The sequence below is a fragment of the Limanda limanda genome, chromosome 14 (assembly GCF_963576545.1).
Source record: "Limanda limanda chromosome 14, fLimLim1.1, whole genome shotgun sequence".
Lineage (NCBI taxonomy): Eukaryota > Metazoa > Chordata > Actinopteri > Pleuronectiformes > Pleuronectidae > Limanda > Limanda limanda.
Window position 1 is genome coordinate 23695849 of NC_083649.1, and position 71118 is coordinate 23766966.

General features: G+C 40.2%; 5 protein-coding genes across 13 annotated transcripts; 1 reads left to right on the forward strand and 4 right to left on the reverse strand.

Moving 5' to 3' along the window:
• Positions 1–7607: 7607 nt before the first annotated feature.
• On the forward strand, positions 7608–13909 carry micu2 (mitochondrial calcium uptake 2). Of its 2 annotated transcripts, none has more exons than XM_061085952.1 (12): positions 7608–7884; positions 8140–8269; positions 9431–9462; positions 9557–9632; positions 9891–9938; positions 10266–10348; positions 11058–11108; positions 11230–11327; positions 12295–12466; positions 12573–12681; positions 12761–12918; positions 13346–13909. In XM_061085952.1, the coding sequence occupies exons 1-12, from the start codon at positions 7675–7677 to the stop codon at positions 13442–13444; spliced, it is 1266 nt and encodes a 421-aa protein (XP_060941935.1). In that variant the 5' UTR covers positions 7608–7674; the 3' UTR covers positions 13445–13909. The 2 variants fall into 2 exon arrangements, with proteins under 2 accessions (XP_060941935.1, XP_060941936.1); XM_061085953.1 differs by having other exon boundaries at positions 13352–13909.
• A 57-nt stretch (positions 13910–13966) lies between these two features.
• LOC133019157 (interferon regulatory factor 2-binding protein 1-like) lies at positions 13967–18317 on the reverse strand. Of its 2 annotated transcripts, none has more exons than XM_061085536.1 (2): positions 16300–18317; positions 13967–14856 (listed from the first exon to the last, which is right to left on the reverse strand). In XM_061085536.1, the coding sequence occupies exon 1, from the start codon at positions 18101–18103 to the stop codon at positions 16325–16327; it is 1779 nt and encodes a 592-aa protein (XP_060941519.1). In that variant the 5' UTR covers positions 18104–18317; the 3' UTR covers positions 13967–14856; positions 16300–16324. The 2 variants fall into 2 exon arrangements, with proteins under 2 accessions (XP_060941519.1, XP_060941518.1); XM_061085535.1 differs by having other exon boundaries at positions 16292–18317.
• Positions 18318–19428: 1111 nt separating this feature from the next.
• On the reverse strand, positions 19429–30230 carry hnrnpl (heterogeneous nuclear ribonucleoprotein L). 2 transcript variants are annotated; one of them, XM_061085718.1, is made up of 15 exons: positions 30142–30230; positions 29528–29646; positions 28418–28655; positions 27787–27874; positions 27528–27622; positions 27365–27437; positions 22991–23026; positions 22683–22751; positions 22347–22597; positions 22022–22143; positions 21704–21905; positions 21560–21617; positions 20547–20603; positions 19926–20021; positions 19429–19804 (listed from the first exon to the last, which is right to left on the reverse strand). In XM_061085718.1, exons 1-15 carry the CDS (start codon positions 30223–30225, stop codon positions 19746–19748), a joined length of 1647 nt encoding a protein of 548 aa, XP_060941701.1. In that variant the 5' UTR covers positions 30226–30230; the 3' UTR covers positions 19429–19745. The 2 variants fall into 2 exon arrangements, with proteins under 2 accessions (XP_060941701.1, XP_060941702.1); XM_061085719.1 differs by lacking the exon at positions 20547–20603.
• A 2960-nt stretch (positions 30231–33190) lies between these two features.
• Positions 33191–44277, reverse strand: slc8a2a (solute carrier family 8 member 2a). Of its 6 annotated transcripts, none has more exons than XM_061085961.1 (12): positions 43930–44277; positions 43034–43171; positions 42444–42671; positions 42073–42351; positions 41117–41551; positions 40228–40589; positions 38371–38474; positions 37777–37794; positions 36465–36577; positions 35662–35761; positions 34113–34379; positions 33191–33567 (listed from the first exon to the last, which is right to left on the reverse strand). In XM_061085961.1, exons 1-12 carry the CDS (start codon positions 44275–44277, stop codon positions 33191–33193), a joined length of 2769 nt encoding a protein of 922 aa, XP_060941944.1. The 6 variants fall into 6 exon arrangements, with proteins under 6 accessions (XP_060941944.1, XP_060941949.1, XP_060941948.1 ...); XM_061085966.1 differs by lacking the exon at positions 37777–37794 and adding an exon at positions 37130–37147 and having other exon boundaries at positions 36465–36567; positions 38367–38474; positions 43930–44106; XM_061085965.1 differs by lacking the exon at positions 37777–37794 and adding an exon at positions 37516–37526 and having other exon boundaries at positions 38367–38474; positions 43930–44106.
• A 16934-nt stretch (positions 44278–61211) lies between these two features.
• nccrp1 (P1, F-box associated domain containing) lies at positions 61212–65556 on the reverse strand. Its single transcript, XM_061085698.1, has 6 exons — positions 65327–65556; positions 63846–63926; positions 63659–63755; positions 62643–62738; positions 61724–61862; positions 61212–61641 (listed from the first exon to the last, which is right to left on the reverse strand). Exons 1-6 carry the CDS (start codon positions 65466–65468, stop codon positions 61495–61497), a joined length of 702 nt encoding a protein of 233 aa, XP_060941681.1. The 5' UTR covers positions 65469–65556; the 3' UTR covers positions 61212–61494.
• Positions 65557–71118: the final 5562 nt, after the last annotated feature.

Below are 71118 nucleotides of genomic sequence, written 5' to 3' on the forward strand. Positions count from 1 at the left end.
ATTAATCATCCCATAACCCATCACTTTTATCATGTGGCTCTTTAGAGGGCCTCAACCACTGGGTTGCAAACAATAGTAGAGTGAATTTACAACACTGACACCTGAAATCAGTTTGTTCAAATAAGGGCATTATCACAGTTTTAGTTGCTCTCCTTTGTTTCAGGCTCAGATACTGTCTATCACTCCTATAATTAGAAGATGCTGTAAATTAAAACTTAAAACTGATTTTTGTAAATCCCAAAACCTAGTAGTAGATGAGTAAGAGAGTTATTGTTTAAGCTTTCTGTTCTGGTCTGTGTAGGAGGACATGAAGGCGTGGACTTCAAACATCACCGCGGGTTTATCTGACCAGGAGCAAATGGCCAAGTGGGACAAGCCTGGCACCTCGTCCATGGACCCTGACCGCTCGGAGAGGAAGGAGAAGTCGGAGGGAGACGCGGACGCCAGGTCAGAGAGGTCAGAGCTCGCTGAGGGGGAGGAGAGGTCCGAGAAGGAGAGGTCAGAGAAGGGGGATGGCTCTGAGAAGTTAGACACGTCAGAAATCGCTGACAAGCTGGAGGGCGGGGCAGGGGGCTCCAGCACGTCTGGAAAAAGCAAATGAGGAGCCACTTTGTGTTTTCATTTTACTCACTGACTAAAGGCGTAGGAGGCGGTGGGTGGGAGGGATGGATGGATGGAGAGCATGTGCAGCTATAGGTTTGCAGATCCTCAGTCATAGAGCCGGAACACACTGAGGCCACAGTCCTTGGACTGACTACTGTAACTGTGACAGACTCATCTCTCAGCCCCTCCCCTTCACCCAGGCAATACATCAGTGCTTGCATTGCGCCACCTGCTGGTAGACAGCAGGTTGGCCCAGACAGACACAGACAGACAGACTGACTGACTCCAGCAAGTGGTCCCAGGAATTAGTCACTGTCATGTCCCATCGTTGATCGTTTAATCTTTTGGATTCACAGCATCCTTCTGTATGTATCTTTGACTGATAATGTAATGCTCTGTCTATCTAGACAAACCCAAGAAGTGGTGAATGAAATGTTCCACGATATTAAAAAAGAAAAAAAGAAAAAAAGATTTTTGAAGCAATATACTTTTTTATTTCTTCTCTTTGTTAGAGAGAGAAAATGGGAAAGGAAACAAGAAATAGTTGCAACTCTATGATTTGTCACTTCCACTTAAGCTTACGCCAGGCAGTTGTGCACCTTAGACACCTGACACATCTGTATACTAATCATAAAGACATTTAATCCCATCACATGGCTAGCTTTTAAGTGTATTATGGAATGTTGGTGTTACCCACCTGACTTCATCAGTGTCAACAAAAACACATTTCTACGGTTTAATATGAGTTCTTTTTATTAATATTATTATATTATTATTAGTTCATAACTATCCATGTCAAGAAAAGAGCTTCTCATCAGATTCTAATCCATTGACCTGAGTTGTGTGGTTCCAAGTGGCAATGCTCAAAGTAACACTAAGCCTATGTGACACAATGCCTTTGTATACATGACAAAAATCTGAACATTGCATGAAATAATCTGTTAGTGCACCTGTTAAAACTTGCCTTTGTTTTTATGTTCTTGAACTACGTTGGTCAGTATTGGAATTGCAATAATTCAATGTGAGAGGGGGGAGTAACTGTATTTGCTATCACGGGGCCACGGTAAGTCCGACAAAGTGGGGCGGTCCCCTATCCATAGTGTGCATGAGAACGAAGAGGGGGGGGGGGGGGGGGGCTGTACTGTACCAGAGTACTGACTGCTTCTTGATCTGTAACATAAACTACAAAGCCAAATGCCCCCTCTGCTGTCTGTACTGTTTCACTGCAATTTATTTTCCTCAGAATGTACTGATTTCAGCTGTGAAATGTTCACTGGCCACAGAGTCAGTGGTGCCCAAAATTGTAAAAGGCCGTTGGCTGAGAGTTACACCTCTCTTTACCCTGTGTCCTTCATTTGAAGCTCAACCCGATTGGAATCTCTCCACCAAAGGCAAGTTAAATGTAAAACTGTCATGATCCAAGTCATGAATTGTATATATCTATCTTTGTATGTATACCAATAAATCCAGTGCTCTAATAAAAACAATACTCTGAAGCGAAATGGGTAAAAATTAAAACATTTGTATTAATCCACAGATTTAAAAAAACAATCATCACTCGAGAATATATTAATGTTTATCACATTTAAATGAAAAATATGCAAATTAGGAGTCACTATTAACTATCATAGTGTATATAAGTACACCATATCTAGTTGTATTAAACACCTTTTACCAGGGAAGAGCAGGGACATACTGTAGGTATGCTTGTTGTATTTTTATATGCTTCTATTTATTCATATCAGATTCAGGAGTTGCCCCGCAGCCCCAGTAAGAACTTGTAACAATAGCTGATTTAGTAGTCAGTGTGTCTGTGAGAGGTGTGCTCAGTGTATGTATTACCAACAGGAGATAGTCAACTAGCCTGAGCTCCGTGCTCCTTTGGATTATTGAATTTATTGGCGATTAAACTTAAGTACAGTGTGCTGTGATGAGAAATGAACAGGCGTTTGTCCCCCTATTGTTTCTCATATTTTCTTTTACGTGTATAAGGATGGTTAAGCTTCCGTTAAAGGCAGTGGTCATTTTGACATTGTTCTTACGTTACAGACAAGCAGGAAATACAATGTAGTGAAACACAGGCAGTAAGTGAAACTTCCTTCAGATTCTGCTGTCAGTGTTTTCCCACATTTCAACATGTCAAACTGCAAATATGAAAAAAAAAGAGTCTTCCTTTCTATTAAAACACCAAATGCATATCTCTGATGCAGCAGTGTTTGATTTGACTGACTTGAGGATTTGGGTGACAGTGCTGCTCTTTGTGTCTGCATTTGCTGCTGCCCTCAGATCGGGTTGAACGAGAACAGATAAGCTATGTTACGATGTGAATGTTAATTTTCATTTGGAAGCCATTGTTTTACTTTACATACGTGCCATGTCATGCAGTCTGCAGAGAGAGTGGTTCAGAGGATAAAGCTTTTGTTCATTGAGATGAAGAACACTTCATCTGACTCTGCGGTCATCTGACAGTGAGCCTGTCAGTGCAATACATATTTTTATCACTGGAATTGGAGCTAAAATATTTTCATGTGGCTGTAATTGTTCTGAGTCATTCGCTCACGGCAGATATTTATCCCGCATCACTGTGTGCGTTTTAAGTATTTGCTTTCCATCACTTTTATGAAACACAAAGGATTTTTTTCCCACTATCCTATAATAACAGTGACAGTTGAAATGAAATAGGCAGCATTAACTGTGACTGAAGAAAAAAAATATTGTGCAATCTCTGTTTCCTTCATTGATGGTCTTACAAGTGTGTATGTCTTTGTTACTTTACATGACAACTTTGCTGCTATGACATTAAATAAACCTCCAACCCTGCTGATGCAAACTTTACGTGGAATTGATGTGGACACGCACGCTGGTCTCGCATACGCACACGCAAACACACAATCAAGCAGTGTGGTTCTCTTCTAACTTGCTCATTGCTGAAACTGACACAGTGTCCATGAATTCCAGCTGAAACGCATGACTCTGTCATCGTGAGGTCGCAGCAACTCTGGCTTTGACTGATCAGCTACATTCACTCTGTGCTTCCAAACCGACGGAGCACATTCCGGGGGTCATACACAGGACAAAACACAGTAAAGTATGTTGCTAGGACACTGACATGTAAACACACAAAATCTGAGGAGGACTAAAATGTTGGATTTTTTTCTTAGAAACATTCAAGTCTGTGTGTGTGTCATCTTAACGTGTTTATCGCCTCATGGACGTAGAGCTGAACAAGCCTTTATACTGACACTCTGCCACAGGACTGAACTATTGGAGGAAATCAACTGAAGGGCTGGTATTTTCCAAACTGTGTCCATGTCAACAACTTATCTCAATGCTTCAAATCCACCTCGCTCGCTTCTGTACATACAGTCACCGCTGCAACGCAGACATTTTGCTGCTGTATTTACGGCTTTCTTACAGCAACCGATGAAAATGCTGAATCTCATCCAGGTTACGTACGTGCAGTTTTGAATAAGATGTGAGAGGACATGTGAATAGCCTCATTCATGTGAGCAAAAATAAAGGTACATGCAACTTTTGTTATGCACTAAAGTACAGCCCCGTGCACAGTGTGAAACAGTAGTGGTGATGCAGGGTCTATTCTATAATTAAAGAAAAAGAAAAACATACATACATGTATACAGTATTGCACAAATTCTGCACAACTTGATGTATGTTTCAAGAATTTACATTTTAAATATGATTTGTTTATTGAATTGAATAACATCTGCCAATATCTGTCTGTGGAAATATGAAATATGGTATTGTCTCATAAAATCTCTTCATCCCTTCATTTTGCCATTGTCTTTTTTCCCCTCCATAGCTTTATAGCACGAGCTAATGATGGACACGTTAAAATGCTGCGCTACATGAGAGTTCTTTTAAGTAAATGATCCTGTGAGCAATCCTAAAAGGCTTCAAATGAATTGTTGATTTAATTGATTGATTGATTGCAATAGGCAATACATCTCTGAAGATGCCGAGCACCAAAGGGTTTTAACAACTATTGCCATTCTATGAAAAGCTGAGCTGTGTAGAAGAAATTCTTCATGAATGTTGAGAGTTGCTAATTATTAGAGGAATTACAGGCATGATGTGATGAATCAAATCTCTTCACCTCATGCAGCATGGAGAGAAGAGCCACATGATTATTCTCTGTCTCATAAACCCTTAAAAGAACCTGCTGCTGACTCATGACAGGGTATTTTTAGTCAGTTGTACTTCCAGGTGTCTCTCTTCCTTTGTACATGGGCCTTTTCTTGTTACTTTTCACTTGATTATGAACCTCACAATTTATATCACAGTGGCGCACACTTACGTGGCTGTGGCTCAGGAGATAGAGAGGGCCGCCACTAAGCAGAAGGTCGGTGGGTCGAACCCGGGATCCGTTCCACATGCTGAAGTGTCCTTGGGCAAGGTATTGAACCCCAAACGGCTGTGCTGACAGTGTGTGATAGAAAATGTGCCACATATAGAAGCTCTATATGAAAGTGTAATGTGTGAATGTGTCTTGTACTGTAAAGTGCTTTGAGTGTTGCATAAGGCAGGAAAACCGCCATACAAGCCATTTCCATACAGTACCACATAGGCATCATCTGACATAGACGTTACCAAAACATAAAATACATTTCCTATCACACTAAAACTACACTGTCACTTTCTCACAGGAGTAAGTACCCATTCCCTGCAGCTCACTGAGATCTGAAGAGTTTCTTATTTGAATAAAGACCATTTCGGAGCCATTCAAAACATTCTCCTGTCTCCTAAAACAAATGATGAATATTGTTATCTGTGGTCATAGCAAAGACCTGTTTCCATAGCAAATAACATGTGTGTAGGTGATACTGCAGATAAATGCCTGGGCTCTGTGGACAAATTATAGAGGACATTCTGCATGCCTGTCTAAACTGTCAGTAAAGACTTCAAATATCTTCTCCCTAAAGAATTTTAGGGTTTGCTTGTCATTCATTAAAGGAATTCTTCTCATTTGGAGACCAGCCCCTTTGCCGCGGCTTTATGTTTAAGTTAAATTCTTGTCTCTGAGTGACTGACAGTGCTCACTGAGACAAGGCAGATAAATTCGAACTTTAACCTTTGCTGTTGCTGCCGTGCTCTTTGTGACAGGAAGCTGCTCTCTGTAAGTGAGCCTGGTGTCATTCAGGCTGCTGCAGAGTGTTGGGGGGGCAGCAAAATTGACATGAGGAGGAACCACCTGCTTTGTTCCTTTTACCACTGTATGCTTACATAACTCAAGCACAATCATTTTTCACTTCTCTGTAGTGAACAGCTTCTCTCCTTTTGTTGATCTGTTTGGAAAGACGCTTTGTCCGCTGTGTGTTTTCCCACTGACTTGGAGTCAGATCCCTGCATGACATGATTTTAAATACTGTATGATTTTGCTCCAAAGGACAAAATGTCTTTTGGTTCCAAGAAACGCAAAAGTTACAGGAAATGAGCACAGAGTGCAAAACAAAAAAGCCGCCCTATCAAACAGAAATAACTATGATTATTCAGTCCAGAGGGGATTTTTAAATATGTGGTTAATGATTGTGGTTGCCAATATTCAACATAATAGTGTTTTATTATACAGAATTAGAAGATTACATTCATGCGCACTGATTTGTGTTTTTGTGAGGTTGATCTATTTAGTTAACTTCCAATCTCATAGATTTTGTTGCTGCTTTGTGGCTCATTTTTCCATGTTTAGTTATTGATTCTGTGGACATGCACATACAAGCACACAATCATGAGCTTATGCTGTCTCGTGCTCAAAGTAAAATGAAAACTACGACAGACTAACTTGCAAAAGTAGAAAATATCAAAGAGTAAACACAGTAACAGAAGAAACAAATTTATTATGTGTGGTAATGACTTCTTCATTAATTGTATAATGTCCAGTATAGATGCATATGTCTTTGTGTTGTTGTTGCCCTTCTATAAAAATGGCAGGAGGTGAGGCATTCAAACAGGGCCCTGATTTCTGTGCTACATCACTGTGGTAATGTGTTGTGGATGTACTGAGGAGAACAGTAACACATCAGTTCTCTCAATTGATCATTCCTGATGCTCACTCAACCTAGAAATCGTCCTTTATCTGGAAGCTTCTGATCTCTGCTCTGAGGAGCCATGAGCATTCACCAGAATTCATCAATACTAACCTCAACGCTACTAGCCTACCTGGAACAAGACATTCATGGTCCAGGGCGGCAAGCCCATGGAGAGGGGATTTATGCAATGTGAAGAAGGAACACGAGAGGATTCAGCAGACTACAGGTACAACATTTGAGATTTTCAGATCCAGGAGAGCCCAGTCCAGAGAACAGCTACTAAAGACACTGCAGAACCCTCAGTCTCTCAGGCCGCATAGGAAAGGGACATGTATTTTGTATATATAGTATATATTACCACTTTCCCCTGAAGCATCTGGACAAATACATCATAATTAGACACATTAAACAATAAATAATTATTAACAAACAGAATATCAAAACATGGTGAAGTCCGTCCTGGGAGAGGGATCCCTCACATGAAACATCTAGTTTTCTACGTTTTTCCCATAGTGAATAGGTTGTTTTTCCTCACTCTTGTTGGGGGTAAAGGACAGACTATGTGATTTGTGAATATGGGCTACACAAATATCATTTGATTGACTCATTGATTGATTTATTGATACATAATAAATTAATTTAGAAAAGAGTGACAGATGTTAGTCGAACCGTTTCTAGAAGCCTGCTGGTAAGTGTTTGGACAGTGTGTACATTTAAGTGGAATACAGACAATCTGAAGTCGATACAGAACACTGCACCTCTCTGACAGCTGATCCGGCTGTGCTGTCGTCATCAGAAAGGGACGTCTCTTCAGATGACAGCGTCGGGCCGCAGCAGAATGTCTGTGGCGAGAGGATGAGCAGAAACATGCGGTGCAGTCAGGATGACGTCACGGCGAAATCTGATCTGAGACTGCAGGCCTGGGCGTGGCGCGGTCACGTGATCTGTGGCGCTGCTCGTTCATGTGGGCGGGGCGCTGCTACGGAAGCCTCTGATTGTAGCCAGCTAACAAGTTAGCTTCCGGAAAATGGCCAGCTGGGGGAGGGTCTCTGCGGTGCTGAGGAACGTGTTGAGGGGCCCCCGGACTCTGTGGAGCTCCGCCGTCCGCCGGGCTGTGGCTCCTGTTGTTGTGGGCTCTGTTGTAGCGGGAGGCCTCCTCTGTTATTATCAGAACCATGCTAACAACAGAGCTAATATCCGGAGTCTGCCCTTCACTGTTCACGCTGAGGAACAGAAGGTGAGAGCGGAGACACACACACACACACACACACACATACACAGACACTGAGCCTGGTCCGTTTCATATGTGTGTTATTTAAACGCATAGCAGCTAAATGTGAGTCAGCGCTACAGGTAGGGCGTGAACACTTAGTATAAACAATGATGCCCTCTAGCGGCCACTCACTGACACAGCACACAGACTGTGAATCCTGACTAAAGCTCATTCTGCTCCTGCCTGTGATGATCATGGTGTTTGTTTTTGCTGCTTTAGGAAGCTGCTGCTCCTCAGCTCTCTGCCAGGAAGGTCCGCTTCAACAAGTTCGCCTCAGTGGTCTGCGAGCAGGAGCCCTACATGACCCCCAGAGACTTCCTGTTCTCGGTCATGCTGGAGAATGTGGACCGTAAGCTGCTCTATGTCCTGCCCATGACACTGTGGAGCCTGGAATGGAGTCTCACATAGGACTGGGCAATAAAACCATATCTATAATTATCACAATATAATTTTCGTGAAAAGCAACGTAGTCCAGCATATATTAAGGATAGCCCAGCATATATTGATTCAATGCTTATGCATTCTGCAACCACAGTGATACGATGAAGTAGTCTATTATTATTGAAGAAAATAATTTGAGATTTCAAGAATGAATTCATATTATTGTTAGAATTAAGGCATAATTTAACAATTTTCATTATCAGGACAATAAAGGGAACATTTAAAGAGAAAAGTCATGAGAAATTTCATCTTAATATGATCAATCAAGCTTTAGTTGTTATTAAACAAGAAGGTCCCACAGTTAGGAGGTGTAACACTTGACCGATCTACCTCAGATTGGTAAAATGTTTGAAACCACAACCTTCACTCAGGAGCGAAAATCTGTGTGTAAACTTATTGTGATAATTATCTGTATCGATTGATATGAACATACACACTCAGCACTGGCCAATCGGCTTGCTGCTCCCTCACCGGAGGAACAGTTGAATGTTCATAAAGAGTGGAAATATGAAAATGTTGCACTTTAAAGCATCATCACTCCTTTTATCATCATTAGACTGACAAAACTCAATAACATCATAGATGAGGATAGGTATATAATATGATGTACGAGTGTGGTTGTGGTGGGAATTGTAATTTACTTTCATTTGACGAATGAAACATAACTTATAAATGAAACTCGGCTGCATACAAAAAACTTTACTAAAAAAACAAACTATGAGAATAAAACGTGTGATAATGACACTTTTTTTATTCAGGCAGCAGTTTTAATCAGCAGTACGCTTGTGATAGCAGTAGTTACAGTTAGATTAATGCTATAAGTGAACTATTGAAATCTTAGAAAATCATTTCAAAATGTCCTCCTACTAATCCTACAAATACGCATGTTTTATTCTTGTGTCATGTGGTTGTTCATTGTTGATAGTTTCAAAAGCCCTTGAATTAATGCATCTATGTTGAACATTAAAACCCGGTAGACACTCAGACATATAAAACCAAGATGCCTGAAATTAATTTACATGTAATGCTGACCTCCTGCTGTTAAACCTTTCTGTCTGTTTTCATGTAGGGAAGCTCCAGAAGAAGATTCTAACAACACAGGTATGTCACATCTCCCTTTCTCTGCACATGTAGAGCACAGTCATACTTTGGGACTAAAGGTGCTGTCGTCTGTTTCCTGTTGGCGTCTCTCCAGGAAATGGATAAGATGTTGGTTGCTGCGTCTAAAGCGTGTGCTGGTAACGAGCTGTTCAGAACCTTAGGAGACAATGGTGAGTTATTAATCTGTTGTCAGAGGGGAGTTAATACACAGGAGCTCCGGGCCTAATACTCTGAATCCACATCTGTTCACACAGTATGTCTGGATTCTCTGAGACTGGATTCAGGTCACACTTAACTTGTGTTTATCTGTGTGTTGGAAAATACGTCTGTATGTTTGCACGTTATTTCTTTTCAATATCAATCGTTATATTTCTTGGTTATCTTCTGTCCAAAGGAAAATGTATCATCCATGTCTTTATGTATTGCAGGCCTGATATCTTACACAGAGTACCTGTTCCTGCTCACCATCCTCACCAGTAAGTCACTCATACATCTCTGAACCTTACACAAGCTGCAGGGCCTTGTTCTTCCCTGACTCAAGTGATTAATACTAAGTAGTAACCTGAGAAACGGATTTGCATGGGATCTTTTGTTTGCATTCAGTGATGATACTGCTTGTTTCCACAATTCTGTTCAACCTTTTGCACACTTGCACATTAAGAGTGGAGAGCGACAGTTTCTCAGCAGCTGCTGATATTTGTTCCTAAGATGTCCACTAACCGAATGAATTGATTCGTTTGAAGTCGTCTGTATTCAGAAAACCAGACAGAGTCCTGATAACTGTCGATGCTTTGCTGTTGCAGAGCCACGCACAGGATTTCACATCGCTTTCAAAATGCTTGATGTGGACGGCAATGAGCAAGTGGACAAAAAGGAATTTCTCAAGGTAGGACCTCTAAAATATCCAGCTTATTTAGCAGAGAAAGAATCAAAGGAATATATAACGTGACATAGTCACAAGGGACAATTTGTGTTACAGAAAGGATTATGATTCTGTTTGTTCACATGTCTGTGTGCACCTAAATTTCTAAATATAACCACCTTTAATGCTGCCGCTGATGCCACAACAGTGTAAGTAAGGAGACGTGGATCTGTGTGAAGGTGAGGGACAGCTGCACTGCTCGTGTCATCTGTTCTGTGTTTAGAGCCTGAGTCAGCTCTTCAATTTATGCCAGTTATTATATATTTATTTTATTACTCGCAGTTTTTGTCTGGTCCAATTAGGCTTGTGCTCTGTGATGACAAGCAGACCTCTGCGTGCTGAGTCTAGCTCAGGCCTAGACTAGTAGGCTGCATGTTGGCACGTCATGAACCTTGTGTCGTATTGTTTCGTGTTGTGACTTGGTGCACAGGCCCAAAGTGTTCAATAATACGAGCCAAGTGCATGAGATCTGCTCCAGTCTCCTGTGTGTGTGTGATTTAGATGAAGGTTGCATCTCTTGTTTGATCGGTGAAATTATACTTTTTTCTTATTTTTTGTTTGGTAGTTCAGAGAAGAAGGATGTATGTACTCAAAAAAATCTAGTTCATAAAATGTTTTTAATTTTCTCTGGTTAAATGGAAACAAATAATCTTTTCTTTTTTATTTGCTGAAGCTCAAGAAAATTATTGGGAAAAGTAAATTGAGAGTTCCTAAGGACACTGAGGTGAGTATTTACATTCTCTTAAAAAAATATAGAACTGTCCTTTTTCAGCATAATTTATTTAAGTGTAACATGTGACCGTTCAGTTTAAATGTTAACTTTACATGTTACATGGTGTTTACAGAAACCAGCAGAGGAAGGTGAAGGTGTGAAGACGACACTACAGGCCTACTTCTTTGGGAAGGAAGGAGAAAACAAGTTGCAGTACAAGGACTTCCTCAAGTAAGAAAATGGCCTCTACAGAAACACTCACCTACCTTTGCAAAGGGAAAGAAAATGCCGTCCCACAATTCCTTAAAATAGCAAAATTCAAAGTTCTGCACAATTCCACACCAATCAAATCGGTAGATACATGTAGCCAGGAGTAAGTGCAATCAAATTCTAGCACGGCTGTTTAATTTTTGTAAGTCGTCAGTAACTCTGTCCCCGACTCCTCGACCTCATGATGTTTTCCACAAAGGAAAAAATGTTTTTTTTAATGTACGACAGCAGCAATAGTCTGACTCACTGTAGATACGTTTGCCATTGGCTGCGAGTCACATGCAGCATCCTCCTACCTGCCTGCCATCTGAATGTTATGTTTTCAAAACCCTCTTCACTACAGGAAACAGCAACTAGAATCGATACTCTGAAAATCAGGTGTTTTGACAAAGATTTGGATCCTGCAATCACACAGGCAACATTTACATCTTGCTGATTTTCATGGTGTTTTCTATGCAGTGAATTAGCCTTTGTAATGACGGTGCTCGCTACCCGACATACATGTTTCACCAAAACACTATTTTGCAGGGCGCAATCACTGCAGACATGATTTAGGTCCTTTTTTTATTAGTCACAAAGTTGAAGTGCATCAAGCCTGTTATGGTAGTGTATTTACACAAGTGAATGAAAACTGTTAGGCTGGCCTCTGAAATACAAACAAACATTGAGGTTGATACAGAAGGAAAACTGTAAGATGATGTTTAATCCCTATCATCATTTTGTCTCTTATAAATGCAGAATTTTCACTAGAATAAAGTCACACTAACTATATCATCTTTATTTATACAGAAGGTGAATCAGTGTTTAAAAAACAGGACTTTTTCCAAAGAATTGAGACTTCATCGTAAAGAATGGTTTTAGTGTTAGAAATAGTAATAAAGTGATTAGCTGATATTGTCACATTTCCAGTAAACCATGTGTCCTTCAGGTTCATGGAGGACCTGCAGGCTGAAGTCCAGGAGATGGAGTTCCTGCAGTTCTCCAGAGGTATGGACACCATGCGAAGAGAAGACTTTGCAGAGTGGCTGCTTCACTACACCAACGTAGAAAACAATGACATCTATTGGGAAAACATGAGGAAGAGGATCCCAGCAGGACAGGTAATGGCTCTGCTTGTCTTCTGCCACTCTCACATGTAACAGAAATAATGTACAAAAATTAAGTTTAATGTCACTTGACAGTGAACTGACACATTTTGTGTTGCAGAGCATCACATTTGATGAGTTCAAAGCCTTCTGCCTGTTCACCAACAATCTGGAGGACTTTTCCTTTTCAATGAAAATGGTCTCTGGAACCAACCGTCCTGTTGGAATGGGTAAGAGCAAGTCTGGATAGGACAGTGTCCTCCTCACACAATTTACAGTGGATGACGTGTTGTCTGCTTGTGATTGCAGCCCAGTTTAAGCGAGCTGTGAGGATCGCCACGGGACATGATCTGTCTGTTAATGTGCTGGACACCGTGTTTAAACTCTTTGATATGGACGGAGACAACTGTCTGAGCCATAAGGAGTTCATTGGTGTGATGAAGGACAGAGTACTACGAGGGCTGAAGGTGAGGTCATCCATCTGAAACGTCTTACCTCCGCCAAGGAGTTTATGTTTTCAGCCCTGTTGGTTTGTTTGTTTCTTTCTTTGTGAGCAAGAATTAGCACAAATATTGGGTGGATCACCATTACACTTAGTGGAAGGATGTGGTATGGGTCAGGCAAGATCACATTCAGTTTTGCTTCTGATCTGGATCCAGGACTTTATCACTTTCTTTAACATTGTGGGATAGGGTGTTTCTAGATAAATCTTTGTAATTTGCAAATATGTCTACATAAATGTTCATATTCAGTTGTTTCATAATGTGCAGATAGCAAATCTGACTGCTGCTGAAATTTTGAGATCCTAGCTCTAGACATACTTTTAAGATGCACCTGTTAATTTATCAAATGGTCTTTTATTGTTGGCCTAGTTTAATTGGGTCCTGTTCTCAGGTGCAGCCTGACGGCTTCTCTGGCTACTGGAAGTGTGTGAAGAAGGAGACAGTGAAGGCAGCCAAAGAGGCCCTGGGAGACACCGGCTGCCCGTTCTGAACCACCATGATGTTCCAGAAGGAGTCTGATAGACGATCACTCATTCTGGTGTCTAATAATCACATAAGCGGCGTGAACACAATTCTAAATGTAACCACATGAAAAGAAGCTAAGGATTTATACCACTGTCTTTTGTATGGATGACGTGTTTACATAGGAACAGATCTATTGATTGATATTAGTTTACTTTGCTGAATTTGGGTGTGGTGTTTACAGTGTTCCAGTTATTATCTTAATCAAGTCACGCATGTTATATTCATAGTGGCTGATGACTTTCAAATTGACCCGTGCACTTTACAAATTTAAGCAACGTGTTTACGAAACTGGTGATCAGCGTTTCAAGGGATGAAGGCTTAATCTGTACATGTTGCCACAATAACATTTTCATGGGCTTTTATAATAGAGGGGTTTTCATGTTTTTGTTTAAAATATTTATATAATAAAGATTTATTTTAAAATGGTGAATTGAGATTTGTGGTTATTAGAAAACAAACCAGCAGCAAAAAAAGGAGCTATGACTAATAACTATTTTGTAATTTATTGTAGAATTGACCTGTTAAGATCACATGAGTATGTGGGTTAACCATTGAAGATTGTGGTGCTAATTATTTCATCATACATACAAGTCAAAAAGTAAATAGACAAAACAAGCTTACGTCTGTGATAGATGAACAAATTAGTGACTGATGCCAAGGTTATCAGTGAATACAGCATACACAGCTACAATACAATAAAATTACATTGCGCATGAAGCCATCTTTGGTCTTCTTATCACTATAAACAAATACATATAAATTTGTATTGTATCAAAAATAGAAATTACATAGCCATATTGAAAGTAAATTCACATTTTTGACATACAATATAGGGAGAATACCTAAGAGACATAGTATGGGATTACATTTTTTAATCCTTGGCTTTAAGGACCCAATGGTTTTTGCCACATTTTTAACATTCATTTGTTTAGAATTGTAGGATTCTGTGAAACCATCCATTACTATCGCTGTCACCCATCTGTGTAGGACAATATGAAACATATATGACAAACACACAAACGAAAGACAGAAGAGATTGTCATTCTTTAAAAAAATCAAGCATGTGCTTTGAATCCTGGGCTTTGAAACGAGGCCAGATGAGGAGTCTGCTGCGCTGGACACACGAGAGAGGGAGAAACGTGGTCGGGACTCAACGTTCGGTAGTCCCTCGCAGGTGTGCCGAGCCCTGACAGGAAGGACATGTCCCGCCACTCACGAGTGAGTCTTGAGTTGACTGTGTGTGTTTTGTGTGTGTGTGTGTGTCGCTGTCCTGCAGGGGTTCAGAGTTATTGTGTTCTCAGAGGCACAAATGATGAACTGCAGCCAGAGGACTTCTGCTTGAGATAATAGGGAAGTGCTTTCAAAGTGTTTGATCCACTGGGGAGAAAGAAGAGAAGTCGGTGTGAGGATTTGGGAACATTTTTGATCAAACGGTACAAACAAATGACAACTTTTTTATTTTTTCAATCAACTGAGCAGTGATGTTATTCGAGGTAAGCAAGCGTTTCTTGCTTGTAGTAAATCACCAGAACAAGCTGTCATATTGTTCTATATCTCAGAACATGCCCATGTCGACATTTTCAAAAATATTTTTGTTTTGTCCGAGAAACAGTTCAAAGGCTAAAGAGTCTGAGGAAACCAACAAATACCTGATGCTCTACAGCACATTGAGTTCAGTGGTTAGTTAATAACAGGGCTTTAACACCAGATTAACACTTGGACTGAACTTTAGTTAATGACAATTATGCCTCAAAGGCTTCCATTTGTATTATTTTCTAAATATTTTCATTGTTTTTATTATGATTGAAATAGTTTATTGTGTCCCATTTACAACTCAGCATCCAACAAAACCCCTAAGTTGTCATGATGACAGACTACACACTATAACGACTCATCAGAGTATGTGGATCATGTGGCTTCTACTCAAATAAGGCCTTCAGGATTATTTTCATTATTGATTCACCTATCATTTAGAAAGAAAGAATCTGACCTATAAAAGTTTAGAAAATTGTGAAATGCTTTTTATTCAAAGGTGAAACCCCTAAAAAAAATGGGTTTGTCGGGTCAAAAGGTCACATTCACTATGAGAGAAGAAAAGGGAAGAAACGCTGCAAATCTTCCTCCTGGTATTAAGATTCAAAGGAAAATGCTTTAAAGAATAATCTGTTGATTAATCATCTGTCGCAATAATCTCATAATTGAAAATCAAGGATGTGGTGGGGGAAATATTGCCAGCTGATGAACTAACATTAGTAAAGGTCATTTTTCATTACGTCCCAGGTTTAAAACTTTTGTTTAGATACACTTATTCACCTCTGTAACTTTGCACTGCAGCCACGGCTTCCTTTATTCTATATAGTATAGTTTATAGTATAATACTCAATGCCATGATGATTAGTGCTAGTTGACGCTTGTTTAATAATCTCACTACACTAACTCAATGAATATAAATATAGCTTTTGTGACAGAGGTATTATAACCTCATCCTTCCTGCCACTAGTTTAAGGTTGTCTTCACCTTTGTGTTTATTCTATTGGATAGATTAAATAAATTGGAACATTAACGTTGACTTTCAACTGCAATTTCAAGTAAAGAAGAGTCACATCTGAAAGAGGGAAAAAAACATCAAAACAACATATCAGCTGTTGATGACACTGATTCTCCTGTTTTGTGCCATCCCTAGTTTTTTATTTTTTAATTTTCGCAAATTCAAATGTAAAATCTAATTGAAGAATGGTGATGAATCCTAACCAAGCCTCTCAGGACAGATGTATCCCTTGAATTCACTTGTAAAAGAAAGATGTTTTCTCACCATCTTACCATTCACCACAACAGGATGGAGAGGTCAAGGGTCGCTCTCCTTCTTTACTGTCACATCTCCGTCTCCGGCCAGGATGGTCGAGATCTCTCCCTGCATGAAGGCCCAAGGCACGGTGGATCCAGCCAGGGGACAGCGCTCCCCACTGGGGCAGTACACCTCACCTCCTTGACCTTGGCTGCGGATGAAACCCCGGGTACAGGGGAAGCAGAACTTGTGGTGCGGGACAGAGGGACACTGGACAAAATGAGTGTCCTCCAAGCGCTCTCTGCAGAGGGTGCAGCAGAGCAAGGTGCCCTGAGCACCGCTGGATGACTCGCCGGCGGTGGGGTTGCTGCTGGGCCCCACCGAATTTAAGCCCTGCCCCATGGATGCCTGGGAGACTGAGGTGGAGGCGGTGGAGGGACTGCTGCTGGTGGGACGCCCAGCTGAGGAGGAGTGGGCTGTGGACATGCTGGGGCTCTCTCTGGCCATCTGACTGGAGCTCAGACTGTCTGCGACTCCCATGAGTGCTGAGATGGGTGAGGGCTGGCTGTGTAAACGGGGCGGGCCTTCTTGAGGGGCAGCCATGCCAGGAAGCGGTTCCATGCCTGAGTAAGCACCTCTGGGCCAGGGCTCTCTCGCGTTATGTTCAGGCCTCCCTTCGCTCTCTCCATTCTCCGAGCCTGGAGAAGCCTTGCGGCGGCGAGCTGTGCTCTTTGCCTGCAAAGGGCGTCCAGCGGCTGCCATGGGCAACACCACATCTGGCTGTGGCAGAACCTCTGGGATTGGGGGCTCTTTAAACATCCGCACGCCATCATTCAGCAGCTCGGCCAACCCACGCCAGTCTCCTGTGCCCTGCCGCTTCTCATACTCCACATATCGCAGCCCAGAGTTCACCGCTTTACCTGCATCTTTGGCCGAGTCGCGGAACATCTGCCTGACCAGGTCTGGGACTCCTGAGAAGATCATTCCTGACCCGGAAGGATACTCCACAAACACCTTGAGGTCAAACTCCGGGGTCGCGCTGGCATCGAAGGCCAGCACCCGGCCCATCAGGTTGTGGTCTTTCCTGAAGCGCACATTGAAGGGGACACAGCTGCTGAGAGCTACCAGCACGTCCCTGACTGCTTTGGGGCGGTTTGGCCAGCCTTCAACCCTGCTGCGAGAAATCTCATTCAGTTCACTCATCACTTCATTGTTCCTCCACAACGCAGGATCTATACCCACCAGAGCAGAGGTGCTAGCCCCCACGCTCAGAGACACAGCCTGCCGTCTTCCAGCATCACCCATGATAGGTGCTGAGACTGCCAGAGGTGTGGTGCCACCCCTGGAGCTCGACAGAGGGGCTAGCAGCCCGTGAGGGGTCGCGACTAACCCCTGGGCTAGCAATGCGTGGGATATGGTGCCGTGGAGACCGGGAACTGGCCCGGCTATTGCCCGACGAGTGTTCGGACTCTGCCGGCTGCCCTCGGACAAGGCCACATCTTCGGCTCTGTGCAGCCCGTTCGGGAGGCGAGAGGACACCCCATACTCACCCCTCCCCCTGTCCAGGCGCTCTCCATGCTGCCGCCCTGCCTCCACGGGCCCGGACGAGCTGGGTTTGCTCTGCTGAGGACCCGGGGACCTGCCGTCTAAAACCCCGTGCGTGCTCTTCAGCTGCCGGGCGGTCTCGATGAGGAGCTCGATTCGGTCCGCGCCGTCGTAGTTGACGCAGCCCCGGCACACGGCCTCGCTGAACTCCCACAGCATGGCCCAGGGCATCTTGGGCAGATCGCAGAGGTAGCACCATTGCCGTCTGGAGGAGGACTGCGAGGCGGAGGACATGTTGTTTACAGGCCCGCGACCAAACTTTCTTCGGAGGCCTTCACGTACCGCGCTGCGCTCTTCGGCTGTTCTTCAGTTCTCGGACGCGAGCCGCCACATGCCGCGGATTGATTCACTACGGAAAGTCGAAGGGAATCTGAGCTAGAGAACCGCGACCGCTGGTGACGACATTTAAAAGTTAGCAACGTTTCCTCTGTCGGTTTGTTCGCGTCGGTCTGTGTGGAAGGAAGTAAAATGTTATAAGACACCGGAAACACCTACGCGACTGTGACGCGGGGCGGGGTGGGAGTTGTAGTTTTTAACTCCTTTCGCCGTTTTCTTTATATTTGGCTGAACGTATGTGTTTACACGTGTCTCTCTGATCCGAGGGACGTTGGATAAAGTTGCACCAGACTCTGTGCAGGGTTGTGACGTGGACCAGGGAAGATCAAATTTACATTGTGCTGTGGAACCGGTTCAATGGGCGGATCCAAGATTATTTCGAATCCCTTTTGTCTACGTTCCCAGTAGAGACATCCAGCCTAGTGTTGTGAATATTACTCATTTCATAAAATCCCTCAAGTAGAGGCATACACATAGTAAAACTAGACAGAACTATCACTTTATCAAAGATCCTGGAATAGGCACACCTTCACATTCTCATGATCAAATGTAGCACGATAAAAATACCATCCCATTTGTAAAATCTGAGAGAACAGAAAAAAGGTGTCTGTTGTGAGATACCTGGATATTTGTTGTTTTAAACAAGGCCTCAGCTTAGGCGATGTCATTAAACGTTCATTGAACATTTTCATGTGGAGAAAATGTGTCTAGCCATGTGAACATCAGAGGTTCAGAGGAGAATGATACATGGTTATCAAATTCAGGGTCTTGTTGATTGACTATGAACAATAATAACTGAGGTTTGTTTCTGTCACACTATCGATATTTAAGTGAAAGGGTGATCAGTAGAGCCGTTGAACATCTTATTTATAAAGGAAAAAAAGAGTATACAACTTTCTGATAATGGCGGCATCATCTCATGGTTTATGTGTAAAGAGAATTCATGTTAAAGGCCACCAGACGTGTGCATGCAGCCAACAAATAATTAAAACACTAATGGCATAATGGCCTGTGAGTGCTTGTTTCTAGTGATGCCTTTTGGGTGTTCAGTTAATTACTCAAAGAATAAATATAAGGTAAGTTAATTTATCAACCCAGCACTTCTAAAAGCAATGCAGCATTCAACAACAGAGGCTTCTGTCTGATGCAGGCTTAGGTCTTCTCCTGATATATATATATTTTAAAAAAAACTTTAGATAATTAAGTAAACACAACCAAAGTAATACTCATAGTACTGTTTACTGAAAGACAATGACTACATGTTGGTGACTATGAACTTTATTTATAAACCAATAACAGGCCCATAATTAAACGTTATATTAGGTTAGTGTGCAATGATTCAAATCCAATATTGTGTTAACATACAAAATAAACAAGGGATTGAAAAACATGATAACTCAAATAAAATTATACAAAACCAGTTCAAGCACATCAATCCTAGGTTTGGTCATCACTGGTTGAATGTTTAATATGTGACAACTGAATTGCAGTAAACTATGCAAAGACACAAAACATTACAAACAGCTTGAAGGGAGAGTATTTAGTTGGCATGGTGTGTAGTTGAGAAACACAGCTTCAGTGTGTAAGGGTAAGGCCCACCTGTAACAGAGACAAAACATTAAACATTTTAAAAAACATTATAAAGACTGTTAAACGAACAGTATGTAGTCAAATCTACATGACTGTGTTGGTATGTTAATGTAATGAGATGAGTGCTTACTAGGGTTTTTCATCTGGTAATGGTTCATCAGAGAAAGGCCTTCCATAGCGTCATTGATGGATTCCCACTCCAGCAGGCCGGATGAACTTCGCTCACCTAATGTGCCACACAAGATGATTAAATTACCACAATGGATATACTCAACTGTGTGTTAATGCACTCAACTAAACAGATCTGAAAAAGCCTCAGCATAAACTAAAATATATATATTTTAAAAAAAAATTCTGACCCTGATTTGACGTTCATCAGGTATAACAGTTTCTCTTGAGCCAACACAGACACACCTACACATACTTTTATCAATTGCAAAATAGACTACTGTAATGCTTTTCTTTCTGGTCTTACAAAGTCAAATATTGCGCAATTGCTACAAAACTCAGCTGCACGCATGCTGACGAAGACCAGAAAGAGAGCACACATTACACCAATTTTGAAGTCTCTGCATTGGCTACCTGTGAGCTTCAGAATTGATTTTAGAATTCCTTCACTTGTCTATAAAGCTCTTAATGGTCTTAGTCCTAGCTATCTATCAGATTTGATTTTATCCTAGGAATCATCTCGACCCTCAGGTCCTCTGGCAGTGGCCTTTTAATTATTCCCAAGGTAAGAACAAAAACTCACGGTGAGGCATCCTTTCAGTATTATGGTCCTCGTCTGTGGAACAGCCAGCCTGAGGACCTGAGGGCCGCAGATAGTGTTGATATTTTTAAAGGCAAACTGAAGACGTTCCTTTTCAGTCAAGTTTTTAAGTAATATTTTCTTATCTACCTATTGCTTACATATGTATGTATGTATGTATTAAAAGTATTTATTTATTCTTACTTGTTTTTTTTCTATTTATTTATTTGTCATTATAATTATTTTTTTTCTATTTATATATTCTGGATTATTTTCAAATTCATAGTTTAATTATTTTCTATGTACACTTTTATTTATTTATCCTTTCATCTTAGTTTTAAGTTCTTATCCTGTCCCTGGTGTTTCCTCAATTCTGATAGTGTTTCCTCAGAACAGATCATGCAGTGTTCTTTTTTAGTTTCTTCATTTTATTGAAGTGTTTTGGGTGTGGGTTGGTAGATGGTGGGGTGGCACAGGGACAAGGGGTGTGGGGGGAATTGTGTCAAGCACTTTGAGCTACATTATTTCATGTATGAATAGTTCTATACAATTTAAGTCTGATTGATTGATTGATTGATTGAACAGTGAAGAATATGAATGCTAATGATATAACCCTACCAAATTACAGATGTATACAAGATAATTTGATTAGTATGCCAGATTCAGATGATGGCGTGAGGGTTTGATGTGATTTTTTAATCATGCGGATCAGTTGAAGCTAAATACAAGTGACAGTGTGTTGCATATACCATAGGAACTGTTAGGCCAACATACAGACTGAGTGTAAAGCTAGCTTAGCAATTATACCCATCCTTGCTCTTTACATAAAGAAACGCTATATGGATTTAAATGGACAATTTATGTAGTGTTTTTACAGTCCTACCTCAAAGCGCTTTACACAACAAATTACAATCCATCGCACACACTTTATCCATCACACATCATTCACACAATGACAGCACAGACATCTGGGGCGGAATCATAAATAGCAATCATGACAAAAACGTATTACTCACTTTTTCCAGAGAAAAGCTTCACACTTGTGGGGTCCTTAATACCCAGTTCATCACACACCTAGAAAGACACACCAGTGAAAATGTGAGACAGTTGTTTGTAGAAAATCTTTCATTCACAGGGATGACCCTGGAGGATTTCCGTACCTGGTTGAAGATCTCTTCAGATATGTCAGGTTGTGCGTTAAAGAAGTGCAGGACATTGCTGGGGTGCTGGATTCGGTTTTTGGCTGCCTGCTCTGGGGAGGTGAAGCGGTTGTTGCGGGAGCCATGGAAATCTTTGAAGCTGCTGGTGTTGTCTTCTAGCTGGTAACACTGTCCTGGCACGATAGCCTGCTGCTTGGACACACTGCCAAGGAAAGACAGCCAGAAGTCATATGTCTGTGTGTCTAGCTCCACACCGTATCTTCTTTAATTTTTGAAAAGTCAATGCTATTATCCTGTAATATTTTAGGAAGCTCTTACCAAACGCTGAGTTTCTGTCCGAAAAGGAAGTTATTGTTGAGGTGAGTGATTGCTCTGTCCACAGAGTAGCAGTCTCCCATCTCCACCATTGCTGCTCCGGGCTTACTCTTCATGAACTTAACCTGAAGAAGAGAAGCATCCAGCTTCACTGCACATAAACAACTTCATCATACAATTGTTGATGGAGAACTGTTGGTAGCATAACCTCTCATCTTTTACAGTCATACAATGAACAGTGTATTTTGTTACTATTCCAACTACAGTGATCAATATTTGATATCTTAAGAGTAGAGCTTCAAGGGGTGTTAGGCTCCATTTCACTTACCCTCTCTATGTTGCCATAGAGACAGAAGATGTTGAAGACCTTGTCAGCATTGATCTTGGAGGGCTCAAGGCCATACACCATAAGAACCGGGGAGTCAGCATGAGGACCGTACTCAGGGGGCGGTGGTCCATATCCAGGGCCATAGCGCTGGCTACCACGACCACGCCCACCCATCCCTTGCCCCATGCGATGGGAAGGAGGGGGGCCGTAGCTGTCGTCATTGTAGCCATGATAACCTCCTTGAGGACCACCTTAATTAAATAAAAGGTCAAGATACAGTATTAGGATGTTATCCACCACTCCTAATGCAAGACCACTGTATTAATAAATACTTACCATAATCAGGTGGGTGGTCTCCTAGAAGGGCAGGCTGCCTCTGCCGTTTGTTTGGATTTCCATTGGGATCTAAAATGGGGAGAACAAAAGTTGCCTATCAAACCATTAAATGACAAGAGCTACATTGTGATAAGGTGCAAAACTGTGATTAGCATGCAACAAAAGGAACTAACATCCAATGAGTTAAAAGAAAAACCTGCAAGCTCTATTTTGCTAAATTAATGTGACATAATGGAGATTTTTAACGGTGAGTTTGAAAGATAGCTTTCGAGACCTCCTACATCTGCCATCCTAATACAAACACACACCTTGTGAATTGTTCCAATTGCCTTCACCATCAGCATCTGTGCAGGTACACACATACACATGTCAAATCCAACATTAACATTGAAATTTGGCAAAAATGTATCAACACATTTCTTAATATCTGTGAAAATATTTGGAATAAACATTCATATAGAGGATCAGAGATTAAATAGGCATCAATGTTTTGAGCAGCACCTGCAGTCTAAGCATGTTTTATTGGGAACTATGACAACAAATCAGGATAAGACACAGGTTTCACATCAGAAGTGACAAGACATCAAGCATTTAAACTAGAATACAGTATTAAAGGGGAAACAAATTAAAACAGAATTATAAACTGGCTTAAATTCATCAGGAAATTAAAATATTCACATGTATAAGTTAATGTTATATGTTTAAAAGAAAAACCCCACAAGCTCAATTTGATAAAACCAAGATTGAATTTCGTGCATCAGCATCCATGTTCACTTTTCTGCCTTCCAAGTCTCCACAATTAATGTTTATTCAAGTCTAATCATCTGCACTGATTTGTTGAAAGCACATCCACCTTGTCTACACTACTGTAGATATTTTTTTAACAGACATTTTCCCCTACTTAAAAAAATAAGCTATGTCAATGTGAAGATCGTGTAACAAAATGTCTCCATCCAGACAATACAAAAATGACTACAAATGCTCAAGCAAGTAAATACCAGAGAGGAACATTGTGAGCATGCTCAGTTAGCTCATATTCATGTCAACTGGTATATAGCTGCCATTGTTGTCATTTCTGGAAAATGCTCATTAAAAAGCAACACTGGGAAAGCGCTATGTAAACTGTGACAGCATCGTTTGCCAGGCGATTTTAATTCTTCACACAGACACATAGAAACCAGAGTTTTTGAAAGTCTGCAATTTGAAATGCATTGAAATGCAATGTAGGGTGCAAGTCGTCTGGAATAAAAATGTGGCTGTGCCCTTTAAAGTGTTCACACCTTATTTGATGCAACATCTCCACTTAAGCTATCATCAGAAGATGCTGCCAAACCACAATCAAGAAAAAAACAATATTGATATAAGTAGGGCGGCTGTGCCCAACTATAGTGTTGCACTCAGCAGGTTTATAAACCAGAAATATAGTGGCCTATCAGCAAACATGTTCTCATTGACACCCAAATTGAATTCATAAGTGTTAGGTGAATCAGTGCTTTTATCATGGTATGTTATCCGTTGTGTTGAGATTGAAGTCCTACACACACATACAAACAAGCCCACACACCCATCCACAGCAAACAAAACCTCCTGTGGTAACAGATAATTTCACTATCATGTGCAACCACAATAAAAAAATGTGTGTTACTAAAACCTATATGTAAATCAGTTAAATAAAAGCTTACATTGAAAATCCTTCCGAAGTGCCACTATGGCTCCAACACGTACATGTACATCTTTCCAAACGCACTTAATTGTTTCTATAAATCAAACTTACAACTACTCAACCACTCACAAGCTCACTCCCTGAAATACTAAAGGTGCTTGGGTACGGACACAATGCGTTGTAATCACACTGCCATAAATTTATATTCTTTGAATATTGCAACTATAATTTGGAAGTTGCAAAAAGGACTCAAAAGCTGGTAAATAATTTACATTCATCTATTATTTGCTGGTGTTACTAAGGTCACAAGAGAACATGATGGCAACAAGTTGTTTTTTTCCCCCATATCAGTCAGATTATTCATTCATTTCTTTAAAGTACTTACAGCACCACACATGGAGCATGGGACACAGTGGGCAGGTAGGGGGCAGTCTTCAGCAAGGATGCTACCCGCATACCTCTGATTCCAGCCTCAACTCATTCTCCCTCCTCAGTCCTTTCCTTCTTCTGTCCTTCCTTGCATCCCCACCACCAGGAAGAAAATGACACCCGTGGTCCAAGCTTGGTTTTGACTTGCTGCCAGTTTGTTTTGTAAGTTGCTAATCGAGGCTCATTTCCAGCTTACCGTGCTCTGATCACACAGCGGGACATTTGCACCATTTCAGAGTGGGCTGTCAGTCCAAAGACACACTGAGCCAAACCTGCATCACACGGGAGGCGTTAAAGGGATCACTATGGGCCAGTTCAAAAAAATATTTAAAAAAGGGTAAATTAAATAACGCAGAACAACACAAGAACAGCACAGAGAGGAGGGAAATGGGGAGGAAGGCAAGGAAAAACAGAACACCAGAGTCCATAAATGTAGGAAGCGTTGCGAAAGGATTGTAATCGGTTTGCCTCTGTGCTTATATGCTTGATAGGTGTTTGATGCCTGTGTCTTCGTGGGCCCCCCTGTGGATATTTCTTCTTGTGTAAAAATGGGCGTTCACATGATGCTTGCTTATTTGAAAAGGCATCTAGTGACGATGTGCTGTCGTGGTGGTTCAGCTCTGTGTGTTGTCGCGGATATTCAGCTCGTTGTGTTGTCATGTTGTGTTCGGCACAGGATGGCAGAGACGAGCGGTATTAGCATCTGAGCAAGAGAATGGCGTCTTTTTTGTTTATTGCCCCAAGTATGTGATGTCATCTGTTCCCTGGTCAGGCTGAGTGTGTCTGAAAACTCCTCTGTTGCTCCCTGTGGTTGTGTTATGGCAGGCACATCCCGAGGGCAAAGAGGCGTGGCAGACACGACCACACGCATGACTCCAGCCCTCATCATCAATGTTTTGTGTCAAAAGTGGCGACTCCTCAGGGCTCTGCAGATGTGCTGTACTGGATGAGAGGTGGTGGTAGATGCTTATCAAACTATCGTCAGTCTGTGGTGGATATGCACGGTGTCTGTTTGCGTGGTCTTGGAATATTTCTGTCCCTCAATTTGAAATGGTGTCTATTGTCCAACACCAAAAATAAAGAGGTTTCCCATGTCAGGTGGTGAAGATAGGGGTGATGATGGACTTGGAATAAGGAAGTACAGAGTTGAAGTTGTGTTCCGGTGTTTGTTGCCCCACTGTGTCCGATGTGAGCCACAAAGCTGATTTACTTTAGCTGTGGGTGCTGCTGTTATACTGTCGCTGTAGAAGTTGAGGTAAGCCTGTATGAGTTTGCACAGTGAGGACACAAGGAGTACCTCTGGTTCATAAGGCAGCACAAACTAGAATACCAAGAAATGGCTGGAGAGGACGAGATGTCAAAAACCTGTATGAAACCTGCAATGTACATGTATTGGCTGTGTACAAGAGAAACAATTACATCTTTTAGAGTATCCGGTGATAAAAGAAAAGAAAAATGAAATTTAAAACACCAGCAAATTTCTACTGCTGTCCACAAGAAAATGTTTACTACTTGAATGAGGTTTGAGTAGGAACAAGGCTCTGAGCACATAATACTTCAGTGAATATCTGATTACATTACAGTTGGTCTACTTGCATCTAGCAGTATCCTGTATTTTAACCAGTATTTAGGTCATACAAGTGTGGCCATAATGTGCCAAGTGGCTGATGAAGTTTTCAGAAAGATCAAAACATTGGTTTGCGAATGGTTTGTTTTCGCTTCGTGATCCAAAAAGCACCCATTAACTAAAATTATATTCATACACGCTATGACTTTATCTTCTTAAATGTTCATTGATTGATTCTAAAGACAATACACATTTTAAATATAGATTTGAAAGCTGAACCATGTAGATGCCATGAAGTGTGTTTGTAATACATATTTTACACCAAAGGTCCCATGAAATGCAGAATGTTCTTTTGCTCAATAATAAGTAGTTGTTGACCCCTGATTACAGCTTTATGCACCACCTGCCCTCAATCCCAGGTCAACCTTCATGTTGTAATACATGTAGAGCACATCAATGCCACATCAATGAATTCACATCTCAAGGGTCATTTCATGGGACCTTTAACCAGAGGCATGTCTAGCTGTCTCTAAAGTCAACTCACCTGGCTAGTGCAATGTCTAACTTCAGCTATAAAATCTCCACTATGTTTGAAAGAATGCTAAAAAGGTGTGATAGTCTTTAGTGTTTACTGGATGAGAGTAGGCAGGGACGTGAAGCTGTGCAGCTGTGGCATGCTCTATAGGGAATGTGAAACTATGTGAAGAATGGTGTGCCTGCATATGCTACTGTGACGGTTGCTTTGAGCGGTACACATGCATGACACTGTAACTGAAGTTGGCTGCCCTGGAGGTTTCTCCTCATGCCCTTACTTTGTGCCTGCAGTGTGACGAGAAAATGCATTAAGACTGTGAAGGCATCACAGGAATACTGCCTATGAACACATAGTCAATAGGCATGTGGAACATCTGTGATCTGAGGCAGTGCCCCCGGAGGCCGACAACCCTAACCATCCCACACAGTGGCATGAGAGGAAAAGAAGAAGAAAAATGGGAGAAGGAAAGCTTGGGGGCTGCATGTTACCTTGGCCACTCAGGGTGGGATTAGTGTAGTCCCACGTGTCTTGGTCGTTTTTGAAGACATTAAGGCGTGCTGGCTGTGAATTGCAAAAAAATGTTTTCTCTCATTAAGACCTAATGTTTATTCTCTTGGTAAAAAGATGACTTAGATATTGTCATAGACTCACCTTGGCATATTCAATCTTCAGAGTGCAACAGCCAGAATAGATGTCTGCCCCATTTAGAGAGGCTTTAGCCCTCTGGGCACTTTGGACCGAATCAAATGTGGCAACAGCAAGTTAAGGAGATCTGATTATGAGAGGAAGTCTGAATTCAAATACACCATCAATCAAGTATCCTTAAATGTCAGCTTGTTATAGAATCATAGTGGATCCAAATATAGAGAAAGGTGGCCAGTAAAAAAATACAGTAGTTCTTAAAAAGGATATTCAACCATGGCTTGAACACCATTCTTCCTGAAGATGACAATCCTCTGTACCGGACCGCAGTTGTTACAAATGGTGTAGAGCACATCCTGCAGGAGCACACGTATACATTTACACTTTAGATTTTGTCAGTACTCTTTATACAAACATCAAATATATACATTTTAATTTTAATACACAACCAAAGACTTAATCATCCTGCGCTGGTGATTGCTCTCTGAAACCAAGTTACTATATTTTGAATTAAAAACATAATTTATTCAAAAAAAGGTGGAAATGAAATTCAGTGTACCTGTGTTTAGAATATTGTCTTGAAAAAAAAGACATCTGCATTTTAAAACACTAATACCACAAAAGCCACCAATCCCCCTTTATATTACTGATGATGCACTAGTACTTTGAGCAAAATAGCAGTTAATTAAATGTACCTAGTCCCTTCCTTATTCATAAAGTCAGTTTCAATCACTGCTCAAATCAAACACTTCAAACAAAGCTTAACGTACGGAAGCCCGATGAATGATTCGGTCTGAATTCGTAATTATACAGTATTGTATACACATTGGTACAATACTATATTAATTATGATGTGAAGCTATTGTGGTACAAAATTATTGTTTTCATAATGACATTACCGTGGTGATTGGATAGATGGGGTTTATGATGGTGAGCAGCAGCACATTGTTGACGCTCCGCGTGTCATCTGCGTCTCCTGGCCGGGAGATCTTTTGACTAGTGGAGTAGTTGATGAAGGCAGGGTGGCCTGCTATGTAAACCTGATTCTCTGCTGCATAGTTGACAGCATTGCAGGAGCCATTCATGTCTTCATACTCCACCAGGGCCTGGCGCTTCTTGGGCATCATAACCACAAAACTGTAAATAAATATTTCAAGACGAAAATTACTATTGACAGTCAATTAACCATGCGTCATCTATAAAAAGCATCATTCATATAAATGTTTAAAATCCTGAGCAACTCGATGGAATTGATATTGCCTTGACCTAACTACATTTTATTAGAACAGCTCATAGTTTAGGCTTTGAGTTTCACTGGCTTTATTTAGACCTCTTATAATCAATTATATATCAAAGTTGGTCTAGTAGGGCTTAATAAGGTGCAACTTCATCTGCGATTAACACTCAGCAAGAGTGGGGAAAAACTACCAAAAAAGACAATGTAAAAACCCAGGATGGTAAGAAGTGCAATATATGTCACGAACATATGTCCCAAATGATCTGATCAGTAGTGGAATGATTTATATCAAAAAACTGTTCACACCTAGTATTGTAAGGAACCCTGTGATCAGGGCCCAATGATGTTGCTTTAACCCACTCTGAGTTAACAGATTTGACCATTGTCAAAGTGTTTGTAATTTTAAGAGCAGGAGAGAAAGAGAAACAGACAGAGAGACAGAGAGAGAGAGAGAGAGAGAGAGAGAGAGAGAGAGAGAGACAGAGAGAGAGAGAGAGAGAGAGAGAGAGAGAGAGAGAGAGGCATTCCCAGCATTCCACAGCACAGACGAGTTACAAAGTGTCTAGTGTCTGCAAACAATAATAATAGTCTTTCAAGGCTGACTATGTTTTCTCACACAACCACCGCAGTGAAAAGCTTGATTAGCTGAGAGTGGGGCTTTCTGTGAGGGTCTGTTCGTGGCTACTATGACACTGTAACGTGTAAGAATTACACCACTTAAGAATGCAGAGTGAATGTGACACACACATGGCTTTGAATGGCCTGACATTACCTGATGGCACCAAACTCCTGCAGGGCCTCCACCAGGTCGGCCTCCATGATCGCGTCCACCAGGCCCCTGATGTGCACCACCGCGGAGGGCAGCGGTTTGTGAGGGTCTTCGTAGCTCTCCTGAAAACGAAACGAGATGATGCTTGTGGGGTCTTACAATACGTCCCCCGCCCACATAAAGGCTCAGGGCAGCGGCTGGAGATGTGACAAATTGTGACCCAAATCATTTGGTTTCATAAAATGTATCAGGTTATAGACGATAACGGGGGGTAAACCCGACACAATCTTTATATTAATCATGTTATGAAGACCTTTAACATGTTTTCTGTCCGTAAGCAAAAGCATAAACATATAATTCAGTAACTTTTTAATTAGACAGTTGGATAAACCGCATAACCACACTAATGTGTTTCTATCTGAGCCTGTCCCTCTTTATGGCCTGGCCACTATCCAGGAGAACTGGTTTAACTTATCGAGCTAGTTAGCTTCTTCAGTTTAGCTAGCGGCGAGACCAGCATCCCTTTTTCGAGCTTAATTCATCTCTTAGAAAAGCAAAACCTGGCACATTTTAACACAGCATCTCACGACCATAGAAGACAAACCGGAGGGCCTCACCGTCGCCATCCCCCCGTCCTCAGTTTTCTGTCTTTTCGTCGCTCTGCCACCTTCTCCGTAGTATCGGCCCGCAGCGGCAGCCATGTTGTCCTGTCTGCCGGAGCGCTGCTGCCTTCACGGGCAGTGGGAAAAACGATTTTCTATTCCACACCTTTCTCGAGACACCCGTTTTCCCCAAAGTCCGATTTTATTAACCAAATTGTCCAAAGATTCAAATAATTAGAAATCTTCCACACATGAACACTCAGTGGTGATCGAATATTGTGATCGCATCACCACTTTTTATGGACAGTTGACATTGTCACTTATTTTTGATCTGCTGTAACTTGAGTTTCTTTTATAATTTTCTTTGTGATGTTGCATTTTCTTTATTTACTGTCGTTGATTTAAGACTTTGCATGATATAATTTGATGTGTTTGATTTTAATATATAGATCATTTCATTTGCTGAATTTGATTTTAAATGTCATTGTACTAATGCAGTAGTAGTTGTTGTATTTAGACCAACATTATTTAGAACAACCATTGATTTATTTTCAGAGGGTGGCCTTCACCCTGACCATTCATATTACATGTATCACATCTTCCAGGGTTGAAAACATTTTTGACAACAAGCAAAATAAGAGAACTTGAAAAAAAAAAAAATGAATGAAACCTAACCAGCCTCACTGTCAATTGACTCGGTAATGGACTGTGCATAAGATGGACAGCTTTCAAAAGTGTAGATAATCATCTTGGTCTCCTGCTGGTGTTTAACTGCAGAACTCGTCATAAGTACCACTGCCTCCATGTTAGTTGATAAGACATGGACCCAATGAAACAGTCAAAGTAGATGTTAAATACATTTTTCTTAAAGATGGGTTCTGTCAATGTATCTAGTACTTATAATACTGATGAATGTCAGACTGTTTCTGATATATTTGGTTTTAATTATTTATTTGAACATCATGATTGAGAATTTTGAATGATATGTCTAGCACATGCATTACATCTATTCATATATCTTCATTATAACAACCTGACAGAGCTTAAACAGATGTTACATTCTCTCCCTCTCTTTGAGGTTTCTTCCCGTTAAACAGAGTTTTTCTCTCTCTCCATGGCTGCCAGATATGTAGGGACTTTTAGGTTTCTCTTTAATGTTGTAGGGACTCAACCTTAAAGTGCCTTGAGATGTTGGGATTTGGCACCATACAAATAAAATTGAATTAAATAATAGGCTTGACCCTTTATGTCAAATATGCAAGATGGCAGCACCAAAGTCCAAGATATTTAAGCATTATTTGTGTACAACGGGAGGAAGTGAAGACGTGTTATCCATCTTGTTCTTTGGACTCAATGCTTTCCGATGACAGTTTTTACACAGCCTGGTATTTGATTACCAGAATCCTGAAATGTCTTTTCCCCTTAACTTACTTTGTATATGAGACATTTATCAGAAACTCAATTCAAAAATGTTCCCAAAAAATAAATCTTGTCCCTGTATTTGAACCACAGCATTTATTACTTGGATTGTATCTCATATGCCTATATGGGGTTCATGGCCTTTACATCATAAAACCGTCTTAAATACCCAATATTTTTGCCCTTTTAGGGATCCTGAATGTGTCTTAGATTTGCAAACCTGAAACATATCTTCAGATTTGAAAAGCTTTCATATTTATATCAGTATGCCTTAAATTTCACATTCCCTCAGAAAAGCCATGTCCTCTTCTGCACTAATGAGGAAGTAATGCAGTTCTTGACCACTGTGGATGATGGATCCGATGCAGACACTCAGTTAAAATTTCAATGTAATTGACAACTTACAATAAATTACAATAATATACTTTTGTCCATACCAGGTCAAATACAATAAATTATAAAGACATTAAAATACAGCATGGATAAACAAGTAAGACTTATCAGGGTGTATGAATCATCACTTTCAAACAGTCACACTAAATGGCAGATACTAGGTCAAATTTCTTCATTGCACAGCTTATTAGAAATTCATTGTCTGTGTTTCTCATTGTCAATTTACATTTCAATATTTGATCCATTTAGTGCATTTTTCATCATTATTGTCATCAATATTTATTGTGAAATTAACTTCAGTGGGTGCAGTACATTCCACTATACATGTCACATATCTTGGAGAAACTAAATTTAGCGTGAGATATTTCACAAGGTCTCATCTCCCAAACTGTGCTCAGTTTTTATACCATGGCCAAAGAAGCTTTATGTTTCTGATTGGCTGGCAGGGTTTAATCAAAAATCAACACCAGGACAAGTCACACAGTTTTCATCAGTCTAACTATTGTTTTTAATTTATCACAAAAACCGGAGGTAGCCAAAGAAACAGGACATTTGCAGAGTTATGTTGTGCATTAACTGTAACGGGTCAAATTGACTTGTAGAGCATGAATAATGCTCAGGTCCAAGTTCACTGACATTAAATAAGACAGTTTGATGACAGCTACTTTTTGCTTGTGAGCAGTGGCCATGGCATAAACATAATGATACACTCAGAGGTGTAATGATATAAAATAACAGCAGGCTACACTGCTGTAACACAAAGAAGAGTGGTGTTCAACCCTGATTTTTAGAGCAGCTTGTTGTGTAATATCCCGTAATAACGCAACCTGACGTTGCTTTTCTTATTAATTTTCTTAAATACAGAGTCTAATATACGGATCCAGCATCTACAAGAAACAAGACCAAACTTGAAGTCCAGGGTATAGCCAGTACGATGCAAAATCCAGTGACTTCACATAGGTGCAGACCATTGGAACTCCTTCATCAAAAATGGTCACTGCAGGTTATTTAATCCACTTAACGGAAAATAACCAGTCTGTCTATTTTACTGACTGGAACTGTCCTGGAGTGGATGTAACGCACAAATTTGCATGTGCAGGTCTGTAGAATTTTGTTAATTTCTTCTTGAACCATGGCAGCGGTTGTCAAGTGGTGACAGGCCTTTCAGTGGTAGTTACTGTAACAGCACTGACCAGGTCAACGTCTTGTTGATGTGTGTGTTTGCAGTCATTACTCGCCACACCACGCCCTCTCAGAAGCCTTGTATATGGCAATAGGCCTCCAAGCTGGAGAAGAGGATGTAGAGGAACCAGAGTCCAAACAAAAATAGTGTGGTGATGATTTTAGGGACCCGTTTGCCTCCCAGTTCGCCGCCAATGGACGGCCTCCGGCGTATCATCAACACTCCCACAGTTAAGAAGGCAAAAATGGTGAAGAGTGTGACGGAGAAGGCCAACGAGCCAGGGTCCACACGGAAGACCTTACCTTTGACTTCCCAATACACAGCAGCCACAGACCAGGCCACCCCAATACCCAAAAACACATTAACTGCATTGCTTCCAGTCACATTTCCCACTGATGCATCTGCATACTGGTCCTGAGTGGCAGCCACTTTACTGGCAAACGTATCTGGAGAAGAAAAGAGGTTAGTTGCAGTGTGTACTATCCTACATACCTGGGGACATACAGCATATAGAGCTTTACAGTGACTGCCCACTTTTAAATCAGCTCTGGCTCCAGAGCTCAATTTCATTTTCTACATTGACTTTTCCGAAAATTCTGAGCTGAGTTTCACCCCTTTGTACTCTTTTCCTCATCTCTAAAAAACCACAGCATGTTAGAATGGTTTCTCTTTTGTAACGTAATGCAACGCTGAACCATCCCATCAAAGCCGTAATGCTTTGAATGTGTGTGGAAAACAATTCGATGGTAACACGTAATACGTTTTTTCTTAAAACAGAGATGATAGCATACAGACTTGTGGCTTTGACAGCAGCATTGTTTCACAGTCTTATAGCTTGTGGAAAGTCTTCCTGGGATGGTTAAAATATTACGGCTGATAAGTAAAATCTCAATATTTAGAAAATTAATAGGATTTTTAACTTCCTCAACCACACTTTTTATCTCAATTGAATTTGCTTCAATGAAGAGAAACTGAGGTACAATTCACTCACCAGGAAGTGAAGTCCCAAGTGCCACAAAGACCACTGCAGTGACAGCGTCTCGCAGGCCCACGGTGCAGCCAAAGTGGGAGGCCAGGTCTCCAATAAAGGCGGTCAAGAAACCAATGACAGAGATCGATACTAAGAAGCACGCCCAGCCATTCCAGATATCGGTGGGCGGGATACAGGCAAACGCAAGCTTCCAAAATATGCACACTATGTGCACAAAGTAGTCGAGGCAGTTGGGCATTCGCTGCTCTTGTCCCTCATCTTCATCACCTGATTAAAGAAGACACAGTGAAGAAATATCATCGAAGCAATAAAATGCATCAGCCACAAATTATGCATCACATTTTGAGTCCATCAGCTTGTAGTGTCATAATTAATCTGTAAACAAGAATACTGAATGTAAGTGCTATAATAACTTTTTTGTTGTTGTTGTGAATCTGGACATTTAGTCTTCCTTTGTGGTTCCATCCTGGCTCAGCAACTTACTGGCCTCTGGTATTTGTGTGAACACTGCCTCTCTGCCAAGAAGTTGTCTTACCTCATGGTATTAACATGAGCCTGATAAATCTTATATTTTGTATGCCTGCCTGATCCCTAACCTCTGTTATCTCTCTGCCCAGGATCCTCTACAACTGTCACACTTCCCCTGCTCTCCCACTGGAAACCACTCTGATCTGACCCCACACCACCTGGTTTGATTGTTACCTCAGCCAAGTTTTTCTCTGCATTTGTTGTCTTACTGTTAGTTAGCAAAAGTTTGCAAGAACCACTAAATGGATTACTACAAAACTAGGTGGAGTGATGTGGTATAGGTCGGGAAAGACAACATTAAATTGTGGTGTGGATCCAGATCAGGGGTCCAGGAACTTTCACTCTTGAAAACATTGAGAGATACAGCATTTTTTGAAATTCTCCTTGATTTCTCAGAGAATAATTCATGGATATTGATTAAAAAAATAGACGAGAGTATATACTGATATTTATGAGTGTGCATAATTTGGTGCAGTGAATATAAATGTGGTATCATATGGAGACTATTAGTCCTTGGTGTAGGTTTGCCCTTAATTGTGTTATCAGTTAGCTTCCTTGACTCACACTATTTAGTAGCACATTTTCACATTGTTCATTAAATCATCTTTGACATACTCCATGCCTCTAACTCTGTTTCAATACACAGTCTGACTGCGGCTTCAAATCCTACATTAAATTAATAAAAGTTTATAAAGTTTATTTAACCACTCTGGAACAGATTAATTTCACATTTTATATTTTATCATTTCTGGCGAAGTCTGGAACATTAGACCATGTAAATGTGTCTTTTTACCACATAATTACCTGGTTATATATGTATATTACATATATGTACAATAGACATGCAGCTGTACTCCAAATTATCTCTGAAAGGGAAGCACTAAATAGTACAGCAGCACTGTGTGAATGTGACTAATGTTGAGCTTTTGCACTACACTCACTCCTAGTTAATCCTAAGTAAATACTGTCCATTAACAGGTTACACACACACAAAAAAACAAATGCATTAACAACCACTGACCTGCACTGACTGTGACTGCTTCAATGAACTGCTCTCTCCATGAATGAGTGCCAATCACTAGAGCCAGGTTAGTGTCCTTCAGGAGTTTGTCCACAGTGTTCTGTTATAGCACATTGAAAAGTTCAGTGAGAAGACGGCTCACATGGTTGCACATAGAGTATATCGGTCCACATTTCTCTCTTCAGCCTCTTTGGAATTTGTTCTGCAAATTGTTTATTTTGAGCTTTAATTCAGACAAGGTCCAGCGTAATATTCAGTACAAATATGACAGTGTTGGATATGGCACATATAGTGTATCCACAAAACCACTAGCTTCCCAGTTCTGCTGTAAAATTTGAATTTAATTCAGAATAAACCGACTCTAACATGGCTCACACGGCGCATACTGACATCCACATGTTGCCTCTCTTTATCTCAAATCAAAATGCATGAAACAAGAACATTTGAAGACTGGGAGAAGTAGTATTTTGCAAGTTTATGATGCGAGATGAAGTAGGGAATGGAATGAGAAAAGTCTCAACAACACACAGCATGCTGGCAGTAACTGTACCTGGTCAAGTACTCCATTGGGAGTCTGATGTGTGAGAGGGCACCAGGTGGTTAAAAACACATATACATCAAGTTTTCCACATTGCAGATGCGTTTTATTATCACACTAAATGTAAACTTTTCTGTCACTCCACTGTTTTCATGAACCAATGAAGATAATAAAAAGCTTATATTTTTCAAACTTGTCTTTTCCTTGTAATGAATTATTTATTTGAGTACAGAGCCTGGTTGTCGTCTGTCAGACACTCACACACCTTGAACTCGCAGGACTCCTGTATGATCACCTCCAGCCTGCTGTGCTCTCCTAAAATGGGTTTACCCATCTCAGAGATCCTCCTGGCTTCCTCCTCCTCAGGGCTAGGATTTCCTGTCAGGAGAGAGCAGTGGTGTTTGTGATCATGTCTGTAATATACCCACTTACAAAACACACACATTCTAGACATCAGGCAAGGGTACAGGCCCAAACATACAAAGTTTTAAAGGTACTTTGTGCAGCATCCGTTTACTCCCTGATGAAAACAAGTTATTGGGGTGACAATGACAAGGTATTTTTGCCCTGAGGTGAGTATCCTAGCCCATTTTTAGATATGAACTCCAGAAATTGTATGGAAAATTTGGAACACGTGCAAAACCCCCAGTGAGTGTAGCAGGCACAATTAATTTGTTCAAGATGAATACCATTTACCACAATCATGTTTGGACTCGATACTAAAAGTCAGAGGCTGCGGTGGTGGAGGCAAGTTGCCGGCAGCAGGGTGTGGGTGGCAGTGCAGCTGAGCAGGGACAGTGAGGAGGAGGTCGATTTAAAAGGGCCGCTTTGTTGAGAGAATGGGCTGTGACTGGTGAGTGACTTATGAGCACCCAAAAACTTATCAGTAGCTGACAGCTTATGATAGCTGAGCACATGACTTTCCATCGCGTTAGTTTCCTGCATGAACTAACGCGATGCTTTATATGTAAAGCGTCCTTGGGTCTCTTTAAAGGCGCTTTATAAATTCAAGTTCTTATTATTTTTATGAAAGAGATGATCTCTTAAACAAACTACTGAACCTACTCCAGTTACCTGCAGTGGTGTACAAAGTACTTGAAAGCCATACTTGAGTAAAAGTACAGATATCTTACCTGAAAGTGACTTCGGTAAAAGTAAAAGTCACCCCTCAGAAAATGACTTAAGTAAAAGTCTTAAAGTAGCTCATATTAAAAGTACTTAAGTATCAAAAGTATCTGGTGTTGAAATGTACTTAAGTATCAAAAGTAAAAGTACAAGTACCAAAATTAAAAATGGCATTAGTCTCCAAAGCAAGCTTTCAGAGATGCTTATGACAAGAAAAGGAAGTAACAAAATAATAAAACCTTATTTATGCTCTTCAGTAAAACAAGCAGAAGCACTAAGCCAGGGAGAATAACATAAAGAAGAAAAATATTTTTCACACCAGGAAGCATTGGGCAAGATATTCACTGATCTCAAAGAAGCAACAATGTTTTTATGGATGAATGGGCAATGTCACAGTTATGTATGGGTATTTGAAAATGCTGCACAGTGCAACTTTAAGAGCCAAACCTTACCTTGGTTTAACAACAACGCTGCATGTGAGGGAAGAAAGACAAAGATTCAATAACTCTCTCTAACACATCGGAGTAGCCTCAAAGAATCTAAAGCTGCAAAAGAAAAAAAGACACTCTCCTTTGTCTTCGTTTGGCATGCACGGCACACCCACATTGTTAGCTTCCATTTCCACTTTACCTCATTAAATAAATTACTATTCATTTATACTGATGTTATTGATTTTGTTGACCTCCACTAACATGGACATACCCAGTTCCTGCACCATCCTGTTGTCCCATTGAGGTTATAGGGAACAGGGAACTAAAGGATACTTAATTCATAATTGGCTGCAGTGGCTGCAGTGCTACAGTGAAACAGAGACTCCAGTGAATGACAGCGTGTAATCTTCGGTTACTGGCTCTGACGCAGGTGCCCGGCACGCAGTCGCCCACGCTGCTATTGTTATTGTTTTGATACATGATCTTGGATATTGATAATATAAATTTAAGTGAGAAAGTAAAATATATTTCTTTGATATTTGTTGATTGCCGCATAATTTTTGATCATAATGACACAAGTCATTTAGACATCAATGATAAAATGTAAAAGCTCACCAGAGAGTCCTCGCTTCAGCCATTTGGGATCCTCAAGCACAACAAAGAAGGTTTCCTTCTTTTCATATTCTTCCACGTTTATGATGCGCACTTGTAACGTCTTACTGGAGATATGAAAAGCACACACACACACACACACACACACACACACACACACACACACACACACACACACACACACACACACACACACACACACACACACACACATACACAAACACACGCACACACATTTTTATTTCTTTAACAAAATAATGGCTTGCTATTCCCTTTTATGAACAATGAGGGACATAAAAACCCCAAACCATTTCCTCTACCATCTAAATCACATCACAAATTGAAGTGACCTAAATAATTAATCACAATTGGTGTTTAAATAATTCAGGGATGAACATTGTGTACACAGTTTTCCAAGGAAATAGATAAACTGAATGAAGTGCAAAACAACCTGTAAACTCTGGTTTCTCATTGTCTGAACACTTAATACCATGTAAAGTTCACAGATGAAAAAAAGAAATAAAATGATTAAGCTAACCACTTGAACACTTGCCCATTAACTCTAATCCACAAATTGTTATTGTTGTGACTGTGTAGCATCCATTGATGGGCGCTGTTACATAACAGAGTCTTTCACTAAGTGTACAATTAGTGCATGTGCAAACACAGCTTATATAACCTGAAAGTTTAATGGGAAAACAATCTGTCACCTTACATGGGGTGATTGGAGGTTCCCACACCTGATCGGGGATGGTATTATCTTTGGGTGTCAAGTCGTCGGGGTAATTCTGTCTAAAAGGACCTCCTCTACTTAGAGCGGGTGACTGACAAGCTATAGTAATCTCTAAGTGAGGTTCAGGTGCTTGTTTACTGACAGCACTAATAAGCAAATGTAACTAGAAGCATTGAGGATGCTGTGTGTCGTTCAGAACTACTGCTTTGGGAAAACTGTCAGTGGACTATCATACCATAATTCAGCTTTGTCAGTTATTTTGCTGAAGTTGGCTGAATGAGAAAATGAAGGTTCCTGTTCTGAAGACTTATACTGCAGTTACACTTTCCTTCAAAATGTCTGCTCCATTCAAAAACTTAAGAAATAGTTCTTTTGAAATGCTTTATACACTTATCAATGAAAAGACCGAAATGAACAATGAACTTATCCTACAAATAAATGTTTTGTTGTGTATACAAAAAGTTTCAAAACCCGCAAATGAGTCAAAGCGTATGTTTAGTGTTCCTTTATTGGCCTGATGCTGTAAAAATATTTTTGGTTAATTACACCACTTCAAGGCTGCCATAAATACTCCAAATCTGTACTTATCGATAAGGAACATTTTATACAAATGGTAAATCATAATACAAATCACAAAAAATGAAACTATGTATATTTGGCCCCTTTCTAAAGAAGAATGTCTTCAGTATAGGGACTAATGGGATTGACACTGACTTTCACAGTCCAAAGTTGGGCATTTTATCTTTGTCGGCACTTACTTATAGCACTTTGTAGTTTGGTGTTCTTGAAGAAATAGTATTTTCTTGATTCTTGCTGCTCTGGGTTTGTACCCTCATGGTTGAATGCACTTATTGTAAGTCGCTTTGGATAAAATCGTCATCTAAATGAAATGTAATGTAATGTCTTTTCATGGAGTTAATTAAAAATGACAAATATAGAATATTGTAGGCTTTGACCTATAAAATACATTTGCTTGAGGCTCCTTAATCATTGAGGAGCTTTGTTTTATTTTATCGTATGTTAAGAAGCCAAATTATGTAACCATAACAGACACAAAGTCAGTCACAGTCTCAAAAGAACAGATTGACTCTGACTCCTACATTGATACCTGCTAGTCACTGCCTCACCTGGTTTGTTCATTGGTGAATTCCAGCTCCCCTCCAGTCTCCTCATAGTCCACCCCCGCCTTGGCACTGCCATCCTCTGTATGGTATGGCACAGCTACAGTGCCCCTGGAGCCTGAGTTCCTCACCACCGTCACCGTCAGCATGCCCGTGCTCTCACTCACCCGCAGCATCCGCTGACCAAAGGTGAAGATGCCGGCGTGGTCATCGTCCAAGATAGTGATGGTGGCAATCAGCGGCTCCACTAGTCTACCTTTGGGTGGATTTCCTGTCCCTTCATTTCCGCCTTCTTCTAACCTAATTTTCTGAAGACGCACAGAGAAATGCTCATCCTCCTCAAAGATGTCATCGTCCAAGATGCCGACCTGGGGATGAAAAGTGTTCATTCTCCTCATGGATGTAGATACTCAAAAGTATCTTCAACACAACTTAATAATTTGACAGATTTTGAGGATCCATCAATGTCTAACCCTGAAATAATAGTCTAATACTCTCCACTGACTGATGTTTAATGTAAACTAACATTGCAATCTTACTCGGCATATACACAAGTGTGTGTGTGTGTGAGTGTGTGTGTATTTTTCCCCCCCGAGATGTCATGTCATGGTCCATAAAACACATTTTCCAAGATATACAAATCCTCCCTCATCATATGATAGGGAATGATTTGTTATTGAGAAAATGATAGTGATGTGTGAAAGAGAACTTTCTGCAAATAGATGCACTTGCACATGATTTCAAGGTATCACTGTATCCTACGAGACTATAGACACAAACTAAAGCTAATATTGACAGAACATTTTTTTAAGATCTTATGGTAGGATAATGACATCATAGATGATAACATTTTGAAATCAAGACTACCAAAATAGCTATCACTTTAATTACTCACCTTGATCTCTTTGCGTGTCTCCCCTGGCTTAAACACCAAGGTACCCTCAGTGAATTCGTAGTCCGCCCCAGCGTTGGCGGAGCCATTTTCTGTACAGTAGTCCACATAGAAAGTGTTCTGACCTGTGCCTCCATCCAGGATCACCCCCAGGCTCAGAGAGCCACAGTTCTCAGTGCACTGGTACTGAGCACTTTCGAAGCAGATGTGCGAGCATGTGGCCTTGTCGGAGTCCTGGTCAGCCGTGCGGCGTGCATGCTCAGCAGCATGTTTCCTTAATATATTACCGGCACCGATCATCCTGCGTGTCACCTGGACGCGGTAGAAGGCGCGGCTCTTCTTCTGCTTGACCAGGGCGGAGTAGTTGGCCATCTCAATCAGCTGGTCCAAGTCTTTGTCTGGATGTTTCTCCTTCAGGTCTTTAAGGATGCGAACCACCTATCCAAGAGAGGAAACTTGTTATAAGTTGTTTCCCTTTCCAACAGAGGTTTGACGTTTAGACTAACAAGCTGTGTGTGAAGCCGGGTCCTGCAGAGGATCGGCTGGGAGTCCATAGGAGGATGAATGCAAATAACTGATTTTAGAAGGTTAAAAGAGTAAAAGTGTCTCATGGGACAAAACTTTGAAAACTAATATGAGGATCTTATCAAGATAATGCTACCATCGCTGCATTGCTGCCATTCAGACTACGGCTGCAAATGAACTCTACTAACTTCAGGAAACACAAAACACCTATGTTATAAAAACACTAGAACCAACGGTGGTCCTGATAGGGTAGAGTAATAGTCTTGTTCCCCTGCTTTCTTACTGTCCTCGTGCCTTTAAACAAATACTTTTTTTCTAAAACAGTCACTATAGTGACAAAGAGCTTTAATTACTGAACACAGCAAAGATGTCAAACTAAAATAAAAAGCTGTGTCTACAATGTGGTCAAGTATTTCATGAGCCACATGTCTTACCTCCTCTTGGCTCGGGTCTAGTTCATTGCCTGTCTGCACAGAGACCGTCACACTGGAGGAGTTCTCAGGGCAGGCACTTCTGTCCGACAACTTTCCATCCATGATCATGTCAATGCCTTTGGGCTCGAGGTCACCCTCCATTTCCACAACAATGCCGTGCCGCTTGTCAGCGCGGTAACGCTTATGCATGTATTTGTAGAATAGTAGGCGACGGTCAGCAATCCAAGCCAAGATCACACATACCGGAAAGTAAAGCAGCGTCACTGCGGCCTCCCACACCTGGTAATACAGGCAATATGAGCTTTACATGATTAACACACTTGATTTACTCTATTGTATAGTTTACCAAAGTCAAATATACAGAAACACACCTCTACAATCCCTGGTGAGATCACAGCCAGTATGAGGTAGAGCCAAACGTAGGCGAAAATACTCCAGAAAGACGTAATGAAAAACACGCGCAGGTGTTTGATCTTGCGAGACTCTCCGTCAGGGATCACCCACACACAAATACCAATTATCACAAACATGTTGAAGGCAGCGCTGCCCACTATGGTGCCCGGGCCGAGCTCGCCTGCATGAAAGTTGTGCCCACACACCTGTCACAGTGAAGCAAGTCAAACATCACAAAGACGCAAATCAAAGAGCTTTTTGATGGAATTTGTATAGGAACTGGACTTCAATCTATCAAGAATCATGGAAATATTTAAAAAAGAACATGTTTTACGTGAATAACTATACATGAAAGACAATGAGAATAATCTATTTCCACGCTGACATAAACCTGCAAATGGTACTCGTATTTGTACTGTGTTTGTTTTTAAGACCTACAGTTGATCCCAATTTACACTTATTTTATGGTGATAATACTTTTACAACTTTCATATAGATGCATATGTAAATAATTAACAATATGAGAAAAAGTCAGACTCTTTTTAAATGTATAAATGTATCTGCGTACCTCAATGACCGAGAGCAGGATCTCAGGTGCAGAGGAGCCCAGGGCCATGAGTGTGAGGTTGGACACGGTCTCATTCCAGATTCTCACAGTTGTCACTGTCCTTTCACCATTAGGTTTGGTGATGGTCACCTCCTTCTCCTGCAGGGGCGGATATTTGAGAAAGTGTCAAAACGCTGATGATGCACATGTGCTCCCATTAATGTCATCAATGTCAAATGAGATTCAAAATCCTTTTTTTTGCCAGACTGTTTTTTGTTAGATACACAGTCTGAGGGGAGTCATGGTAACAGACGAATTTGCTGGACAATAAGCTGGAATTTGAGGTTCAGTTGGATTTCTGGGAGGTCCAAAATCTTGAGCAGTTCCACAGTCTAATCTCCCACATGTTCACTAAAGTGAGCTTATTTCAATAGTATTGTAATAGTATGTTACATGTTGTGGCTTCACTATAATCTCAACTGAGATTTCTGTGATTTAAAACTTAACTTGCAGAACAGACTGATCACCACCATCTGTGGTTCCATGTTTGTATGCCTCCATGCTGGGAACAGCTGAGTTATTATAATGTTAGGTTGTCCATACATCTATCCATCCCTTTCTTGTAAATGTTATATCTCAGTAAGGTTTTGAAAGAAATTTCTTAATTTTTCCACACATGCTCAATGAACTCAAGGATGATCTAATACTGGGGATCGAAGGTCAAAGGTCAAGGTCACCTCAAAAACACGTTATGGGCCACAATTAAAAAAAACATATGCTAATCATGAAAAAAGTCTACCCAAATGACTGACATGATAGAACGATGACATTTTATATTGAAAAAGGTCAAAGGTCAACTTCAGTGTGACATCAAAATACCATTACACTATAACCCAAAGCATAAAGTTCTATAATACCTGAGAGGTGATGACCTCTATGGATGCCATGAAGCGGTCTGCCAAGATGGACACACCCAGAAACATGTACATGAGACATAGGAAGTAGATGATAGCCCTCCCCGCTTGCTCCCCCAGTGGAGGGTTGAGCGGCAGCCATACCGGCAGCAGGACACCAGGTCTACACACTACGACCTCTGCACACTTGCTCTTCCAAGTTAACGTAGAGTTGCCTGTGGGCTGAGGCGCATCATCAGGACTAGATGCCCGCTCCACAACCTGTGGCCTGAAGGGAGTGCTGGGGTGGGTCAGGAGGAGCAAGAGGAGGAGGAGGATGGGTGGGGCGAGGTGAACTGGAAGGCGTCCCATGATAACCCTGAGTCAGGAGGAGCACGGCGGTCACTGGGGGAGCGGACTGGTCAAAAGACTCTCCTGTAGACACAGACAGAGCCATGTTATTCTCAAAGAAGAGATACAAAGGGGTATAACAGATTTGCAGCACATCTTAGTTAAGATTGTATCTGTTATAAAAGAATAATGATTCTAAAAGATTAATACAAAAATTAACAAGACATGAGAAGTCGCCCACTATCAATACTACTAATAAGGAAGATTGTTATCATGTGGTGGATTTAAATCGAATTTGTGAAATTCACGGTATTGTATTCTTGCATTGTTTTGTGTGGATGCGATGTCTGTCTGTCCGTCCGTCTGTCATTCCACTTTGGTCCAGACAGAAATTTCTTTTGTGGTTTTGAATGAAATTAAATTTGGTCCTTATTCTGCTCACCATGCAGACCTCATTCAAATCGAGCAAGATACGGGGCTACTGCCATTTATTAATATGACACAGTTAATGATGTATTTGCATTAGGGAATAGGCTACACTCTGGAAATACTTTGACTTTTACTTGAGTACATTTTTGTACTTTAAGTAAAGTGTGCTTTTGGGTCTCAAACTTACTATGTAAAGTGCCTTGAGTAAACGTATATTATTATACAAACAAACTAACAAATACAATTGAATTATATACTTCCTCCAGCACTGGGTTTTTGTGTACAATACACAAAAACACATTAGGACACAGGTTGTAAAATATATAACAGAAAAAGTACAACGAAAATACAGATCTACTGTAAAGTTTCTGTGTCATCAGTTTTGTTATTATTTGTTGGAGTATTAAATGTACATCCCTTGCATCTGTCAAAACCTGGTCAAAGCCCTTGTTACCATGGTAACCCTCTGTTTGACCCTAATGCTTTAACCAGCAGGTGACTTAAGCACAAACCCATTCAAACAGTTACAGGGACGTCTTTTGTCCTGACCTGCACACTCATCCAGGGTACAAGATGTTTGGTTTCTGTAGTCCTTGACACAAGAACAAAGGCTTGTTATTAGAAGTTAAAAGTAAACTGACCCCACTGAGTCATCTTAACTGCATATCAAAATGACCTCTGAAACTAAAGCCTGGTTGTTAAGTCATGCAGCTCCTGTGGTTAACATTATCTGGTACTAATCACTGAACCCTGGTGGTAAGAATGACTAAGCAGTAATTCACGTGTTTCGGTCAGCAGCTCCATGCCAATATCTCTGTGAACACTTCCTGAAGAAACGTATATTTCAATTTTAAACAAACCTATGCAATTTCATGAAAAGAATGAAAGAACAGACAGAATTTTGACAAATCTGCAGATTTTAAATAATTTGGTAAATATTGTCATATTGACAACAATTACTGGCAAGCTGCATGAGTTACCCTTATGTGTGTTAACATGACTTATTAATTGGCCATCAGGGGTCTTATAACTAATCAGTTGGTCATGACGCTACCACACATTCTGCTGATTGGAAACTCACATTTCCACCTATAGAAATAATATAGCAATATAATGTGCAAATAAAAAAAAACACTTGCAAATAGAAAAAACAACTTTATCAATTTGACGACAAGTGCTGCAAAATGTCACAACACATGCAAATAGAGAAATGCAATGCAAATTGCAAAAATTATGTTTTCCAAAAAGGGATGAACCTGGCTGTAGTTCAATGCTTTATAAAGTTCAATCACCACTGACAAGTAGCAGTAACTTCTGTAATTGCATGTGTTATGACTTTTTGCAGCACAAGTGTCATCAAATTGATGAAGTTGTTTTCTTAATTTGCTGGTGTCAAAAATAAAAATTCTTAATTTGATTTACTCCACCGTAGTAATAAGAATAATTTCATTATGTTATAAAATACTTTAGCTGACAAAAAAAACATAGTGACAAACGTTTTTTGAAAGGAAAGTGTGTATGCGTGTGTTTGTCTTGGCTTTTCACATTTATTTAGTTATTAATCAACGGTGTCGTATTGGGAATCAGGATTGTTCCGATACACTTTAACCTTTAACACCGGGCCCTGGCTGTCCATGTGTGTGTGGCAGGTGATCTGTGTGTGCACAAAATATTGGAACTCATTATGTTCATGAGAAATGCATGCTTTGAATTGTCATGCTATTTAAATGGGAGTGTCATTTTTTTTAGTCTGTGTGTGTGCGTGAGTGAGTCTGAGTGTGTAATAATGACATCAAAAACACTAATGTATAATGCGGAGCAGACTTGTTGAACAAGTTAGTTAGTAACAGGTATTTCACAGTGAGCTAATCTGAGGATGTATGGATGACATACACCATGATGGCAGAGAGCCTTCACTCCCCACCTCCACTCCACCTGCACAGGTGACACTGCACCATTGTGCGCTGTGAGTTGAAACAGATACTTGGGTGCTGCATCTTTGATGCAGCCTGAGCTCGGCCAGCTCATTATGGAGTTGTGATTCAGAAGCACAGCCCAAAGGGCCCGCCGCATCACATTTCACTTTCCAAGGCCTGCTATGGTTACCACGACCTCAGACAGAGGGCCACCTTACACCAGCGGTTCCTGATGGGGGGGTTGGCACACCAAAAATAACTCCCTCTACATTCATATTTGGAGAACAATGGTGCACAGAATGGTCACGTGTCACAACACAGCAGCTCATAATGAAAACAGTAAAATACATCTGTAATGTAAAATCAATTATTGTATTATGCTCTCATTAATATTGCTAAGCTTTAATGAGAGTATCTGCCTTGTTTCTATCATAACAGCCAACACTTTACTAAAAAACCTGCAATATGCATACAAACATAGGTATACAAACATACACTATAAATCCCCTTAACAATTAGGATTAGTGTAAATCAACATTTATCAACATTTTAAAACTTTTCTATAATAATGTATTTTAACTTAGCAAGAGTCCAATGCCTGTGTGATACACTTAAGATCCAAATAAAGATTTGTTCTATCTGGTAAGTGGTGAATCTGTATAATGCATCAATTCCAAGGCAATACAGTTTATGAGTGCTGGCTAACCAAGAAGCTGAAAGAGCTGGATGAATTATTGATAAATGCATTCACCTAAATATAGCAGTGTATCGTTTCCTTTCATGTCAGCTACAAATAGCTGTGTAATCTTTGAGATGGAGTGCTGGTAGATTTTAAAGGGACTACCTCTTAGTCTTTGCAGCAAGGAGACGATATATCGGCAGAGCACTGAAACTCATAATGCAAACCTAATTAGTACAGAACTTTCCTCTGCAGTGACTCTGATTCAAAGCAACTCTATTCAGATTTTCTTCCAGAAGTCACTTTCACTGGCTACTTTAATATCAAGCTGCTGCTGCTTTAGGGAAAAGCTCTACAGTAGATGATCATGCAAAAAAAAAGAATCTCTCTCTTCCTACATTCTCTCTTATGACTGGCGGGAAGGGGGGGTCGTAAGGTGTTGACACAACTGTGGTCTCCATGTTCACTTCTCACACAGGAGCTGTGAGCTGGGTGACAGCTCATCTCCCCTTACTGCCTCTGACACAGCCACTATCAGTCAGCACTAACGATAAGTGATTGCCCAGGGTAATCTTACACTGATAGAGTGACCGGCCCCAAAAAAGATAGTTAGCACCGGTAACACTTTAATATTTCCTGCTTGTACCCTGGTGGTGGTGTACAGTCAGATGAGGGATGCTCCTTCAGACAGGCAGAGCAGAAGAGCTTTCGTTGCCTTAACAAGTTGGTTTTCATTATTGTCAGGCAGCTAACGGGCACCTACAGCTCAAATATGATTTTACTCACATGGTTTCAGCTTCAGTCAAATTGGTAATTTTTCTTAAAGTAACAAGAAAAAAGACCGTTAAGGATTACAAACACACATATGAAGACACACGCACGCACCACGTCATGTCACATAACCATAGTGACTATTGCCTAGCCGCAATGTTACCCAAAACTTAACCTAAACCTACCCTTAAAACATGCATGAATGCACACACACAGACACACACCCTAAATCCTCATCAATTGATCACCAAAAGGTGATGATGCATTGGCCTTGCAGTTTGAACATTAACCTGTGTGCAGATTCACAAAGATCACCTTTCCAGGAAGTAAACTCTGTGCCCAGGTGAACCGATACCATGTATCAGTTTAACAGACAGCCAATCAAAACAAGTTTTTGTACTTAATCTTAAACAGTCAGTAACCCAGTGAAGCCCCATGCAAAAATCCAGATAGCACAGCTTACACTCATGTGAGTGTAACATTACGTCAGCTTTCCATAAACAAATTAGTTAATTTATACATGAGTGACTCCACTGCTATTGACAAACTTTGTCAAGAGCTCCTCTGGTGCCACCAAAAATATTTTTCAAGAGGGAATTGTGTATGTAATTGTATGTAAGTTTATCCTTAGGATTACGGTGATAGCTTTGTCATTTGAAAGAGAACAAGCTCAAAATGCCAAAAAACAAAACATCACCCACAACATAAGTTAATACATTTTTAAGTGAGTTTCTCTGTGCAGTTATAACTTAATTTTTCTGATCATAGACTATATAAGGATGGACGACATGACAACTCCCCAAAAGTGAAGCCAAAGAGTTCTGATCACCTCCTGGTGGCTGCAGTATAGGTCATAAAACCTGCCTCCTCCAAGTTAATGGATGGGACATGGACCAAACTATACTACTGCATAGACTCTGGCTCCATATAAATTCATCCATTCAAAATGGCAGTGTTTGTATCCTGTATGTCTTGGCTTCATTTCTGAATAGTGGGAGAAAGTGCAGATGCATTATCCATCTTTATATACAGTAGCTATATGGTTGAAACTCCTTCGATCAGGAGAACACGTTAGTAAACATTTTAGCATTTACTGAGATGAGTTTTTTATTTATCTTGTGAATGTAGGTCTAACATTCACTCTGTCCATGAACTCCTGAGGGAAATGTCTGGCTTTTTAGCGGCAAAATAGTCCACTATATTCACCTGCTAAAGTCGCTAGCTTCATCTGTTTACTAATTGGTGCTGAGCAGGTAGTGTACAGTGTTTCTTTCCAAAACAAACCAAACTAAATAATGAGCTAAAAGACACTACAACACACACCAGTGTCAGTTCCTAGCTCATTCTGGATTTATCATTTAATCAGTTATAAATTTAAAGATATTGACCAAAGCAGCTTTAAATAATTAATTTGGTGGCTTCTGTTCCACAGATGGAGAAACATAACCAGGCTTTAATATTAGCCTGATTTTAAATCCCCAGATTGTGTCGAAATGAGCTGCAAACGCCCCTGGGACTTTAAAAAGAATATACTCTTTCTGTTAAAGAAAAGTATATGTGAATATTTTCAAGCAGAACATTTTCGACCTTTATACAAATATGAATTTACATGCTGTATTTTCATTTACATTACTGTCTGTATAAACAAGATTTAATAATCATGTAGGATTTACAGGAAAAGAGGACCTGAGTCTTGTTGAATTTTGACTAACCAGTAATAATAGTCGTGATATCAAACTAGTCAGCTTTCTTTTTAAACACACTTGGCAAATAAAGATCCTAGGGTTAGGTAACACGCTTCAGTTTTTCAGCACTGGAATAATCCTGATAACCTTTAGAACAGAAAGTCTTTACAGCAATGTTTACAGCATCTACTACTGCACATCAGTACTGGTTTAAAGAGCTGAGAGAGTTTGGAATTGTTGTGTCGTGATGTTTATTGTTTTCAAATGCATGTTCATGTTTCTGCTGTTTCCTCAGATCATTTGTCTCTCAGTGCTGTCACCTTGTCCTTGGATGATGTGTTGATAAAGTTTGGTGCTGTTATCCTTGTCTCTGGATGATCTTATGTGTTCAGTGCTTGTGGATAATCAGATTAAAATACTATTGGATAAGGTGGAAGAGTCACTTTCAGAATAAATGTTGTGTTGCTTCTTACACTTTTTAGGAAATGCATGCAAGGCAATCTGAATTTGTCTTCCTGTGGAGGTGTCATGGATTATTACACCTTCAAACTATTCTCCCCACAGATGATTCATTGGATATGAACAGAACAGTCTAAAACACATCCATTAAAGCATAATAACATCTGTTCAAGTTACACACAAATCAAGTATCTCTGTTTGCAGTTAAAGAAAGGAAAGGGATCCGTCCCTTTAATAAGTAACACAGGGGGTTGGCTTGCTGCTGTGGGTCTTTTAATGAAGCAGATGAATCAGAGTGTAAAATAATCCACTAGGTCGCACAGACAGACCGGCAGACAGACAGACAGACATGAGCACTGGACCCAAGCACAAATGTAGCTTTGAGAATATCTTGTTTAGAGGTTTCATGATAAACCAATGTAATCTTTTTTATATTTAACAGTTCTCCCTTTTCACCATTTAACTTTTACTGAAAAAACTTTTACTGTTTTAACATTAACCTGGGCGTACACATTTAAAGGGTGAATCCACAGTGAGGCACTTGTTCACATCATGACTTGATTCTTGTCAGTTTAAAATAAAAAAAATTGTAATAAAAGGAAACACAACCAATTTCCCCAAAATGTTCAACAAATACTGTTTTGTTGTTTAGGAAAATTTGAGAAATATTTAAGAAGACTTAATATTTGTCTAAACCACAAGCTTAAGGTAATTAATAATATGTTTAGTTGTCCTAAGATGGCCTGTATTTGGCCTGTATTTGGCCTGTAGTCAGTATTCACACTTGTTTTTTATGTGTGTGGATTAATTGTCTATTGTCTATTTTAGCTGAATTTAAATAATATCAGTCTTTTCCACAAAAAAACAAGTAATAATACTTTTTAAAAACACACCAAGAGGCTTGGTCCTGTAGAGAGAGACAGACGCAGAGGAAACCAGGGTCTGTTAAAGAGTTAAACAGTTATCTGGTTAAGTTGTTTCCATTACTACTAAAACTTTCCAGAGCACAGTCTCTGCAAATGTTTAAACTATTTTACCACATCTCTCACACAAACAGGTTTAGTCATGTTAGTTGCTCAGTACAGGGCCGGATGTAAGAATGCACCTAATGCTTTGACAGACTGATGAAATAGAGTCTGTGCGGGAGGTTTGCACATCAGATTACACCCTGAACAAATGGATCCACACAAGACCTCAGAGCCACGGTTTCAATTTCCATGACTTGCTACAAAAAACCCAAACTTACAAATTGGAGTTTGGATTTTTTATAAAGATCCGCCACTGAGAAGACTAACTGTTGCCTATTCTGTGACTTCAGGTACAATAACCTATGTGTTGGTAGCAAAAATGAATACGATAAGTCTGGGGGTTTTCCCACATCTTCCCACTGAGTCTGAAATTATTGCTAATATCAATATTCCATTATTAGCCTGATGAGGAAAATAGCCTGACACTGCGCTGAGCATTTTCTGACCTGAATAAGGTCAAACAATCATTGAAGGATTGTCAAAAGAAATTATTTGTCAATACAAATGATTCAATCTTCGTAAACTTAACTTACAGTGGTTTTGAAAATTACCAAAACGGATCTACAATCAGATTTTCAACCCTAGGCTGCAACAACACAGAGGAAAATAAACTGATCCTCAACCTGTGGCTTTCTACAGACTGGTCCGGCCACCCATTCGTTGTATCAATTGATTAATTCAATCAATATGTATTGCTTTGAAAAAAGTTTTGCATGAAGAATATTGCTAAACAGAACAGGACATTTTTTCTTTATATCGTGGTTTTATCATTTTTTGGATAGTATTGAAGGCTAAAAGTGTGGTATCATGACAACCCTAATTTGAAGTATTACAACCTTAATTGCATTATGTAGACAAATACATGTCTTAAGTGCATGATAACGTAATAATAATTAATAATGCTAATTAATTTGTCATTGAAGAAATTAAAATATGATGGGTCACCAGTGACAGTTTCATAATGAGCCAGAATTTGTTTTACAATTTGCATAACATTTCTTTTACACTCATGATAACAGTAGAGATCCCTAACTTAGCGCTTTGCTCCACTGTTGTATTGCATGACTGTGTGCAGCACCATTTGACTACACTGGCTCAATCAGTCCCCCAGAGGAATGAATTTGTTTTTGACGGTTAGGTGTACGGTTCACGTAGCGGTGGAGAGATAAGCCAAGTCGAGCACAGTCTCTGTTCCCTCTGTGTCCACTGGGTTAAAATCACCATCAATCTGGACAGCTTCAGTGAAAGCTTGACTGAGCACAAGGTTTAGTTTACAGCAGGCGGAAGCGCTGTCACACTGCTCGGTGATGTACTCTCAGTTGCCTCAGTTCAGCCCCGCTCCTCTAACCTGTTGTTGTCCAAAGGTAAATTCAACAACAATGATCTTAACAGGTAACAACAATTATGCCTGATGAAGGTGTAACGACTTGACCTCCTATTATAAAGTGGCTTAAAGTAATCAACAGGGAGTTTTTAGGTTCCTTTATGTCCTAAAAAAAATTCCAAGTTAATTTTATTTTGGTCTATTTTGTGTTACAGAAGCAACTACACTATGCAAAAGACAGAAACATGACCAGTTCACTCTGTCCTCTGATGTGAAAAACGGAAACATTGAGGATTTTCTGTGCATGAAAGAACACATCCTGCTGATGGACTGTTAGAACTGCCATCATGGAAAGCTCACACAGAAGAAAGTGATTAAAAGTCCATCAGTGTTTTTCTAGTCTTGATGATCAATCAAGCGCTTTGCAGTAAAGTTTTGCCATTCACCCACTCACACACACATTTATATAGTGCATCTATCACACACCATGGCACAGCCGTCAGGGGGACATTTTGGGTTAATATACTTGCCCAAGGACACTTAAGGCTCCAGTGTGCTACTCCGAATCCGTTACGGACAGACAGACGGACGGATACGACGGACTCTTTTTCATTTATGCTTCTACCAGGCTGGGGTGCTGAAAACAATTCACCGCCAGAACAGTAGGTGGCGCAACGAAAGACGAGCTTAGAGAAGCCTACCTCATGAGTTCTCAGAAGAAGTCCACGTTGTTTATTTATCTCCTCCCGGCTTTCCTCACACACAGTGTACGATGGCAACTAAATAAAATAAAGTGACACCCCGCGGGTAATTTCCACAGCTTGAATAGCTTCCCCTCCAGCTTCCACACACAGTCAGCAGGGACTCCCGATACTAACTACTGCCCAGTGTTTGCTTCTAACCTGATGGTATTTGAGAAACAGTGTCATGATAGCTGTGGAATTAATGTCGTGACAGCGGGTATTTTTGCACTGTTACCACCGCAGTTAGCATGGTGGCTAGCACGCTAGCGCCGTTATGAAATTTCGTTATAACCGTATGCTCTAAGCAGCCCCCGTCAGCTGGACAACTCCGCTGGCTTCACACACTTGTCACATTAATCGTAGAATTGTAGTTGTGTTTGGGTTTATTGTGATATAGGAAATGAAACAGGAACTTTGAGGTCCGGAAATGATGTTGTTCCAAAATGCTGTCGTTAGCGGACCAATCACAGCCAAGGGGTATCCCTAGGCTCTCCGCCATGCCAACGTGTAGTTAGAAAAATTAGAGGTGCACGAAAAGCTCTCCGAGGCGCTCTGAGACGGCGTTTCTCTGTCCGTTACAGTCCGTGTCAGTCAAAACGGAAAAGCATATATCGGCCTTTAGGCACGTGGAATGGTGGAGACAGGGATCAAACTGTCAACCTTCTGGTCAGAGAACCACCCCTTTACCTCCTCAGCCAAGTAACACTTGAAGACAAGAAATGTTCTTTCGTTAGACTGGCAAGATATGAAGTTGATAACAGTATCTTTGTGAAAGCTGAAATTATCAGTTGATTGATTGGTTGATCAACAGAAATGTAATCACATTCTACTTTGATCCCCACCACCCCTGCCCCTTACTTTTTTTGACCAAAAATTGTTTTTAAAAATGCGAAACATTCTAAGGATCCTCCTTCTTAAATGAGTGCTTCTATCTCACATCTGCCGAATGATTGATTATATAAATATCTATACATTGCAAAGGGTTCAGCCACTTCAGATATTTGTGTTCTTAAACATCATCAATCCCATCATGGAGTCACCCAACCTCAACATCTTGTAATCAGTGTGGGATCACATAAAGGCTCTTATATACTACTACGTGTCTGTTTCTCGGAGAGGTCTCAGCGGGGGGCAAAGAGTCTTTTTGATTTTTACTTCTCCGACACAGTCCGTCGGAAAAAATTCATCGCCAAACCCATAGGTGGCGCAACGGAAGACGAGCTCAGAGAAGCCTACCCCATTTGGGAAGAAGAAGTCCAAGTGTCTCTGTTTACATGTTAGCCTGCCTCCCACACACTGAACAATGGCAACTATCAGAACTAAATAAAGTGACACCCAGCGTGTCAAGATGCTGATGTAATCGTTTCTTAGCGCAGCGGTTCCCCGGTCTTGTTTCCGAACTGTGTTGCTGATTCCACAGCTTGAATCTGCTTGAGGCTACATGTAGCTAGAAGCTACACGGAGCTAGCTCCCCCCAGCTTCCACACACAGTCAGCAGGGACTCCCGGCACTAACAACTACTATCCAGTGTTTGCTTCTAACCTGACGGTATTATAGAAACAGTGTCATGATAGAAGTGGAATTAAAGTCGTGACGGCGGGTTCTTGCACTGTTACCACCGCAGTTAGCATGGTGGCTAGCCTAGCCCGCTAGCCTAGCCTGCTAGCGCCGTTTTGAAAGCTCGTTATATCCGTCTGTGACCGTGCACACATGCCCTCAGTGCTCTAACGAGCCACCGTCAGCCGGACAACTCTGCTGGCTTAACACACACGTCACATTAATCGTAGAATCATAGTTGTGTTCGTGTTTGTTGCTACAAGTAAACAGGAAGTTTGAGGTCCGGAAATACGGAAATTACGTCATACGGAAATGATGTCGTTCGCGGACCAATCCCAGCCAAGAGCGGTCCGTCGGGTCTCCAACATGAAGACGGATAGTTAGAAAAATCAGACGTGTACGAAAAGCTGTCCGAAGCACTCGGAGAGGGCGTTCACGACTGATAGGGCGGTCTTATCTGTCCGTAATAGAAAAAACGGAGAGGCATAAATTGGCCTTAAATCCACAGAACAAATTCTCTGAGGTACTTGGAACAAACTTCCAAGACAAACAGTTTTTAAAGGTGCATGAAGTTAAATGACTAAGAAGAATTCCATTATTTGATAGTATGCTCACTCTTACTCTGTGTCTAAAACATCCGTTTGTGTTGTCATGTCACCCATCCCTTCTCGATACGTCTAAGGGTGACTTCGAGTCTAAGCATGAATTCAATCCTTTAACGTTTCAGAAGAGGGGCCTTTGAGATCTCATTGGTGATTAGGAAGTTTAGCATCTCAGTTTGACTCCAAGGGAAACAATCCATTTGACATCTTTAAGCCAGTCTCTCGTTTCTCCCCCTCGTGTCATTCTGCCTCGACTGAAATCGTCACACACCTCCTTTTCCTAGGTAATCTCCAGTACAGGCTCACTGTGAAGGAGGAGGCCCGGGGATGGAGCGAGGCTGCATGGGGCGGTCAGACGTACGACTATCAGCCAGCAGACAGCAGCTCCTGAGGTTTCCATTACCTGAGACACCGTGGCCAGCCACTGGCGGCCCTGTCACCTTAGAAGGAACAGCATTCTCAACTTCAGCATGAACCCAGACAGGGACACCTGTTATGCAATATTCAGGATACTGTCAGAAACATCAACAGCTGACTTAGAATATACAAACACAGGGCTGTTGCTGGCTGTCAACGAGTGACGTGTCAATATCAGTGGTGGAAGAAGTATTCAAACCCCATACTTAAGTAAAGTATCAATGTAATTTTTTTGAGTGTTATAAATAACACTCAAAAACAGCTCAAATTGCTTTAAGAATAATGCTCAAGTAAATGTACAGAACTATTATCATCAAAATGTACTATTACTGATATAAATATCAAAAGTAGTACCGCATCTGTACATTTATTTCAGTACGATTTTGATGCAGGAGATGCAAGAATTTTTTAATTGCTACACTGGTACTGATGGTATATTTTGTTGATAGTATCTCTGTGCATTTACTATAATTTTGAATTCTGACTTGCAGGTAATTTTCTGAGGAATCAACCGAAATTTAGAAAAATTCCTTATCTCGCAATGTTAAAGAAAGTGAAAAGAAATTCCAGGATCCGCCCCCTGATCCATATACACATTCAAATTTAAAGTGGTTTTCCCTGACCCGTAGCACATCTTTACACCGAGTTTAATGGTAATAGTTCAAGTAGTTTTTCGCGTAATCCTGCTAATTAACAGACAGAAAACAACTCCCTTGGTGGAGATAACTATTTTACATAAAGTAAGTTACTTTTGTCTGAAGGCATGTGAGATGAGGAAAGAAGGAACTAAATATTGCTATAATATAAATATTGTACCACAGTACTTTAGTTAAAGTACTTACTTTCCACCACTGATCATATGCACAGGCACTTCAGAAACTGCACTAGAGCTGGGCTCTGACTATTTAAGCTCTGTGAGCAATCTCTAATCTCTGAAATTTCCATGATGTGACACATTAAGAAGAACACCTCTACTTATTACCCAGTCTGAGTGAACATGTTGCTTATGCTGGTCGTTCACTGGGTGAGAAAACACAACCTAAAGAATAACACAAGAGGGATATTCAACAACGCACTTACAAATATTTCCATTTCAAACCATTTTAACACGGCAGATGCAGATGTAGTGGCGCCTTTAAGTTGTCACCATGAGTGAGCGCTCGAATACAAGGCATCAGTCGAGTTTAGACCAACAAAATGTTAACAAAATGTGCAGAGGCAGCCGGCAGGCCTGAACACACAATAGAGCAGGGAGTCAATGAAAACAAAACAGACCCCCACAGGCACTGACTCTCCTCTCCCATACACACATACAAACACACACACACACACACACACAAACACACACACACACAAACACACACACACACACACACACACACACACACACACACTGAGAGAGAGAGACTGGTAAATACTGTCCATTACAGCATTAAACTGTTAGACATAAAGATAAAGGTATACATGATCATTATTATTTAACTAGAAAATCTACATCACTTCTCTGCTCCAACTGTCCATGACAGGGGATTCTGGACTAAATAAGTACCATGTAGTCACATTACATATACGTTACAAAATGAGGTACAGTAATCTAACTCACCCGAGGTAAAGGAGATCAATCCATAGGTATTTACTTCCCTAAATGAAGGGGATGAAAGGTTTTGAGGGGGGAGTCTGATCAATTGTACAGTTTAACAGGCAGTTTGTGGGGGGAAACGTGAGAGAAAAGTGAGGTGTAGTATAGCCCTGTGTCCTGTGGCACCTGCAACTGCCGAACATATCGGTGCCTGCACACAAAGCCGCAGCATTGGTTTACGTGTGCTGTCACATACGTGGGGAGGAGGTTGCATTACAGGATGTCACAGAGCATCAGAGGTGGATTGTTTGGATTTAGCTTATTATCGCCCAACACATATCGACAGCCAGTGTGTATACATGGATAAACCTTCTATTTATGCTCTTGATTCATTGTTTTCCCCATAAATGTCCGGGGTTTATTAGAATATTTTCTGATCGTCATGGAACAAAATAATCATCTTCATACTACAATTTCAGCTCTACAAGTGCACCCACTAAAACCAACAAAATACATTATTTTCTAATAATATAACAAAGACTCTCATCATTTGTTGAATAGGTTTGCCATTATTCTGTTCAATTATAATACATGTCTGTTTTAATGTGTTATTGGCCAATGATCCACACTTTCCTGATATCATTCTTAAACACCTTGATTCAATTTAAATGACATATTTATAAGATATGAGAAACTATATGCCATGTGCAAAGTGATATAAGAGGTATGTAGCCTATGTATTCAATTAGAATGGCCTGGCACTGGAGGTGTATCTTCCCTCAACCCCTCCTGTCTCACACATCACCAACTCTTAACACAGCTCGTAGGCAGCCAGCACTGCCATGGACACAGGAGATGGGCGAGTAAGGATCTGCCAATCTGCTAAATGAATGCTGTCGGTTAAATATCAGCTCTGAAGTTCAGCCCTGATGCATGGGGGATGTTTCTGAATAAAACAAATCAATGGGGACATCACTTTAAGACTAAAGTGGCAAAGCAGTTGTTATTTCCTCATTCAGTAAGAAGAAGCTGGCAGAAAATGCTGTCATTTTTCTGTTATTTATAATTTACATACATGTGTTGCAGCTTGCAGATTCCTCTCGTCATTCATATGGGACATTACTTTTTTCTTTCAGTGCTGACTTGTTGAAATATGAAGTATATGGTTAAGACTGCATGTTCTGTGGCACCAGTTCACTCTGGAATATGCTACTGGGGCTTCAAAACGAACAAAAGCTTATATTAATTCATTCATCCTATTTACACATTTATACTATAAGAACTGTATAACTAAACTTTGAAAATAAAAACACTTGTCATGACCACTGGCTACATGTTAAAACACTTGCCATAATTTAACCAACTTAAAACCATACACTGTATGTAAAACAGTTGTCATAACCATTGACTGTATGTATATAAAACACTTTAAGTAACCATAGACTGTATATAAAACACCCGTAGTAACCGTATACTTTAAATACAACACGTGAGTAACCATAGACTGTATATAAAACAGTTGCCATAACCACAGACTGAATATAAAGCACTTTTAGTAACCATATATTGTATATAAAACACCCGTAACCATAGACTGTATACAAAAAAGTTGTAGTAACAATAGACTGTCGATAAAACACCTGTAATAACCATATGGAAACACTTGTAATACCCATAGTTGGTATGTAAAATACTTTATGTGACTAATGCTGTCGGTCATCGGGCTCACATTATCAATCAGGACCACAGATGGTTCACAGTCGAGGGCGTAGCCTTCAGCATGTCTCCCCCTGAATAAACCTGCCCTGTGCCTCCTCCACCCTCTTACCTTCTGCTTTAGGGTCCAGCTCCACCACAGGCTGCCATCGCTTCTCAGAGAGGTCTCCTGGTAAAACTGTGCCCGCAGCTGAACTCATGCAGTTGAACTTTCCTGTCCACTCACATCCCCGTTAACTCAGCACGGTGATGCTGCTGCAGCCGAAAGAGAGAGAGATAGAGAGAGAGAGATAGAGAGCTCACATGGGGGGAGGGGATGGTGGAGAGGAGGAGGGGAGGGCTATGATGTGCTGACGTGCTGCCTTCACGGTCTCCTTCCAAAACTTCCTGCTGCTAAAGTTGCCATTAACTTACGGTGTTATTTTTTTTGTTCCAGTTATAAGATGCAGGTAGAGCCCGTTTGTTTATATACTTATACATAATACATGGCCACCTCGTCCTTATTTTTACTGAGAGCACGCAGGATTAAGCACAGACTGTGTATGAGAGGTTTTTTTTCCAATTGCTATCAACAATAGTGAAGCCACTTTTTCAAAACTCTTCAGCAGTATTGTCAGGGAATGTTACTTATACACTTTTTGATATCTTTAATATTTAGTATGACAAAATATGTGCCTAACCTAAATTAACATAAGGTCGACCTGAGCAGACTTTAGATTAGTTATTTTATGTAAAATTTGTGTATTGTATTATATTTCATATTTATCTTTTGTGTGTGGAGTGACCATCGCGTCAACTCTGGCGTTGGCTTAACAACCACCGTCTGTATCTCATGAGGATAATGGACAGTGTGTAGAATTTAGTGACATCTAGTGGTGAAGTTTCATGTTGCAACTCAATACCCTTCACCTCACTTCACCCTCCCTTTCTATACATGAAAGAGAACCTGTGGTAGCCTTCAGTTGTCATAAAAACTCAAAAGGTGTTTAGTTTGTACAATTTGGGCTACTGTCAAAAACATGGCGGCCTCCGTAGAGAGGACCCGCTCCTGATGTAAATATTAAGTATCTAAATAATAAATATCTAAATTTGATTGTGATGAATAAGAATCACAACATCTTAAGTGGCTAAACCTGTGATACAGTATTGAATGTGTTGGTGTGTTTGCATTGTAGTGTATTCTTGTTGGAATAAGTTTCTGAAAGGACACACATTAGCTTCTCTGCATGTGATATCCACAAAATTAAATCATTTCTCACTGCAGTTGTTTCTGACTCCAGATCTTCCCTTGGTGACTCAACTTATTATTCCACCCACTATGAGTCTGGTTCTGTCTGAGGTTTCTTCCTGTTTTGTTTTTAGTCTTCTCTCCACTGTTGTTAAGTGCTTAAGTGGAAACACATTAGCTTCTCTCTGTGTTTGTTCATGTTGTTGAATTTATATTCTCTTGGTTGTATTTTGACTGTCAGTACAGTGCATGTGGAAGCAATTAAACCACAGTTTACACTGGAAAGTAGATACAAATTGTACTATGTATTTTATGCTATAGTGAAAAATCCCTCCATAGTATTTAATAAATGCTTATTGGTATCACACTTTCTAGCCCATTAAATCTGAATTTATAACTGATAAGTCAGTTTTAATGGATTTAATCATCAAGCCTGCTGCTGTAAAATTTAAATAGACTTGGGGTCAGATACAGTCGCTTTTTAGACACCAGTCAGAGTTTTCAACTGGAAACCCAATAGTTATTTTTGATTGCTTATAATCTATAGACCATTATTATGTGATTTAAGAAGAGAATGTTATTTTATTACAAGGTGGTTACATGAAAGTTGAACTGGTTGCATAACTTTCAACCTGTTTTAAGTTTAAATACAATTGATTAATTTAGCTTTATAAAGGAGAGTTTAACTAAAACTACCCCCTCCTCCTCTGAGTAACTTTTTCATTCGAGTCCTTATGTCTGTTGATTGATGTAGTGTGTTTGTATTTGTATTCAAGTGTCGGCCTTTAGTGCTTTTCAGAAACATGATTTCACAGTTAAAAATAAAATCAAAATCAAATGTTTTATTATACACAAGTGTAAAATTCATTCCAGAGCAACTATCCTGCATCCTCGGTGTGCGGAAAAAAAGCAAATGCAAAATAAAAAACAATTTGGTCAATATAAGCAATCAGCATAAAAAGTAAATTCAAAGATTGATCATTTAAAAGTGCATTCAAACCAAATCCATATTGATAATCTCAAAGCAAATATGGGCTGATCCGGTTGATTAGATTGAGCGTTTTGGCCACTGTAAGTGCTTTGCAGTGTTTCAGCAGGATTCAGCCTAGGAGCTGGTTGTGACTGGTCTGACAATCACTGAGCTGCCAGTGAACTTTGTAGGGTAGAACTCCATCATGAAACTATTCTTCAATCGGTGCACGAAGTGGACGTATCTCACCCCAGGTCCATAGTTGCAGAACACATGCGACACCTGCAGGTCAACACAGAAAAATGCAATGATTGAACTGAATGCGAGCGGATGTTTGAGGCCTGCAGAGGGCTGTGCCACTCACCTCTTTCCAGGTGTGGGAGTAAGTGCTGAGGTCTTCAGTGGGGTTGACCGAGTGCTCTGAGATCACTGTGCTTTTGTCTGCACCCAGTAGCTTCACATGCAGCTGGTAGATGGACTGATGCACCTGACTCTCCTCATAGCTGAAAGTGACACATCATTTCATTGGTAGGCTCTTTAAACACAGATGGCAGCACAGATTTCCAGTTTACTCCATCAAAGAGTCTTGAGCTGAAACTAATTGATAATTATATTGATAAACCTGCTATTTTCAATCAAGCAATTGTTTCTTCAGTGTATGAAATGCCCAAAAATATCAATTTGTCGTTGAAAAATTACTGACATCATTATTTCATCATTATTACTATTTATCCTACTTTAAATTGACTAATGGGCTACCTTGTTTCAGCCGTACTAACTTCAAAGAGGCATCTTGAAATACCTCTGTGGTTTGATATCAAGATCAATAAATGCTTGACTCTTACTCGTTAGAGTGACCTGATAGTCTTTTAGTCAGAGAACAGCAGATGTGCTGAACATGCAAATACATTTATGTATGTGACTGTGTGTGTGTTCAGCCATGTCTAGTTTGCTCCCACAGAGAACAGTTACATGAAGTTATTAATATACCTGCTCATGTTTGGATTCCCCTTACAACTACAAACAACATGCTTTAGTCCCATTAGATTATGTACAACTTTACTGATCACAAACACTTTGATTCTGTCTACTGTGATTTGTCTAAGCTAAAAAAGTTAAATAATCCAGGGCAAGTTCTTCTTTTCCAAGACTATTCCAAATGTCAAATGCACAGGCCTTTGCAGAGTGTGGTGTCACCTTAGTGTGTACCAATCATGCTGACAGTGATGATGTATCATACACTGTCTATTATGAAAACAGGGTGGTGGTACTCATCAACTCACCAGTCTTGGATGACTATTTCAGGCTGAAATGTATCCAGCAGCTCTTCCCACAGTCCCTCTGCCTTCAAGTCCACAACCTGCTCCATGGAGAACCAGCTGAGGACAACAGAGCAGACATGAGCCAAGACTACTAATGCAGTACCCAATGGGCTGATTTCTTGTCCTGTATTTATGCTCTGTAGCTACTTTAGAATTGTTCCTTGATGTTAGTGAGTCCTCCTAAAACAGTTCTACAATATAGCGTCACTTTTTATTCTTTGTGTGTGGGACAGATGTTTTTATAAACGGTCTACGTAGCAGAGGGAAGTTTGAAAACTTTGTGTTCATCCTACCTGGCTTATCTCCAATGAAGATTTTATAGTCAATAGTTTTAGTTAAGTAATTTTGAATGATTGATTGAACTGGTCTTGTTTTTCCATACATTGCATGTCAGCTATTTCAGAGATCTGATAAGGAAGTGACACAATCTTTAGACCCAAGTTCAAAGCCTTTCAAAATAAAAGCCCTTTAATTCAGCTCAATATAAAGAATTGCAGCAACAAAAAGAACATTCTGATTTGACTTTGAATGCAAATTGCTAAAGAGGAATTGAGTCTATGAATTTTGCTGCAATGACAGAGGTCAGCCCCCTAAGATTGTCTGTCAGTCCATTATTGTGAAATATCACTGAAATGATCTGGTGGGACAGATATTATTGGCCGCATGCTGCCAGCTACTGACCACTGCTGTAGTTTATCTGAGGACATAGCAGAGGACATGTTCAACTACGTCCCGACTGCCTGCTACAGAGCGCCGGCCGATGTTTTTAAGTATTTGTATTATTATTATTATTTTGTATTAATATTGAAGATATTGACTGTCCAAAGTGTGAGGCCAATCAGATAAACGGTGATTGTGATACATGTATCAGAGACGGACAGACGTTTGTGGAATTAATATAGACATGCCAGCTTTTTCAAAAAAAGGTCATTGATAATCACTGTTATAACCAATAGTATGGTTAACATCCGACCCACCTGTGTTGAGGCAACTCACAGATCACGGCACCTTCTGGGATGCCACTGGTATCATAGGGGAGGACCTCGACAGATGTGGTCCAGCCGGTGAAGTCACCTAAGATTTAAGAGATTAACTCAGCAAAACTTCATTCATTCTCTTTACTTTCAGTTGCTGCGTAACGTGCTGATCAGCTGTTTCTCTCACCATCAAGTTGATAACGTGGAGGTCCACGCGTTGGCACATCAGGATACTCAGGCTCAGGTGGAGGAGCGTCTTTACTCAAACCTGTGTCAGGATTAAGACAAAGGGACAGTTGTAAAAAGGGGCCACACCTACTGAAGCCGCAGTAATCACACCATACATATCACAAAGCCAAAGAATATATCTTTCAGACAGGGTCAGTGGGTGTGCCCCGGTTTCAAAAACACACACTTTAAGAATTAGTCAGCAGCTCATAAATTTCACATACTGTATGCCCTTTGAGATTTAAGAGATTATTTTTCTTTCTCTAAGCAAACACACTGATCATTTTAGTTTAAACATGACAGCTTTACAGTGCATTGACCTCGTTCACCGATTCCTTCCCAGGCAAGAAACAATAGTTTAGTGTTCAATGAACTTAGCTTGCTGAATTTCTTATTTGTGATAAATGTTGCTGCATTTCGTCATTATAAACTGGATCTGACCAATCTATAACATCTTCTATAAAATTAAGATACTCATATAATGATATTTTTAACAAGAGAATTAAGAAAATAAAACAATCCAACAATTACCTTTATTTTGTATCCACACAGCTCTTAAAGACTATCACCAAGTCACTTTCTTCCTATTTTAATTGTAGATATTTGGAATTTTGTGAACATTTTACCAGTGATGGTTCTTCATAAAACCTTGTTGAGCAGAGACATGCATCTGTTTTTTGTTTGCTCTCAGCAGAAGAGATCACAAAAACCTTGGCTAAAAAAACAACTGTGTATCTCTATGCAACAATGGGTCAGAGGGAAATGCATCACTCGTGAGAAGTCAACCAACTCTATTTATTGTGAAATACGATTGACCTTATTGATACAGTGCATATATGACACGTGATATGCCTTATAATAAGGACTAATTCATGTTTTTCTGTGCCTCTGTGAAGCTGTTTGTTTCTGTGGTTTCCACTTTTTCGAAATCTGTACACAAATTAATGTTCTGTTATATTGATGAAACAACAAACAGACATTGACTAGTGCCCCCCTTTGGTGTAAGTACTACTCGAACAGATGAGGCAGTGATAAGTAGAATAATAATAAAAACCAAACCAAGAGGAGCAGTGAGCAGGATTGCCACAGCTCCGGTGTACTCTTTCTTCACACCGTTAGCCAGATCACACACTGCAATTTTGACAGATGTTCATGAGGACGTGTGCGCTGATTGGCTCCATATGGCCACGTGTTACGGAAAAGGAGCAGCAGCACTGACAGTGAACTCAGCACCCGCCCTGAAACCACCTCTGGATCTCTTAATATCTAAACTGAATCAGAACAAAACTTTGGGAAAGAGACTCACAAAGTTGTCTTCTCAATGTAGGACCAATGAACTGAGCGGAAACGCTATTTAGTTAGAGTATTACACGTTAGTATCAGCACAGTGTTGACCAGCACTGAAGAGGAAAGCAGCAGCAGAAGCAGAAGGAGTCATACCGAGAGGAGCAGGGTTCTTCAGTAAGTTTCTCCCCAGCGGCTTCGTCTCGTAGACGGACTTCCAGTCCAGGCTGTCGGGCAGCGTGGCCCCCTGCAGGCTCCACTCCGCCTCACACTTCTTCTTCCACTCGTCGGCAGACATGTTGACACCTGATGTTGAATAAAATCACACTAATACAGCCAGGAACTGTACAAGGGCTTTTATTATCCTGTGTGTTGTGCGCCACACCCCTGTGTGTTGTAATGGAAGCGGCGGCCTCCTGCTCTCTTAAAGCCACAGCGTGTAATACTGTGCCCAGCACAGGTAACACACTTTCTCCCTGTCCGTCTATGTTCAGGAGGAACTTTGTGGCTATATACAGTATATGTTAAGATTTGAAGTAATTTAAATGTAACAAAATATGAGTTGGGCTGACCAGATCTAAACCCCCCAAAACAAACAGATATCATTTTTGGTTAATTTATTTCTCTCTTTTTAATTTATTTCATTCATTTCCAGTGTATTTGCCTCCAATGGTGTTTTTTTGTGGGATAATGTAACCCACTAGACAAGCTCGGGTGTGCAGCACCTGGAAGGGAGTACTCTAAACTTCTCTCCCTGGTTATCTATCCTAGTTGGAGGATTTGCAGGTGACGCCTCATGCTACAAGTAGTGACAAGAAAACTAGCAGAACACAAAACTAGAGAAGAATCCGTCAGGAAGGATAAGGAGAGATTAACTGATTGTGCCACAGTACTGTACCTCTGTGGCCACCAAATGAAAAACCATTCCCTCTTTCCCTTCTAGTCTTGTCTGTCCCTCTCTCTCTCTCTCTCTCTCTCTCTCTCTCTCTCTCTCTCTCTCTCTCTCTCTCTCTCTCTCTCTCTCCCTTAATTTTTTGGAGCAGAGTATAATGTAAACAGGGCCAGATGGATTCACTTTTGTGTCACAGATTATATCCTAAAATGAAAAAGTAAAAGTATTAATATGAGCAAGTTGCCAGTGTGCCATTTTTCTCAAATATTCTACCATAAGTGTTCTGACACTTGACATACAGACAGTGGTGAAATATCTGTGTCACCTCTCAAGGACTTACACAAGTTAACTGGAACTTGATATGGAAACAATTTGAGTCACCGTGAAAAAGAGGGATGTGAAATATTTTTGTCACATCTCAAACTCTCAGATTATGAGTACCATAAGGAATAAATTGCAATATTTGTCTTACATTTTTTATATACTACATCAAAATCTTCTAAAACTTGACATATTCACCGTTTGGGTCACCAAGAAAAAGAGTGAGTTGAAATATCTGTGTCACCTCTCAAGAAATAAAAAATATATAATATTTCATATGAGCAAGTTTGCCTTTCTTTTTCTCAAGACATCTACAGTAAAAATCTTCTGAAATTTGACTTACCGACAGTGGTGGTCACAAGACTGAGTAGAGATATCTGTGTCACCTCTCAAAGATATTTTTTAAATAATAATTAATATGAGCTAGTTATGATATAATTAAAAAGGAGCCAACTTTGCCTTTGCTTTTCCATAAAGGTCTAAAATCTTGGGGCTGGCCATGAACAAGAGTAAGGTGAAATATCTGTGTCACTTCTCATAGATGTTTCGGGAATAATATTTAATATGAGCAAGTAATGAGTGGCATTACGAAAAAGTAAAAAAATTTGACCTTTCATTTTCTCAGAAATTCTGAGCTGAAATCAACTGAAAATTGACATGCAAACAGAGTTGGTCACCATGAACCAATATGAGGTGAAATATCTGTGTCCCCTCTCAAGAATTATATAAATTAATACTTAATATGAGCATGTTATGAATGCAACAATGCAAAAGTAGCCAACTTTTCCTCTGCCAACAACGTGCAGGCCGATGCACCATCACCAAGGGTCACTTAACTGCCCCCTTCAACTGCGCCCAACCTTAACACAGCACTCCACAATGGTTCTACTTAATGCCTTGGGCACATCACACATTGATTACTGCAACACAATCCTCACTGGAATCCCAACAAACTGATTCACCAACTCCAACTCATCCAAAACTGCAGCACGGATCATTACACATGCAAAACCCACTGAACATCTCCTCTGTTGATTTAATTACTCTTGCTCCCTGTATAACAATGCATCAACTTCAAAATCTTTCTGTCAACCTATAAAGCCATTCATGCTTTATCACCTGCTTACCTCACAGACCTCCTACACATGTACACTCCCCTTCTTTATGGTCCTCATCAGCAAATCTACTGAGGGTACAAACTGTTAACCTCAGCACAATAGGTGCCAGGGCCTCTCATGCTGCACCCAATCTCTGAAACTCCGTTCCCCACTGCATCCGCATACTGGACTCCATTACAAGAGTTGAAACTGCTCTCAAAACCCATCTGTTTAAACTGACGTACTCATTCAAAATCCTTTTTACTGGCCTTATCTATATTTCTGTTTCAACAAATTTATTTTCAAGTTCTGCTTTTTGCACTGTCGTGTTTTATTGCTTTTGCTGTTGGTTTTTATGTTTTATGATGATTAAATGAATGATAAATGATGATTTGTCTGATTTTAAATGAACTTGAGATTCATGAAAGGTGCCATTAAATAACATATATTATTATTGTAATTTGTATTATTATTATTACTATTATTATTATATCTCGCAAAGAGATTGGAGGAGAAGAGAAGAAGATGACCTTGTTTACTCTAATTTTTTATCTGTATTCTAGTCTCAGCCCACAGGGCCACTCCCGAAGCCTGAATTTTATCAAAATTCAAGATACAGATCAATTGGACAACTGGTTAAATAAAAAAATGGGATGGGAGCTAAGTGAAAGTGGGAAAGGCAACTTCCAGACAGGAAAACTGTTATCAGTCTGTTGGTCATTAACCAACCGCGCAGCAGTTTTTGCATAGTAAGAACATGTGTCTTTATTTGGACAAAACTGTCAGTGGTTTGCAATATGTTGCATTTGCAATGTGCAGATGCACAGTGTACCATGGGTATAACTGAATTCAACAAATTGCTTTTTTCATCTATAAAAATCACAAAACAAATGTAAAAGTCAAACTAACAAGCTAAAAGCATTTCATTGTCATTAAAGTATCAACGTGTCTGAACATGACTAAATACAACAACCAGGCTGAATAAGGTCCAAAACCAGTCAGACATCAAACGGTTTATTTATATCTAAACATACTTCGGATCTAGTACTTTGGTGCATTTGGAAGAAAACCTGAAAATAACTTAATTCATGGAGATAATTTTTGAACTTCCGCTCCAGATATAATGAGTCAAGCGTTTACATGTTTACATTAGATTACATGTCTAGACCATAGAATGTATATAAATGCTTGGATGTTAACTAAGCACAGTTGCAAGTTTTATGTCTCAGGAGAAAGGCTTCACCTTTTACTGATTACTGGTGGCATAGACTCTTAAACTATATTCTCTTTCCTATCATTCCGAATGGTCAAAGGTCAAACTAAGCTGTTGATCTCAAGTTGCTACGGATTCTGTGTTTTGCAAATTAAGTTACGTTTTGTAAGTAAGTAACAAGTTATCAACAACTGTAAAAATGCATCACCCTGAGGAATGAAGAAATATGCAATTAACAAAAAATTCCCCCCAAAAAAGTTTATTACTAATGAACCTGTGAATCTTCATAAACGAATTGCTAGTTTTGTTCATTGGTTATAAAAATGAAAGTACAGTAGTAATTTATTTAAACTTGTGTATGTACACAGTATTTGACACAATGGCTTCATCTTAAATACTTATTTCGCTTTTAGTGTTGAGAATGTCACCCTCCTTGCAGATTATTTTACTGCCCTGATTGACTGTGACAGTGTAGATAGCTTGTTTGTGAGTGACATTCATGTGAATGTGATCTACACTGATTTGATTGTCGAGCAGAACATAGGATGAAGGGCAGCAGCGACATGCACAGCAAATACTTTTCAAATGTCTCCATCTTGTGGATGGAAGATGCACTCAGAAGGAAGCTCAACTTCACATGTACTGCATACTGGCATAGTGTACATAGACAGATTTAAAATCTGAACCATAGAGCAAATACAGTATGTTTTCCAGAACCCATGATATCTGTATTTTCAGCATAAAAGCCTTTGTTGCAGCTGCAACCTGGAAGCAAATGCAAGAACAATCTTCCTGAACAGTTCACTGGATTCAGTCGAGCAGCAACATACAGAGGCCTACACTTCTAGACCCAGACAGTTCATCTCTGTTAGCAATTTTGTATTGCACCTTGTGAAAGACAGACTTTAGATATAAAAACAAAAGGTCCAGATCAGAATAATTGACGGTGAGATATTGTATGTGAAGCCCCATACACACGGGATCCTACATTTTACATAATGCAGCTTGACTGCCCTACATAAATCCTCTAATTGTCAAGCTCCATTCTCTCAGTATTTGTCAAATAAGTAAAGACTCCGACTGAACTCAAGGTATTTTTCAGATTTCAGAGACTTCTCTACAGAGCCTCACAACAGATAAGACTAACTTGTAAATTTGTTCACTTGAATGGGTTATAGCTAAATTTGCACATTTGTCCCTATCCAGTTTTCTATTTGTGCAATGCATTTTAGAACTTTTGTCGAGGTTTTTGTTGTCTGTATGTGTGATATAATACATATATAAATATATTTGTACTGTTTTGGATGGATGCCTTTTCTTTTTATTGCTGCAAAACATATCTACCTACGGGTAAAAATTAAGTAACCTATAACTATAAATCAATGGATTGCATGTTAAAATCCTGCAGTATGCACACTGATGGGGAAACGTTTACTGTTAGTCCTCCCACCAGTTCTAACTTCTATTTTAGATTATAACAGCTGTGTTTTACTTTATTGTCATTCATTAACTGTTATGCAGCAGCTGGTCTATAGGGGTAGATACAGCTGTTGACTAAGACATTGATAAACTCTGGTTACAACATCAAACTCCAAAATAAACCATTTATTTAGTGTTATGAACGGATTGTAAAAGCTAAACAGAGGAACTTGAAGCAAAGTATGTCACATGATCTCCGTTTCAGTTTTTGTTGATGTTTCAGCCCTGAAAAAACATTACGGAAATGTATTACTTAAGCCTTGTGAACAGCAAACTAAATAAATGACGTGGGGAAAAAAATAGCTTTCTGTGTATTCTGTTAAATGTTGACAAATGCCACCATGCTCACAAAAGAGAAAATAAATCCCTTATTCGTCACCTTAATCTGCTCCAAAAGTTCATGAGCTCTACCTTTGTTTCATATCCTGCACTCCCACCTCCACAGGTTTCAAGAAAATGGGTTCAGAAGCTTAATCGTGATCCAACTGACAGACAGCAATGAAAACAGGTCTGAAGTATGAAAATATGGCTACAGACTTCAAAGGGTAGATCCTCTTGCCCAGTCAAATACATTGACCATTACCTTCCATGTACTCACAACATCCATGGTTTGACTTGCACAAAATCCTTTATTTCCAAATATCTCTATCACTGGTTAAAGGATGCAACATAATATATATCCGGGACTTGATCTACACTAAAAGCTGTTCCACTTGTTCAGATTGAGGATACTAAAATATATTATTTCTATGCCTCACTTGAGGGATCATAAAGAATATCAGTCTGTATGATTGCGTGTCCATCATCCAGGACACTGTGTGTTCTTTAAACATAGGAAGGCAGGTGCAGGTTGGACATAAACAGCATATGCCACAGGGGCTAATTTATAGTTCAGCTGTCAATGAAATAAGGAGGCCGAGGCAGCAGGGTTCATAGATGGCAGTGA

What these genes read in the sequence shown, in the direction of transcription:
- micu2 (XM_061085952.1), top strand. Translation starts at nt 7,675, where the DNA reads ATGGCCAGCTGGGGGAGGGTCTCTGCGGTGCTGAGGAACGTGTTGAGG. An exon ending in GAGTTCCTAAGGACACTGAG is followed by an intron (nt 11,109 to 11,229) that starts GTGAGTATTTAC and finishes TGGTGTTTACAG; the next exon opens with AAACCAGCAGAGGAAGGTGA. An exon ending in AGAGGATCCCAGCAGGACAG is followed by an intron (nt 12,467 to 12,572) that starts GTAATGGCTCTG and finishes TTTGTGTTGCAG; the next exon opens with AGCATCACATTTGATGAGTT.
- LOC133019157 (XM_061085536.1), bottom strand. Translation starts at nt 18,103, where the DNA reads ATGTCCTCCGCCTCGCAGTCCTCCTCCAGACGGCAATGGTGCTACCTC.
- hnrnpl (XM_061085718.1), bottom strand. Translation starts at nt 30,225, where the DNA reads ATGGCTGCCGCTGCGGGCCGATACTACGGAGAAGGTGGCAGAGCGACG. An exon ending in CCATCTATCCAATCACCACG is followed by an intron (nt 27,875 to 28,417) that starts GTAATGTCATTA and finishes GTGCTCCTGCAG; the next exon opens with GATGTGCTCTACACCATTTG. An exon ending in CTGAAGAGATCTTCAACCAG is followed by an intron (nt 21,618 to 21,703) that starts GTACGGAAATCC and finishes GTGTCTTTCTAG; the next exon opens with GTGTGTGATGAACTGGGTAT.
- slc8a2a (XM_061085961.1), bottom strand. Translation starts at nt 44,277, where the DNA reads ATGGGACGCCTTCCAGTTCACCTCGCCCCACCCATCCTCCTCCTCCTC. An exon ending in TAGAGGTCATCACCTCTCAG is followed by an intron (nt 43,172 to 43,929) that starts GTATTATAGAAC and finishes CCGCCCCTGCAG; the next exon opens with GAGAAGGAGGTGACCATCAC. An exon ending in ACTTGGGACTTCACTTCCTG is followed by an intron (nt 33,568 to 34,112) that starts GTGAGTGAATTG and finishes TTTCTTCTCCAG; the next exon opens with ATACGTTTGCCAGTAAAGTG.
- nccrp1 (XM_061085698.1), bottom strand. Translation starts at nt 65,468, where the DNA reads ATGTCTGCCGACGAGTGGAAGAAGAAGTGTGAGGCGGAGTGGAGCCTG. An exon ending in GAAATAGTCATCCAAGACTG is followed by an intron (nt 61,863 to 62,642) that starts GTGAGTTGATGA and finishes TGTCACTTTCAG; the next exon opens with CTATGAGGAGAGTCAGGTGC. An exon ending in ACTCCCACACCTGGAAAGAG is followed by an intron (nt 61,642 to 61,723) that starts GTGAGTGGCACA and finishes GTTGACCTGCAG; the next exon opens with GTGTCGCATGTGTTCTGCAA.